Source organism: Nyctibius grandis, chromosome Z (genome assembly GCF_013368605.1).
Source record: "Nyctibius grandis isolate bNycGra1 chromosome Z, bNycGra1.pri, whole genome shotgun sequence".
NCBI classification, from domain to species: domain Eukaryota; kingdom Metazoa; phylum Chordata; class Aves; order Nyctibiiformes; family Nyctibiidae; genus Nyctibius; species Nyctibius grandis.
The window spans coordinates 36,633,077-36,705,165 of NC_090695.1; the positions used below are offsets into that span (position 1 = coordinate 36,633,077).

The following is a 72,089-nucleotide window of genomic DNA, read 5'->3' on the forward strand; positions in this document are numbered from 1 at the left end:
CTTAAAAGGGGCCTATAAAAAAGAAGGGGACAAACTTTTTAACAGGGCCTGCTGCTATAGGACAAGGGCTAATGGTTTTAAACTAAAAGCATGTAGATTTAGACTAGATATAAGGAAGACATTTTTTACACCGAGGGTGGTGAAAGACGGACACAGGTTGCTCAGAGAGGTGGTATATGCCCCACCTCTGGAAATATTCAAGGTCAGGCTGGACGGGGCTCTGAGCAACCTGATGTAGTTGAAGATGTCCCTGCACACTGCAGGTGGGTTGGACTAGATGACCTTTAAAGGTCCCTTCCAACCCAAACTATTCTATGATTCTATGATTATATGAAGCCACAATTCACATGATAACTTGTATGATGCTGTAAATTTGTACTTAGTCACCCACAATGGCATCAAGCTTAATGTTTGGTTGGGACTGATCCAGCAGTTTTCAAAGGAGAACATTTAAATAAATAGGAAGGTATACTTCCTAGGTCCTCAACAGAGCTTCCCATCCTTTGTAGGGGCCTGAGAAACATATATTAATATCTGTGGCAATAAATCTAATGATAATGCATAATCCGATTAACAGTCCAGCTATTCTCTTGTACCTCATAAAAAAAAAGCCAAAAATGCCTTTTTTTTTCTTTTTTTCCCCTGTCCATAGTTTTGGACTTATGACACTGTGGCAAGTTCAAGGCAAGTTCAATAACTAGGTGCTCTTGGCAGCGGTGTTAGGATAATTTATTCCATCATGCAATGCAGCTTCCTGAAATATGTGCCTGTACTATGAATCATACTACATACATAATTTCTAAGACACACAGAGAGAGAGAGAGAGAGAGAGACCAGTATTCTACCAAAAGTTTTAAAACTTGCATAATTCTTGAAAGTGAGTAAAAGCATGAAGATAAATACAAATCATCAGGACAGCAAGTTCAGTCCTGATGTAAACAAATCTAAAGCCACTTTTATTAAGGTAGACTAAAAAGTTTGAAACCAATTTTTGTAAAAGTTTCCATTACAGGAGCTTTAGAAGTCTTCTGTCTTTGTGGAGTGCTTCACAAAATATGTTTTGAAAAATATTAAGCTTTAAAATAAGCGGTGATCATCTGCTCTTTTTGTCACAGAGTGCAGTCCAAGGGTTGATATTTAAGCAGTCATACTGATCTCAATTTATTTCTCCTTTTCAGTTCTGACACTGCCCCACTCCCCATTTTCTATTTGTTTCCAAACTCTTCTGGCTTGAAAAAGGTCTGCAGGACAGCATGCAAATTGCATTGTCATCATCTTGATATACTCTCCTTTATTACTATAAACACCTTTCAGCTTTCCAAAGTTGGCAGTTTTAAAATGTATCAAAATGGAAAAAAGTAAACCAAAACCAAATGAAAAAGTTCTGAGTGGAATTCACTATATTGCATTCAGTGAAAACAAATAACAGGAGATAAAAAGGAAAACCAGAGTCTGAAATATTCAATGTTGCCAAAAAAAAAGGAAAGTTTTTTAAGCAATGTGATTTTTATGTATGTAGGGTTTTTTTAAAAAATAGACAATTTATTTTAGAAAAAAAAAAAGTTTATTTTGATGTATAGTTTATGTTCTGAACATTTCAAGTTGGAGAAAAATAGTAACAGAAAAAAAAGGTAAATCTTGCTTTCAGACCAGGAAGATGAAAGACTTTCGATCTAGTACCAAGGAGATTAAAGACTTCCGATCTAGTATTCTGCGGAACAGTACAAACACATCCACATATGGTCATCTTTCTTGAACCGCCTCACAGCTTCTGTCATGATTTCTTGCTACCTGTAAGGCAATGAAAGCAAAAATGCTTAATTCAGTGTGAAAACATAATGAACTACAGAATATTGCTTAGCATTAATAAACCAGCCTATCCTGGCCAGTAGTTTGTCAATACTAAAGATGCATGACAGCATCACTGAACATGGCAGAACATTTTCCATTATTTCCACTGCTTAGTAAGCAACTACATCCATAGCTCTCACACATCCACAACTCCAGTGTTGAGCTGACAAATATCAGTGAAGATCTCATCTTCATGAGAAACATGCCATTCCCCTCCCTGATCCTTCTGCAGCTTTTGTATATTCCTTTGCTGACCACTGCTCTTCTGTCACATGTTTGTCTGTGTAGGTCATTGATATTGCTTTATTCATGGTAAGGCCTTCAGAGTAAAAGTACAGCAGAACAAGACTCAATCTTTCTCAAACTTACCACCAAAAGTAATTACCCCAGTAAAAGAAGAGCTATCTGTACGGCCAATGTCGTTCTTTCTAGACAGATTATCTTGTTGAATTCTTTGATCAAAAGACAACTTCAAAGAGAAAGAACGTTGTAAGAGACCACAAGTTCAATTCAGCTTCTTCCCAAAGTATTTGGTGCACGTGTACGTTTAAATTAAGTAGCAGATCAATGTGCAGGATCGAAATGTTCCAAGAGGTGGATCCCAAGATTAACTTCTGCAAGCTTGTGGAAATCATGTGTCCTTCTACTGATTTATAGAAATTTATGCTGGATGAATTTCTTATAAGTTCGTTTTTCATCTCATAATGCATCTTAGAATTTCAAGATCAGCAGGAACAAATCATCATTTCCTCAAGATGTGAATGAATAAAGAAAATACAGATGGGCTGAAACACAGTTTGAAAACCAGCTTCATCTAGCAGTCTTTATTCTTTCCCACATCTCTACTTCTTGTTTTCTACACCTTCTTTTACAAATCACTTTACCCACCTGCTCTTCCTCCGTTAATAAGTTGGATGAAATCTACAGTCAAACCTTGGCTTCCACGTTAATCAAACCCTGACCTCGTTGTTCAGGATATGCTCCTGTAAAGTTGGGATTTGTGAACAAATAAAAACAGGTTGGCAAATTCTGTATGTGTGATGTACAAATTCTGTGTATGAAATGGTAAACATCCCAGGGCCTTTTTTCCCCTCTTCTTGTGTCCCTCCATGCTGGCAGGCCAGCCATTCTTTCCTTTCTGGTGCTTCCCTATGGGGTGCAGAGGACAGGCCAGTGTTCCACATTCCAGGTTTGGAATGAGTTTTACCCACAGATGTTAGAACATCTGGATCCTTTGATGGCACTAGAGCCCTGTCAGAGAGCTTCCAGCCCAGGAAATCTCTCCCTTTTCTCTTTTGTATCTAAGTGTATTTGCAAATGCCCTACAGAACGGAAGAAACTGCAGATATTACACTTTTCACTGTAAAAATATAGACTACAAGAGTCAAATTACATGGTGTAATGTAAGTCAGAGGATAGCAGCACTGACTGTGCAGAGATCATCTGGCAAAGTCCTCCCTGCCTCTTATTTCCTGAAATTGTGCCTGAACTGACTGGTGAGCATGGCTGTACCACTTTTACTCTTATATGCTTTCAAACCTCACACAGGGATACATGGATACATGTTTTCCATTCCATGTATCTCTGTGTGAGGTTTGAAAGCTCACCAGTCAGTTCAGGCACAATTTCAGGAAATAAGAGGCAGGGAGGGCTTTGCCAGATGATCTCTCCACAGTCAGTGCTGCTATCCTCCGACTTGGTGCAGAAACAGAGCAGAGAGAGCTGGAAGGAGAGACACGGGTTATCCCAAGGTAAATTAAGGAGTCAATCAAAATCATCTCGATCGCACTCTTGCATCACAATAATACACTTGGATTTCATTCCCATGTTCAACCATCGTGGGCGCTTCCAGCGCCTGCAGCAGATCAAGGCTGTGAGCCCCCCGGCTTCCTCCCACCGACAGCCAGGGAGGACGGCTCTGGTCCCTTCCCCTGTAGCAGGAGGACAGCCAGGGATGGGAGAGTGGCTGGCAAAGACCAGCTGCATGCAGACGGTGCCCACCCTGCTGCTGCCTGACTGTGCATCCCATCCCTTGCCAGGAGAAACAGCTTCCAGCGCAACTGACAGCAAGAATCCCACGAATCCACTGGGAGGAGGCCCAAACAAAAAGCAGATTTCCTGTGCTTAAAACTGCCTCACCAGGAGGTACAGAGGGGTCTGTGGAAATATTTCATAATGGGGGGTATGCTGAAATGAAATCCAAGTGGATTAAGCTACTTCAGGTGGGAGGAGGTGGACATCTATTTTTTTTTTATTTGCTCAGGTAGCTGGTGGCATGCCAAATTCAGGGGAGAATAGAGATCTTTTTTACAGATCATGAGAATTAAAATGATGAGCATTAATGTGGTTATCAGATTTCTCCACTTTTTGCTGGAATTCTGCCTTGTCAAGTTGGGTTTAGATTTTGTGTTTTTTATTTTTTTAGGAGAAAATAACTCAAACCCTTCACTCACTGCCTTGCCATGCATCCCCAAAGATTTTTAATCTATATATAACAATGCTTAAATCACCATGATATTTACAATATATATTAAGTGTTTTACTATTTATTTTAAGACTTTAATTGGCACAGTACAATAACAGCACTATTGTCACAGTGCTGCTTAAGAGTTCCCCAGCATTAAAAATCAAACCCAACTTGAATTACACTAGTACCTTTTCTTACTTTCATTTAGCACAAATGTGCTATACGAAAAATGAATGAATGACTGAATGAATGAACAAATGAATGAATGGATAAATAAGTAAATAAACACAACTCTTTTATTTTGCAAACTACTCATGTATTAGAGTTTATTTGGCTTTACTAAACTCAGACATTATTTCAATCCCGACATTTTCCAATGTATGTTATGTGTTTTTCCTCAAAGACAGTCCTCCCCAAAAGAAAATATCTAACAACCTTCCCCTCTTCCCAAACTTTTTTACTCTTTGAGAGCTTCTTATTGTTCCGCTTTCATTGCTGTTTGGGGTAAAAGCTCATTAAAATATTATGAAGCTCACAGCATAATAATGTGGCAGCTCTTGCCAATGAATAACATCTGCAGCAATGTGTATGTGTATTTATTCTACAGCAAACTTAAAACTGCTCATTTATTTTTTCTGCATTGCCTCTGTTTTAAATTCTTTGTCCCAAGTAAAGCACTAGGCAAATGTATAAACCACACAGGCTACAGTGCAGCCATTGTCATTGACTGCAGTGCCAAATATAATTTCATCATTAGACCAAGGTTCATGCCAGGGTAAACTACTCTGTGTTAGATGTTTGCAAAATGTTATTTTCTCTTTTTATTATATTATTATTTTAAACTCATCTGTGCTGAGATCGGGTTCTTTCTGTGTGTCTGTTTTCAGTGCTTGCTGTCTGTGCATGTTATGTCCTAAGCCAAACTGCACTTGGAAAACCAACAGGGTTTAATCTTACAGTAAAACAGAACTGGAGTCCTCTTATAATGAGAATTTTGTCAGTAACAAGAGACAATGTAGTCCCCAAGTATTTGGGTAAGCACACTGTGTCATTTCTGTTTGACTACTTTTATTTGTGGAATTGGGTTAACTGTAACACGATCACACAAAAAAAAGAAGGAAAGCAAGTTGTTCTTCTATTAAAAAATAAAGAAAAAATCTTGTAACATGAATGAGAGAATTACCACAATGGCAATAGAGCATATAAACTCTTCTGAGCAAAGCACATTGACCTAGCCAGTCTATATAACACCGCATGTGTGCAGTCTCTGAAAATTATGTATTTAAAAAAGGACAGTATAGAGACATAACAAAAATGCTTAGGGAAGTGGGCTGCAATTGGAATATTTGCGGTACTGAGGTCTTTTCAGGACTGTGTTCCTCCCTCCCTCCCTGACACCACACAAGAGCTGCAGCTCCGACTGTTTGCCAAGAATCTGACATACACCTACTCCTCATTTAAAGCTGTCAATCGTTCTCATGCTTATAAAAAAAATGAGTCTCCAAAATAATTTAGATCTTAGAACAACTGATAACAGAGCTTAAAAAGGCTGTGACTGTAGAGTGTGCATTTCATTCTCCCATGTGAATCTTCCTATTGTTGAAAATATTGTCCTTTGGGAATGTTCTTGGAGCCTGCACTGTTCTGTTTTTTCCTCCTTTCTCGGCCAGTTGTTTCTAGATCGAAACCATTTTGCTGGACAACTATAACCATATGCATTTAAAAATATACATTGTCTTGAATTAACTATAAAAGTTATCAGAAATATGGGTAGCCTTTAGGAAGGTTTGTGTGTCCTCATGGAATACAACTCAAAATCTTTATTAAGCAGGGAGAAAAGGCAAGGCAGCAGCAATCCCTCATTATGTATGTTTAGAAACACTGAACCTTGGAGCTCTGACCCGAGCTTTTTGGTATTTTTCAGTAAAGTCCAGATCAGACTGTGCATTTCAGAAGTCTCATCACCCAGATTTCTCAAAAATCATCACTACAGTTCTCTGTTTGAATCTCGTCTGGGCTGTCCCTCACAGTCCCAGGTGACCCTAACTGTTTCCTTCTTTTATTACTAACAAGCCTCTCCTCATACGCACTTAGATTATGATCCTGTTCAGGGTGAAAGAATGAAATTAGGGGGCTCTCTTTTGTTCCAGATGTAGAAGCTTTGCAGGCAAAAGGTAATAAAAAGACATGGAAAATTAATCTCATAGAACTCTGCAGAGAAAGAAAAGCATAACTTGCTATTCGTGGGCCTTTGAGAATAAGCTGATGAAGGCAACAAAATGTAATTCTTTTCCCTGCTGCCCTAATCATCTCCGAGTCTGCCAGGGCATGTGAGCTGAGTTTGGAGCTGCTGAATAGAGTGGGAAAGCTATTTTGTATGTGAAGAGAACTGTCTTACCTTAGCAGTGCTCTTGTTCAGAACCGAAAATGCTAACTCTCCCTCTCTGCTACCACCCGATAGACATACTGTCCTTACAAAACAGGGAAATAAGGAACACAATGTAAACACCAGCAGAAGTATCAGGCTTATTGATGGTACAAAGCAGAATTCACTGTCTTAGGTTGGCTTGGATAATATCCTATATGTTTAATAATAATCTGACAAATTTAGAACTTTTAAAGCCTGACAAAAGAGAGATTAAAAGATTTTGTGATGCTTAAAATAAGAAAGACAAAACTGAATACAACAGAAAACAAAATAAAGATCACTGGCAATTTATGTTGGGGCAATAAAATGTTAATGAAGAGCAAAGTAAGTGAGTCCTCTATTCCTTCCTCCTCCGCTCTTTTAAAATGGCTACAGATAAAAACCGATTTATATTACATAAAATGAACTCTTTCTATCCCTTTTTTTCCCTATTTGTTTTTTTCTTTTTGCATTCGGCACCCTGTACCTTCAAAAAGTACAACATTGCCAGAATCACGTAACTTCTACCTGTGCCAGCTTGGAAGCAAGTCCAGTGGAAAAGCCTGGTTAGGTTCTTCCACACATCTTATTTTCATAACAAGTGAAAAGCCAACAAGCCTCCACAACATTGTCCAGAATTTAAAAAAAGCAGAGATCTACCTCTTATCTGCTAGTCCAGGACAGCAAATGGGAACACTCGCAAATTAAATTTACAACTAGAAAAGGGTAAAAAAAAAAGGGGAGGGAGGATGTTTGATGGTCTGTTTGATTTTCACAGCATCACAGAATGTTAGGGATTGGAAGGGACCTCGAAAGATCATCTAGTCCAATCCCCCTGCCGGAGCAGGATTACCCAGATCATGTCACACAGGAACGCGTCCAGACAGGTTTTGAATGTCTCCAGAGAAGGAAACTCCACAACCTCTCTGGGCAGCCTGTTCCAGTGTTCAGTTACCCTCACGGTAAAGAAGTTTTTCCTCATATTTATGTGGAACCTCCTGTGTTCTAGCTTGCACCCATTGCCTCTTGTCCTGTCAGTGGAAGTCACTGAGAAGAGCCTGGCTCCATCCTCTTGACACTTGCCCTTTACATATTTATAAACGTTAATGAGGTCACCCCTCAGTCTCCTCTTCTCCAAGCTAAAGAGACCCAGCTCCCTCAGCCTCTCCTCATAAGGGAGATGTTCCACCTCTTAATCATCTTTGTGGCTCTGCGCTGGACTCTCTCTAGCAGTTCCCTGTCCTTCTTGAACTGAGGGGCCCAGAACTGGACACAATATTCCAGATGCGGCCTCACCAGGGCAGAGTAGAGGGGGAGGAGAACCTTTCTCGACCTGCTAACCACACCCCTTCTAATACACCCCAGGATGCCATTGGCCTTCTTGGCCACAAGGGCACATTGCTGGCTCATGGTCATCCTCTGTCCACTAGGACCCCCAGGTCCCTTTCCCCTGTGCTGCTCTCCAACAGGTCTGTCCCCAACTTGTACTGGTACATGGGGTTGTTCTTGCCCAGATGCAGGACTCTACACTTGCCCTTGTTATATTTCATTAAATTTCTCCCCGTCCAACTCTCCAGCCTGTCTAGGTCTCTCTGAATGGCAGCACAGCCTTCTGGTGTGTCAGCCACTCCTCCCAGTTTTGTGTCATCAGCAAACTTGCTGACAGTGCACTCTAATCCCTCATCCAACCCATTAATGAATACATTGAATAGTACTGGTCCCAGTACCAACCCTTGAGGAACTCCGCTAGATACAGGCCTCCAACTGGACTCTGTCCCATTGACCACCACTCTCTGGCTTCTTTCCTTCAGCCAGTTCACAATCCACCTCACTACCTGATCATCCAGACCACACTCCCTCAGTTTAGCTGCGAGGATGCTGTGGGAGACTGTGTCAAACGCTTTACTGAAATCAAGATAGACCACATCCACAGCTTTACCATCATCTATCCCCTGGGCTATGTCCTCATAAAAGGCTATCAGGTTGGTTAAGCATGACTTCCCCTTGGTGAAGCCATGGTGACTGCCCCTAATGATCCACTTATCCTTGATGTGCCTAGAGACAGCACCAAGAACAAGTTGTTCCATTATCTTTCCGGGGATGGAGGTGAGGCTGACTGGTCTATGGTTATCCGGGTCCTCCTTCTTGCCCTTTTTGAAGACTGGAGTGACATTCGCTTTCCTCCAGTCCTCAGGCACCTCTCCTGTTCCCCACGACTTAGCAAAGATGATGGAGAGTGGCCTAGCAATGCCTTCCGCCAGCTCCCTCAGCACCCGTGGGTGCATCCCATCAGGGCCCATGGATTTATGGACGTCCAGATTGCTTAATTGGTCCCTGACCCAGCCCTCATCAACCAAGACAGACTCCTCCTCTATCCTGACTTCTTCTGAGGCCTCAGGGGTCCGGGGCTCCTCAGGACAGCCTCCAGCAGTATAGACAGAGGCAAAGAAGGCATTCAGTAACTCCGCCTTCTTTTTATCCTCTGTCTCCAGGGCCCCCACCTCATTCATCAGTGGGCCTACATTGCCTCTAGTGTTGGCTTTACCTGCAATGTATTTGAAGAAGCCCTTTCTGTTGTCCTTGACCTCTCTTGCAAGGTTTAATTCCAAGGAGGCCTTAGCTTTCCTAGTTGCCTCCCTACATCCTCTGACATAAGACTTCTATTCCTCCCAAGTGGCCAGCCCCTCCTTCCATGATCTGTACACTCTCTTCTTCCACTTGAGTTTGCGCAGCAGTTCCCTGTTTAACTATGCAGGTCTCCTGGTACCCTTCCTTGACTTCCTACCTGTTGGGATGCTCTGATCTTGAGCTCAGAAGAAGCAGTCCTTGAATGCTAACCAACTATCTTGTGCCCCCTTACCTTCTAGTACCCTGTCCCATGGGATTTCCCCTAGCAATTGCTTGAAAAGTCCAAAGATGGCCCTACTGAAGTCCAGGGTTGTGATTTTGCTAGATATTCTGTTCCTGCCACATGAGATCTGCTCAGATGTTTCTGCACAGATGTTTCTGCTCAGATATTTCTGCTGGGATGTAAGTCAAGGAATTAAAGAAGGTTACATGCTAAAAATTATTTAAACAGCCTTTCTCAAGATTTTGGTCTTCTGTTGTTGCAAACGGACATTTGCACCAAGAGCGGTAGCAGCTGGATGCCCTTAGAATCTTTATCAAGATACGGACACAAATCTTTGCAGAGTTGGGGATCCATGGACTTGGCTCCAGCAAAAGACATAAGGTGAATAAAGTAAAAGGAAATCAGGAAATGGAGAGGGCAGCTGCCAAATTTACCATGCAGAGTAAAAACTATTTCCCAGCAAACCCTGTGTGACACCACAGCTGTATTACATGTCCATGTATCAAAGCTAGTGATGTCTGCTCTCTTCTTTTATTAACATGTTGTGTTACAGGATGTGAAGAAAAACATAGATTCTGTACTTCAAGACTTATTTCCATGAGCCAAAAGCAAAGAATGAATTTGGATTGTTTATATGCAGGCAGTCATGCCCTGATCATATATCTCCATGCATTTGGGACTTCAGAGTTGTCACCATCAGTCACCAATGTGAGACACTCTTGCCATATGCAGAGAGGAAAGGAGAATATTCCTCCTTTAGCCTAATCAAAAAGATGCGTGGAGAAATTACTTCTATGAGAATCAAAACTGGCCACCAGAATAACGGATGACAAGTATTCCGATTTTATCTAGGATCATGTATTTACGAACAAAATTCATGCATTTATTTTTTCCCTTTCAGTCCCCTTTTTAGATGAACCAATTGGGACAGAGATGACTAGTGCACACTCCAATATCAACTGCAGACAGCAATCCTGGTAATTCAATTGCATATGTCATAAGAACAGTTACTGAAGAGCCCAGAAAATCGCAGCATCCCCTGCCATTAACAGAAAATGACTGGTGAGATTTTATCTTTTCCTAATAAATTTCAGTTAAAGTTTGATTTTAATTATAAAACCCAGGAGAATTAGGTCCATTTCATTCTTGTTTTGCATGTGGTTGAAGCGATCACAATCCAAGTAAGCCTGAACAAAGGACTACACTATAAACACGTGTGCAGCCAGCTCTGGATTATCCACGGTTAGATTATCAGGACTAGACAGTGCCTAGTGCCACAGAGTAATAAGCAGGGTACACTATTCTGGGCTCTGCTCTTCCTGTTACTTCTTACTCAGTCATTGTTCTGGACAGAAATCAGTTTAAAATGTGGTTTGTTTTTTTTTTTGATTAACATTGGTGTACCAAAAATGTATTTGTAGCCTAATTTAAAATCACTCTGTATTATCTATGCTGTTGTTTTCACACTGGCTGTTCCATTTCACCCCCATCCATATTCTCCAGGATGTCTGAGTCAACTACTTCCTTTCCAGTGTTACTTTCATTAGCCTAACTCTGGTTTAAAGTCTGCTAGCAAACTGTTTCAGAAATTGTAAGAATCTCCTTCTCAGTCCTAGTTACTGTCCAGGTTAGTTTTTCTGAAAGCTGACTGGAGTATTCTGCGCTATTTAAAAACAGAGAGGAGGGCTGAATTTGGTCTGTTGCTGGTGTTGGATCACCATGCATTTTTAACCTTATTCTCCTCTGTCTGTCTAAATCAAAGCTAAATCCACTCAGGTCAAAGAAGGTAAAACAATGTAGGCAAGAGAAACAGGACCTCTGTGTATAATTTGTTCCTCTCCCACATCAAAAACATGCTACAGTGAGTCAGTTCCCCATTGTTACAAGAAAATGGTGTGAAAATTAATAATGTTGGTGTGATGCACAGCGCAATCACATCTGCTCAGAAAAACAGAAAAGGGAAAGTGGTAGCCAGCTGCCACAGCCAGATGTTTTCATTCCAAGGGCTGCACATCTGGATCCTGCAGCTGCCAAACTCATAGTGACTGATTGCTTCCAATCCTGGAGTAATCAGAGGTGAAGTAACAGAAGCAGCACCATCCCAGTACAATGAGTGATATGGAAAAGATACAGGTATTACTCTTCACTAAGGAGCTATTGCGTCTGTTTTCTCATTGTTCATGTGAACCTGTTTTCTAACACATGAATGTCTAAACCTCTAGAACAGAGAATGATGAGGAATGTTTTTTCTAAAATAACATACCTGTCATTAGCACAACAACATTATGTATGATGATGCTTTCCAGTTAGGAGGAAATATGAATCCTCATTCTCTGTTTGACTGGCATAACGCCATTGTTAAAGTAGGTCTGAACATGTACCCCCTCTCTTTTCCTCCCCTTCTGCTCATTTTCTTATGCCCTGAAAAACACTAATAAACCCCCACATATTTCCAATTAGAAATAAACATTTTTCAGCAGAGGTAATTGCCTAAAAATCAAGTAAAACTTAAAAATTAGTAGAAAGTGTTGTTTTTTCTCAAAATTTCATTTAATCAAAAGCTAAAGCAAAAGAAACAAATTTTTCTTTCAAAACTATTCAGTCATTAGTGTACTCAAGGTAACTTCTGTTTTCTAGGGTTATGAAATCTGAATCAGACCATCAGAATGATCTTACAGCTATGTCCAGTGTGTGCTCACACTACTATTTCAGAGGTGTTAGAGATATGATACATGAGATTTGTGAGGTTTTCCTTTCTTTTCCAAATCATAACAATTACCTACAAATATACATTCATTACATGTGTTGATTATAAACAGATTTTGATTAAAGAGTATGTGCTTCTGCAAACTAAATATACATTCTCAAATATTCATGTCTTTTTTTCCCAAATGGATAAGAAATAGACAAGTGTTCTCTCAGTGTCACTGGAATACACTCATACCAGTGCATCGCCAGAGTCTGAACGCTATATGCACGTTTTGAAATGAGGGTACAGCTTTCAGTAATATCCTGAATGATCACAAGTCTCATCTAGGAATCAATAGGAAAATACACTACTATTGTGAGGTGGATAAAGGTAATTGCAAATGCTATCTCTGAACATACCTAGTCATTAGTAATTCACAGACTTCGCTGCTTTGATATTTCTCTCAGTGATGTCAGCAACTACAAGATCCTACTCTAAGGATTACCGTTGTTGCATATAGCTGTGTTTGTAGTCTTTGCAATGTTCCTAATTTACACTATTATGTCTACCTTGCCCTTGCATATGCACTGAATAACATGGAGCATTTTTAATATACTTTACAGACTATGTACAGTAGCAAGTGTACAGGAGCAGGTGTGCAAAATGAGAACAGTGACATTAACTAGGAAGAAGTACAAAGTCCTGATCTGACCTAACCAGGGCTTGGTACTGAATCAGTGGCAGAGCTATGAAAATAATACTAGATATAGACACAGAATTAAGGAAATTTAGCAGGTTATGCAAGTAGAAATTTAGAAATATTTACAGGCTGTTTTATGTAGTTGTACAGTTTGCATTTTATCTCACTTCCATTCATTTCATTGGACTGTCTGATTCCCAATATTCAAGAGGGTAGTAATCATTAATCAGTTTTATTCTCACCATGTGCACTTGAGGTAGGGAAGAGTTACGCTAATTTAAAGACAAAGATCTGTAAACTAAGTGACATACTGCAGATTAGCCAGCATCTGTGGCACAAGATGGGGTTTTTATCATGTCTTCAGAGTCTCAGTTCAACAATTTGGCTAGACCAAAGACCACTTTTTAATATTTAAGAAAGTTTTTGCTTGTTTGTTTGTTTGTTTGTTGAAATTTAGCCACATTCAGGTTGTTGATTCATAGCCTTATAATGAATTACTAGAGACCATGAAAACTTCTGGCTTGTCCATGTAAGTGATTTTCTATTATATTCTCATTTAAAATCTCATGTAAAGCTTGGGATGCACAATGCTTATATTTATTCCAGTTTAACTAGAGGAGGACAGGGTAAAAGTAACATGAGGTACTACAGAAAAGTGGATACCGTGTGCTGTTAAATTACTTGAACTTTGGGTTGAGGAGTCTAAAGAAAAGATGGACCTATAGCAGCTGAGGTCAAACAGGAACAAGGTATACAAGCTCCTTTAGGTATAGCTGCTAGGACTGGGATATTTTGTTCCCATCAGTGGAATATACACAAGAGATTACTTTGGCCATGGCAAGGGGGTGATTCTTCTACTGACCACAGAACCTCAAACAAGACTTGACTGTGAAAGGACTGTAAAACCAGTCCTTTCCTGCTGAGAGAGAACCCTCACTTATTTCTAAACCATAAATACTTGTAAAGAGACATCTTCAGTTCCAGGACCAAGTATCCTAAGAGACCAGACCAGCACTGTCCCAGGGATATCACTTTTCAGTTCTCTGTGTTCATACTGTAAGGCATAGCTACTAATCATGCCAAGCCTGTTTGCTTTCTGTGTCTCCTACCATACATTTATTTTTCTTATGTAGAAGATATGACCCTATCAAAAGTTAAAGAACCTGAGGAAGTCAATATTTAGGATCTCCAGCAGTTTTTCCTATTTGGTCCAAAACAATAAAAGACAACTTCTAGGGGACCGGTCACAATATTTTTTTACACTGCTGTAGACCAGGATGAAGGAAGTATCTTTTCTAGAGATAGTTTTTGTCCTGTCTTCACCCACGGGAGTATATGGAGTTGACAGCCAGCCATGATCAAAATTGTGTTAACTGCAGTAGCCTGACACCAAATACTCTCAGCTACCTTACAACACAACATTAAGCAAAATGTAGCTAACTAGCCCCCATAGTTTCCTATCTGCTTCAAAGGCCACCTGCTTGACACCTCTGATCAATAGCACTTCTACCCTGTATTAATATTATGTTCTTTCCTTCTACTTTTTCCTTCTGATACTTGTTAGTGTCGGTGTCCATACTACTGCAGACAAATGAGAAAAACAGGGATTATTTTGAAGAGATGACCATTGAAGAAGAAAGTTATAAACCCACTCAGTCATTTCATCATCACCTGGTTTTGGTTATCATCATCTGTATATGAAGGCCATTTCGTATCTTCACAGACATTGAAGCAGCTCCCATTGTACCTGCACATCAGAGCAGAATTTGGCTTAGTGACTTTAACAAGAAGGTAGTAATCTGTTTTTTTCTGTTTCATTTGTTTCATGGTGGAGTTTACCACTTTGCCGCATAAATTACATCTTAAAACATGTTTATGGTCAGAAGAATGACTGTGAAAAAGGCGCATATGCAACAGAACTGCTTCATGTTTGCACTGAGTTACATATGCTTTGGTTTTTGAACATAAGTAGACTTTTTCCCTCTTTATTTCAGAGAAACTGCTCCAGCGAGGGGACAACAAGCTTGTTTCTTTCATGATTCATGCATTATCAACACAATTGTTAATTAAGTGTTTACAGTTACAGATCTTTATTTAATACAGAAAAAGGAATGACATTAGTCAGCAAAAAAACAGCTTATGCTTCAATTTCTCTTTCATATACAGAGAAGGGTTTTTTTAGTTATGTCTTTTATCATTGGCTACAAATCACATAAACATTAAATTGTAAAATCACAGAATTATTTCTGCTCTTTTATCCTAGTTAATATTTCTCCTAAACCCAAAATCACAGAATCAACCAGGTTGGAAGAGACCTCAGGGATCATCGAATCCAACCATTGCCCTGACACCACCCTGTCAACTAGACCATGGCACTAAGTGTCATGTCCAGTCTTTTCTTAAACACATCCAGAGATGGTGACTCCACCACCTCCCTGGGCAGCCCACTCCAATGTCTAATAACCCTTTCTGAAAATAAATTCTTCCTAATGTCCAACCTGAACCTCCCCTGGCAAAGCTTGAGGCTGTGTCCTCTTGTCCTATCGCTAGTTGCCTGCGAGAAGAGGCCGACTCCCACTTCACTACAACCTCCCTTCAGGTAGTTGTAGACTGCAATAAGGTCACCTCTGAGCCTTCTCTTCTCCAGGCTAAACAACCCCAGCTCCCTCAGCTGTTCCTCGTAGGTCAGACCCTCCAGATCCTTCACCAGCTTGGTCGCCCTCCTCTGGACTCGCTCCAACACCTCAACATCTTGAAGTGCGGGGCCCAGAACTGGACACAGTATTCAAGGTGCGGCCTCACCAGTGCCGAGTACAGAGGGACGATCACTTCCCTAGACCGACTGGCTACACTATTCTTAATAGAGGCCAGGATGCCATTGGCCTTCTTGGCCTTACCTTATGGTCAGCAAGAGAGGTGTGGATGCAGATGATTTCAGACAGAGAATAGATCTAATCTAGAAATGGGAGAGGAATAGTTTTCACCATACTGCTTTTCAGAACAAACTCTGTCTTTAGAAGGATTTGGTGAGGACTGTTTAGGATGTTCTTTTTATCCTTTTAAGGCTCTTGAACTAAGAACTGTGCTCACGGTGAGCAAAGTGGACCTCTGTGTAGTTCAAATACATGTATTAACTTTAATCCAGTTCTAGAGACTCATTTTTTCTTGTTACCCACCAATGCCTTCAGACAGCAGTACTTAAAAACATGGTATGGAAAGTCAATGTCTCTGTAGTAACAATACTGCACAAGATGCTGTGCAAAATTCATATCCTATTTCTTTGACAAGGGAGGGAGTTCAGACTGTCTGGCAAGGACATCTAATCTGAAACAGATTTCCGTGCTGTTCAACACTCATTGTAGAATGAACTCACATGAAAAGTCTAATACTGCTTGATTACTCATTAGTTCCAGCAACCTGCTTTCATATTTATTTCTGTCCGTAGTCGCCTTCCTTTCCATCATGTCCTTACTCCCTATAGCAAGCTTTGCTGCTTGAAACACAGTACAAATTTTAGCAATGCCAGCATGACATACCAGACCAACCAGGACTATAGCTTAAATCTATCATTAATGCTAACTGTAGCAAGTGGCAGTTTTGCTGGTATAAAGCTTGCACAAAGTTCTGAGTATCGATCATATTTTAGACAATCAGTACTCATTACATTGTTTGTCGGTCTGCATTTTCTCAAAGCTCACTTTAAAATTAGGAAAAATGCATTCCTCTTGGATTTGTATTATCCCAGTCCTGCCTCCAAAGGCAGTTTCAGGGTTCAGGAAGGCATTTGCTGTTTGAAGCATGTGCATTAAACCTTATAAACCATTTACAAAAAAAACAAACCAAAACAAATCAAAACTCTGGTAACTTGAGGACTGTGCAAAACAATCCTTCTCATGCAATGCTTCAAGCATTTTTTATTTTAACATTTGTCCAAAAAAGAGCATGAGCTCTTTAATGCTAATTACTAAGTGTCCAGAAAATTTCTTTTTCTCTGTCTAAAGGGAAACTCCTCCAAAATCAGCATTTTTTCTGGACATTTTCTGGGTCTTAAAAGCCGCCTGCATATGGTGCAGGATGGGTGATTTCTGGCTTGATTAGGTAAGGCTTTACCTTTCAGCAAAACTGTTTAGGTGTGTATTACTACATTTACCTCGAGGCATGTAAATATCACACCCAGTTCCTTTGCAACCGGAGCCTTAACTGAAAAAGAAATAAAGCATCCTTCAAGGGGAAAGAGGGCTGGATATTTACCTGAAAGTAGTATCTTCAGGGAACTCTGCTTATAAGTAACGTTCCATTCTTAAGGCAACTACTGTCTCTCTTTGACTACCTGTGGACAAAATCACTCTTGAATCAAAGTAGTCATTAGATTTGGAGCTTTTTCCTCTTAAAGTGATTGCAAATTGAGCATAATGGTAGAAGTGAGCTCCTTAATTGTAACTTTTCTGAAGTACTGGTGAAGTGTTTTGGTCAACCATCTCCCGTGACACATGCTTAAGACCACCACTTCTGCAAGCATTTGGTCTTGAATCCAGAATTTAGTCTGGTCAAATGGTAATGGGTGTAGTTTCTGTTCACCGATTGAGGGGCTTTCATCTTAGAAGCAGAAACTGTAGCAAAAAAAACCCCAGCAACCTCTTGCAAGAGAACTGAGGGGAAAACCCACTTCAGAGAAGAGAGACAAAAACCCACTTTAGAATGAGAATCAATAAAGCAGTCCAGCAAATTTTTGATACCTGAAATATTTTTCCTGCATGTTTTTAAACAGGAAAGAGTTTTATTTTTGCCTATATACAAGAATGCCAGATTGAAAAATACTTGATTTCCTTCCCAAAGAGAGGAAGATATAGCCAGATTTATTAACTGCCAAATAGATTTTATGTTCACTTTTCTTGTCACATTCCAACCAAGTAATTGGGTGTATGAAGATTATATATAACCAGGGACTTCATCAAAACCAACTGAAAATACCTGCATTTGCCTTTTCTTCAAATATTTTCATGAACAGGACTGGTTTAATGAGTAGTAACTAAAAATCTGCTAGGAAGGAGGGTAAAAGTGTCCTCTCTGAACCACAGATTAGGTCTAGCAATCCCATTTACAAATTTGCTCATTCTTCCCTCAGCATTACAGAAAATAACATCTCACTTCTTTCTTTTCTTTTTCTTTTTTTTTTTAATTTGGAGGCTCCTAATTGGCACTAATTTAGTTGTTTGGTCAGTAAAGAAAGAAGCCTGATTTAAGATGCTATAAGCATCTAAAATTTGTGGTGAAATACATGAATTCTCCATGCACTCAGAACAATTCCTAGAGGCTAACTGTAAGCATCTACAATTATAAATGTTGACCCCAGTTTCTATGTGACAGGTTTAAACATATCAGTCTCATGTTCTTAAAATATATACTAATTACTAAATGTCTGTTTAGTAGATACTAAATAAACATCCACTGTATCTATTTAGTAGATTTTTTTAGCAGTCTTAAAACTTCTTTACTTTCACAACATGTGACTATTAGGAAAAAACCCAAACATTATTTAGAAGCCATGAATATGCGTGACTAACGATATAAACATCCAATATTTTCTTGAGAGCTTGAATGTGTGAAAATTAGCAATGTGAAAGAAAATAGCAGGACTGCCAGCTTCAGAACAAATAAGTCAAGCTCCTCTATCACTAAAAATCATGAGAATAGGTTAATTACCTGAAGAACAAATTGCACATTTATGAAGTAGTTTATATTTGTTCAACTAAAATTTTGTACATGTCTGTATTTTTGTTAGTTTATATTAAGGCTTTTATATTTCTTTAAGTCATGCTTTCTCTTTTCATTTAGGAGGTCTGAAAATGAATTTTAGCAAAAGTCAAAATATGGCTGCTCATTTTTCTTCTGGGTTTTAGTACTACATGAAAATCCTCAAATGAAGAAGTCTCTTCCAGTACTATTAATTCTTATGATTTCACTACATTTTTATGGTTTTAAAACCGAAGCTCCTGAAAGCAATTATCTTTAATTTTTACTAATTAATGTTTGTACGATGTATTACAGTGACCTACTATATATATCTACCTCAGAAATTTATTTGTAATAGATGACTCTTTGAGAAAGGAAGGGAGAAGGAAGGTTGGGTTGGGAATTTATTATTTTTATTTTAATGGCAAGGGCTGTTCCTTTTAGGAAGGACAATTGTGGTTTGAAGCCTGGTACTGTATTAACTGTTTTCCCACAGAGATCATTTGAAAGTAATGACTCTTGATCATTTAGGTTGAGCTAGAGTAATTTTAAAATGAATTCTGAGCACTGTTATAGTTCAGGGGTTTGGCACATAAAAACTGGTAGAAGAATACTACTCAGATATTAAGAAGGCCTTTTAAAATTCTTGTGAAATTCCCATCCAGATTTGTCAGACACTGTAGTGCACATTTACACTTTACCAATATTACCTAATATTATTTTTAGTTTTTCTGGTGTATGCTTCCAGACTAATTCATGTGCATCTGAATAACAAAAAAAGAGCTGTAGTGTTGGAATCTGCCTTGGTGCCACTTTCAGAATCACTTCTGTAACACCACCAGCTGATTTTCATTTCTGCTTTGGTTCACAAGAGAAGGGTAAAAAGAACACCAAAGAAGCTGTGAAAGCTGTATTTCCTCTTGTATTTCACAAGTGACACACTGTTCCATGTCAATTGTATCAACATCAACATTGCACCAAATACTTTTGCAGCAATCAGGCTGTTTTTTACCCAGCAATATTTCTGAAAGTCAAGTGTCAGTGTCAGCTAATCCTGGTTATTCTGTAGCACATGTAAAGATTATGCAAATCTGTCAGCTCTATTAATATCTCACCTTTGATTGGTATTCTTCCCTCACTTCTGTTCCAGATGGAGTCTTACTGTCAATACAATCCATGTCGTACAAGTTTTCTCTGGTTGCATTATTGCACACTAGACTACTTATTGTATTAAGGGTTGTTTACCTCTAGGTACTAAATTCTGTTGGCTGTGATAATAAATTTAATATATACACATTTTGAATGTTCTTCTGATGGCAGCTTATTTGCTAATGTGACGTTCAATAAGAAGGGTTATTGGTTTAATATATTGTGGACAAGTATCACACGTAATCATCAGTTTGTTTCAAGTTGACTGTAGACCTGTCTAGTGTGCTCTTACATCAAACAGTTCCCTTTTATTTTGGGCTCCTTTAAGTATTTGAGATCCACTGAACGTGCACCAAATTGCAAAATTTAGTTAGCATGCATGCACAAGTTTCCTTTCTTTTTTTTTTTTTTTTTTTAATTAAGTACTAAAACTTACTTCAAAAGTAGCACAAATATGCAAGTCAACTTCATGATTAATAGCTTCAGACTCAAATGCTTTTATTTTTGGTCTTCATGGAGAATCTACTATTTCCACTGAGATTTTTTCAACAACTTTAGCTGTATTTAAAGTTAATGAGCTTTTTCAATTAAAACTTCAGATATTTAGCCTTTGGACAACATTTAGATGAACCAGGGTGTATCTAATTATGTTGGGTGAATTCTTAAGAGGCTCTGCATATCCTTCATTCATAACAAGCACATTTTATGTTGCAGGCACGTACTGGACTTCATTCTAGACTGAATGCAAAGCACTCTTGTGAAAACAGTATTACCGATCAGTCTGAGAGTTAGAGGAATGACTGCACTAGCAAATGCCCTTGAGAGTATATACAATATCAACCATTCTGAGTGGCAAAAAAAACAGGACTGCCATTAGGGTGAAAACTAAAAAAGGAAAAGAAGGCTGGGTAAAAATATAAGAACATTGTCTAAACTGGGCAAAACATGTTAGAACAGAATATTGAAATCTTGCTGCTCGCTTATAGAAACTAGCAGTAAAATCAACAAAGGGATTAAAATAAAAAACCCACCACTTTAAAGTGAGAAAAAGGGTAGGGGGGGGGGAAAGATTGTGCGGTTTTCAAATTGTGTACTTTGGTCCAGATGCACATGGAGAGGAAACACTGCTTTAGACACTGACTTCCATCAGAGCTGATGTCTTCTGCTTTCCTGTGGGAGTCCTTTGTTTCTAATCATTCTAACAGACTCCTGAGGCACAGAAGTGACCATAAGAGATAGCCTGGCTGCTGAGAAAAACTGGCACATCGGATTAAGCTGTAGACTTGCATTCAGGGGAGACATTTTAATCTGTCATGTGTGTCCTGTACAACCTTGAGAATATCACTTACACCATTGCATTCTTGAGGCATCGCCTGTAAAATGAGGATGGCTTTATGTCCCTATCTAAAACAGAAATTGTGAGGATATTTGCTGGAGCAAAGGGCTGGCCATAAGGAAGGAGTGAGAAAAATACCTTTCTATGTAAATAATAAATAGTATTAAACTACAAAGTTCATCTTCAGACTGGCATTTTAAACATTTTAAAGCTGGGGACCTGCTGAGCACCAGCCCATGTTTTCAGCTCCCTAAATGTACAAAGCAGAAAGGCTTTGGAAGGTAAAATCTGAGTTCAGGTTTCAGTTACTTCCTAATGCAGGGCTGTCCAATTGTGTGGTGTAGAAATGCCTTCAAAGAACATCTTTACAAAAACCCGGCTCACTTCTGTATGTCTGTGTTTTAAATTCACAAATACAAATCTCTCAGTACCCTTAGCTTTTTTTGGTATTCGACATACATGCTTTTCTCAGCTCTGTTCTGTGTCTATGTCCAAGTTGGTTAGCCAGACTTAACACATGCCATAGCAGATTCATGGTAGTCTCTGACTTTACTTGGCCAGTCAAACTTGTTGATGGGGCAGCCTCTCAGTAAAGAAAGGGGACTGAGTTGCAATTGCTTATCCTTCAGATTTAAGATTTTAATTCTGTCTTCCCTGTCCAGTTGCCTGTTTTCAGAAAAGTCATTGAAGACATAATATCCTTGATACTCCTCTTCCTTTCACAATTTTTCTGAAGTTGACCACTGGCTGCAAAACCATCAGAGGTGATGGCACAGAACAGTGCCCACAAGCAGAACAGTATGATTGTGTAGAGATTTTTTTTCAAGCACTCTCGATAAACAGAATTTAAAGGCAGTGAAACAATTTCAAAGGCTATAATTGGAGATCTGACTGAAAGAACTACCAGTAAAGTGCGTGGTCTCATTTCGTTCCTCCACCCCATCCTGCTTCAAGCAAAACACTAACAAGAAAGTGCAAGATAGTACAGTTCTTAAGTCAACACTCATACTGCAGCTTTCTGATGCTATACTGCAGCGAGTGACAAAAAAAGAAATTGCTCTCTTTGTGACTGAAGCCTCAGTCTAAAGCAGAACAGAACAAAGCTGACAGCTGTTTCTTCAAGATTATTTTGAGAATATATCTGATCCAAAAGAAAACGTCACCTTTCTCCCCAGCAAATGTGGCATTAAAGGGGAACAGTGGCAAAATTCCAACAAGAACTTGCCAAAACTGTGAATCTAAAGGTATTTGCCTTAGAAAGAAAAATATCCACCATGTTCTCAGCACTGAAGTATAAAATGGCTGTTTTCCTTCCATCCAAATTTCCTGTGTTTTTTATTAGAAACAGTGTAGCAAAAACCTTACAGAGGCCACAAAAATGCAATTCTATATTATTTTTGTTTTGAGAATTTTCGCTACATAGCATAATCCAAATCCAGCCTCACACTTCGTGAACTCTTCTTGCTTTTTATCTTCAGAATAGCAGAGCCAATGCCATTACAACTGACTTTTCATTTGCCAGGTAACAAAGCCATTTTTCCCTCAGCAGACGTGGCCACCAGAGAGTCGTCTCCAGGAATGGTCTTGATGCATTGGTGACATATGTGTTGTGCAAACCACTGCCCTGGCCAGTTAAGAATCAAGATGCAGCACAGAGTGCGTGCTGGATGCTAGAATGGGCTTAGCTGTCGTGAGGAAATTCCTCGCACATCTACTTTTGAGAAGCCATAGACCTTCATTTCTATCTTTAGTCGTAATCACTGATTTGGCTTTTTGAAATGCTCCGTGTGACTTGATTGCTTTTAGTAGCTACTTGGCTTTGACTGACTGATACATGCACTGGAAACAGAAATACGTTAGAACAGAAAGCACAGTTGGAGCCACAACAAATTGAAAAAGGTTCTTTAAGAACTTACCAAGATACCTTTGTCACTCTTTTTTTGGGCTGCTGTCCCAATGACCTCAGCTTGAAAGCATTAAAATGAGTTCCTTATACATGCTTTGCAGGTGAGGGGTTTTTTTGAGCTTTAATTTGCTGTTTGATTCGCCCCAGGATTTTCAGGTGTTGCATGAGGGAATAAAGAACAGAAAGTACCTCAGTTCTTGGTTGTCAGCCATTGGATGATGGCCACAGCGTTATTAAACCATCCAAGCATGCTGGGTCTCAACCACAAAATTTAATTTTCCCTACTGCAGGGACTAATCAACTACCAGAGGCACTAAGTCCTGAGGAGACTGGTTTTATCTATATTTTTTTTCTTTCAAAGACTGAAGCACAGTTAATTTTACAGTTTTGTCTATCCTCAGGCTTACAAACAATAACAGAAATGCAGCTTGATGAGAAACAGATAAAAAGTGGAATTTATGCTTACACTATGACATAAATTAAAGAAAGATGAAAGGTTTAAATAATTAACAGCACCTCCATAAGTCGGATAGAAATACCCCAGATTCCCTTAAGTGAAGGAACAAAAAAGACTGAAAGGGAAATAAAGCGTGCTGAACGGTATCAGCAGCTACCTCTTGCTTTGTGTAAAACTGAGAAGGAAAGTTGGTTCTTCCTGCAATTGCCTGTTTCCACAAAACCACCTCCACTCGCAAACTAAATTTGCATTTCTGAGTCTTCACAAGACATTTACAGTACACACACATTTGTATATCAAATTTAGTATTCAGAAGAACTATTTATCATGGATTCACTGCATAATAATCCCTTAGCTTCTTAAGCAGTTGTTAGTATACTGATTTTTTCAGGAACTCCATGTGTATGTTCTCCACCCTAGAAATATGACTAGGCAATTGAACCATTTATGTTTCATTTACTGAGAAGTACAGGGCTTGACGCTAAAGAGGGGAAAGCTGGGAGGGGAGTAGAGAGAGCAAGGAAAGGAAAGAAATACTGCAGCTCATCATCACTGCAATGTTCATCTATATTGTTTTTAATCATAGAAACTGTTTCTTGGAGTTCTTCCAGGAAAGACTCGGGGGCGGGGGGGGGAACTCCACAATGAAATAATGATACCTTAAAATGTACCAATACTGTAGATAAAGGCTGTACTATGCACATGTTAAATTTATCAGAAAAAGATGGTTGCAAGAAGCAGTTCACATGACTAAGACAGAATTCTTCCAAAATGACGGCTGTTCAGGCTTTATAGGAAACATTAGCTTAAAAGAAATTTGGAAATAGAAGAAAGTTCCAACAAAAGACAACAATTATAAATATTCTTAATTGCCTGGAAATAATTTGTCGTACAAAATTGGACTGAGATACGTTTATACAAAAGCTTCAGATGCGTTGATGTTGTAATGCCTTTTAGGAGCCCAGCATATTTTTGCACAGAGTGTTCCAATAACACATTGAAGAAAAGGATATGACTTTCACTTTTATCTTCTGACTCCCTTCCTCACTCCATTCTGTCCTCCACTTTTTTCACTTCACTTTTCCTTTTTTTTTTTCTTTTTCTTTCTTTTTGCAGGGCAGGGGGGAGCATAAAATAACTGGAAGACTCAGTAACTGCTACTCAGTCTATTTTATTATTTCAGGAATTCATTCCAAGCTGGGCTGCAATTACATTTAAAACTGGAGAATAATGGGCTATTGACATGTATATGGGTTTAGAAATATAAGGCCTCATTTTCTCAGCTGGAATTTCCCCACAATGTGCATTTGCATTACATTAGAGATGCTCTTTTTAAAAAGAGCATAGCCTGCATTCAGACATTTTGACATTATCTGGGTCAGAGGCAACATTTAAAAGCAATAGCCCTACATCTACTGTGAATCTCTTACAAGCACACACAATGCATTAGTGAAAATGAGGGAAACACTGAGATGTTCTCCATATTAAGCCATAGTTTATGACATACCTGCCTGCACCAGACATTAATCTGCAGGAGATAGATTGTCATGGTCATGGTTCCCTGCTCCACTCCAACTGCATATACATTACCTAAATTGAAATCTGCACTTCTTCACACCCTGTGCAGTTTGATGTGACCAGAAATGGTAGGATGCATAAAATAGCAGTTTTCATGGTGCATATAATCGTCTCCATTTTCCATGTATTTACCTACACATATAGCAGCTGCAAGTTTTTCCTTCTGGCTTAACAATGAGGACATTATTCTCCCTCAGTTTAGCTGAGGTCTAACTAGCTTGTCAGGCTCAAAATTGCATGACACTGGTTAGGTATGAAAGCAACTCAGTACTTTTCTTGTTCCCAGAAGTGCTTAAGACATAATGAAAAAGGAATGCAAAAGTTTTTCACCTGTTATAATTGTTTTATAAAGCCCTGTACAATGAATTCTTTGTCGTCTTCCAAGAATGGGTCATTTGTGAATGGTAATGCTTACACAAGTGTGTTTTATGAATAGAAAGATCTGTGTAATTGGTGTGGTATTGCAAGTGAAACCCCATGGAGGTTTCACAAGATGTATTTAAGTTTTTAATTCACCACTTGCAAGATTTTCAGATATCAGACGTTTAATTTATCCTTCATTGACATACTCTCCTCTAAATGGAAAGGGCTCCAAATTAGTACCATCCCACTGTAATTACTGAGAAATAAAAGCCAGTGGAAAGTATGGGGTTTTCTTCATTCTCCTTTTCATGTCTCATTTCTAACATTTCTCCCCACTCCCACTTCCTACTGCCATCACGAATTTCCTGCTTACAAAGTCCTCTACTTTAATGCTCTTCCTCTCCTTCCTTCTCACAAATCTGACATTACCATTTTGCGCTCTTGGCTCTTGACTGTTTCTTACCCTGGTCAGTCCCTCACAGACAATACATCTCTGCTAGCACTTTTTCTGCTGTCTTCAGTTGTTTCTTTCAAAACCTCTCCTCTCTTCCTATTTTCCTGTTCATTCTGCTCTATCCCCTTCCAAACAGCAGACCACATTTTCCAGTCCTTTTCCCTCTCTCTCTCCCTTTCCTTTTAACTGAACCCTGGCTTTGCTTCGATAAAGCAGCCCTTCTTGATGACCTGTCCCCACCTCTCCTCATCCAGCTGGAAGAAAGATGCTTCTTTTGCATCCCTGTGCTTGAATTTCCAGCTCTGGTTTCTCTAGAGCTGTTGAGCCAATAACTGTCACAGAAGTAGCTGCATAGTAGAACCACAAAGTGCGTCCAATAACAGATGTCTGTCCCTTGGCTCTTGGAAAAAAGAAAACCCTAAAATCAGCAGACTCACAAAGAACCTCTTAAGATCCTATAAGAAGGACATCCCAAAAGACTGAGCCTTGTCATTCTTCCAATTAGGTGAGGAGGGTAGGTAGGACCTGAAGAAAGGAGAATTTGGGATGTCCTTTGCCCTGCCTAAATGCTTGGAAGTCTCATTCTTCTGCCAATCTCTGCACCAAAGTTTCACCACTTCTCCCTGGGGTTTGCATCAATCCTAACGATGTCCTAGCCAAAGGTATGTGCTTTCCCTCTTCTGAGGGAAGGATATGTTGTCTCCCAGTGCAGCAGAGACAGAGGAGTTACTTACATATAGGTTTGGATTCACTGCCCCACCAAAATATGAGAGACTGCATCATAGTTTTTCTCCCCCAAGGCAGAGCAACTCCCAAAGGTGTCTCCCTCCTAAGTGGAGAAGGCATTGAGAAGTGGGAACAGATGGCGTGGTATTATTTTTCCACAGCAAGCAGGCAGCTCCTGTTCTTTTCTTTCTCCAAATACAACCTGGCTGGCTATCAACGAGTCTGCTTGTGAACAAGCATTCTTACCTAACACATTTGCTTCCTGTACTGTGTCCCATCAGACAAGATAAAGCGGTTTCACTTCACTCCACCTTAAAATATCAACACACACGCTGCTAGGTAACCGCAGAAGGGTCAAGCTCCCACTCTTATTTTGATCATCCAGAGGGACCTTGACGGGCTTGAGAGCTGGGCCTGTTCAAGCCACATGAAGTTCAACAAGGCCAAGTGCAAGGTCCTGCATGTGGGTCGGGGCAATCCCAAGCACAAATACAGGCTGGGTGGAAAATGGATTGAGAGCAGCCCTGAGGAGAAGGACTTGGGTGTGATGGTTGACGAGAAGCTCAACATGACCTGGCAATGTGTGCTTGCAGAGCGGAAGGCCAACTGGGCTGCATCAAAAGCAGCATGGCCAGCAGGTCGAGGGAGGTGATTCTGCCCTTTTACTCTGCTCTCATGAGACCCCACCTGGAGTACTGTGTCCAGTTCTGGGGTCCCCAACATAAGAAGGACATGGAGTTGTTGGAGTGAGTCCAGAGGAGGGCCACAAAGACGATCAGAGGGTTGGAGCACCTCTCCTACAAGGACAGGCTGAAACAGTTGGGGCTCTTCAGCCTGGAGAAGAGAAGGCTCCAGGGAGACCTCATAGCAGCCTTCCAGTACCTGAAGGGGCCTACAGGAAAGCTGTAGAGGGGCTTTTTACAAGGGCATGTAGTGACAGGATGAGGGGTAACGGTTTTAAACTGAAAGAGGGTAGATTTAGATTAGATATTAGGAAGAAATTCTTTCCTGTGGGGATGGTAAGACACTGGAACAGGTTGCCCAGAGAAGCTGTGGCTGGCCTCTCCCTGGCAGTGTTTAAGGCCAGATTGGATGGGGCTTTAAGCAACTTGATCTAGTGGAAAGGTGTCCCTGCCTGTGGCAGGGGGGTTGGAACTAGGTGATATTTAAGGTCCCTTCTAACCCAAACCATTCTATGATTCCATGATTCTATGATGCCTTTTTCTCACAAATGAAGTTAATACCTAGCACTCCACCCAGGCCCTGGAAAAAATACAATGCTCATGTGATTCTGTTAGCAATGCTACTCATCCCAGTGCCTTTGTGATGGAAATTAATCCCTTTAAGAAAGTTCTTGACATTTTAAACATGATTTTACAGTTTTAGCACGGGGCAAAGAGTGTTCTAAATAGCAAATCTGATTAAAAACACTAATGTGAGAGACAAAAAGAGGTGAAGATGGAAAAATGCAAGGAAGTGTGTGTTAGTTGCTTAAAGCAGCAAGGAATGAAGCAGGAAGTGACAGAGGGGAATTAAGCAGAGACTGATTTTAGAAATTGCATTGCTTTATCATTTTAGTAAAATTCTTTTTTCAGCTTGAGAAGGAAACAATTTTATTTTATCTTTTTTTTTACTTCTTTCTAAAAGCAAAATGAAGTAGAAAGATCTGCCCATAAAAGTGTATATAACACAATTGGAGGAAAATTCCTCCAAAGCTGTATAATCTATCATGTAAAGAGATATTCTTTGACATTTCTGGGATGAAGAGACATCTCAAACATACAACCAGGTTTTAATTTGCTGATAAGCAGCGATAGCAGATTATTCTGGCAGCTGTATAGCAAGCAAATAAATATTTCAACAGTTTTGTAGAGTAAGCAATTTTGCTTAATCAACCAAAAAGACTATTTTAGAAATGAATATGACCCGACAAAGTAGAACATGAATTCTTTGGCACATGTACTATCTGATGTGGCAGCAAAGAAGTCCTGATCAGGATTAAGTGACATATCACAGAAGGTCTGTGAGGACAAAACAGTGACCATGCTGAGAACCAAGCATGACACTGCTGCATTCCATTGAGGGGGCACGCAAGTCATACAGGCATTAAAAACTGGGATGATGCAGTCTGCTGTCTACTTTCAGCCCGGATCCATGCTCCAGGAACTCTGGGCATCTTTCCTTCATGTTATTTTGCTTCAAAAACAGGCCTTAATCCATTTAGCATACAACCAAATATTCCTTTTTCATTTGATAAAGCATTCCTGATGATCAGCGTTTTTCCAAGTCCCTTCTACCCTAAGATGCTGCAGAAAGTTCACTGGCAATTTGGCTTTCAGGACTTAAGGTGGCTTGGCTTGATTTTCCCTTTTCCCTTGGCCCCTTCATTGCCTTATCTATGCAGTCACTGAGAGGTTTTCTATTGTATCATGTTATTGCTTCTTTTAAAAATAGAAGCTATTTGCTATATGTGGAGATCAAAATTATATTATGACCCTTCCTTGTGCAGGTTTCTAATTTAAAAATCCTAGTAACATGGTTTAGGGCATAGTAAATCAAAACCACAAATGCTACAGTGAGTAGAATTTAGGCCAAGGTATTCTGGCTTTAATTAAGTGCTACTAGCACTAACACTTGAGTCTGGTTATATTAGAATTTGAAAATAGAAATTACCATTTCTCCAAATGCAAATGTTGCTGAGGCAGGAATATTTTTTTTTTACATTTTTGACAAAACCATTTTTTATAGGAAGAGCCAATTCAACAAAACAAAAAGATTTTCCACAAGAATGACCTGTCACAATGAAACTACAAACACAGGTTGGTGTTTGTTCTTCAAATAACAGGGAAGGGTAACTCAAATACACCTAATGAGAAACAGAAGTTGAATGGGCTGGCCATTTACCTGAAAAAAGGAGATGTGGGAGTTCAAATCATGTCCACTTCCTAAAAAGCCCAGCTTCATGCCTGGATCACAAGCAGTGGACAATTTCCAAATCAGTTCTACTGGGATGTGAAGTCTGGAAAATGGTGAGGGAATCAGCAGATAAATTTAGTTCCTGGGAAAGAGGTAAGGAAGTTGGTTTATTCTTCTTTAATGATCTTATTGCAAAGATATTGCTGACTGAGTTACCAAAATCATGTGTCATTTCATAAGTCTAAAGATATACATATATTAACATGGAAAAATTACCAACTACCAACATGCCAATATTTGTTCCCGTTGAAGTAACTGACAGAACTCCAATATGCACAAATTTATTCTAACATTTTGCCAAGTAATTCTTCATCAAAGTGAATGTGAGAAACACATTCTATTGCATTAGTATAAACTGTAACCACAAATTGGAAGTATTGGTACTTTCTTGGTATGTTCTAACAGCTTTATTTAGGTGGCATATTTTATTAAGTGCTATAGACATCACTCCATCTTGTAAGTTCTTAATAACTTTGAAAAACTTTGCAGACAATGGTTTCCGAGCCCTGGCTAAATCACTCTTTACATTACAATAGCCACCACGATACTAGTAAGAGTTTATAGTGGAGTAAAATCTTTGGAGACACTTCAGCTGAGGAGAAAAGCTGATCTTCCGACAAAATGTAATCCTGCAAGTCCTTGGTGTCCAGATGCTGCTCCTTTCTTCCATGGGTTTACCTTCCCCCAGGACTTCATGGTTCCCATCCAAGATAACACATGCAACCTGAAAATCAGTTACCAAGAATCAAGCAAGCTTTTGAGGCTATACATAGAGGTATCTATGTATAGCCTCAAAACATACTTACGTCTCTGTATTTGTATATCTGTATCTACATATCTATATCTATATCCATACACATATATATGTGCATGCACACACAGAATGAGGAATACAGCTTGTACTTTGGAAAATGTCCTATGGCTTCTGGTTTTTGCATATGATTCCACAACAACAGCAGCTCCTGGAATTGCAAGGAGTAACAGGTTACAGTCTAGTGAAGGTAAGAGTCACACTGTTAAGTCATACTTGTAAAACTTCCCATGCAAACAGTTTCTTTTGTTTTCAATCATCTTTAATCACCTTTTCTCTACTTTACAATGGGCTGCAATGAAAAGGTATTTTATACCACATTATTTATATGCTATTTCTCACAGGAAGCTGCAAAAATCCTTGAGCTTTATAAATCTTGACCACATAGAGAGTAGAAAACTTGGGAGCCTACTAAGAGAATAATTAACACTGGTAGCCTTAGTTGCTGAATTCGCCAGTGGTGGCTTGCAAGAGGTAACTGCTAATACTTTAAAAAACAAAACATGAAACTAATTTTATTGATGTGTTTGAATAAGTGTGAAACTCTATGAGTGCAAGAGTTTGTGGCAAATAAGTGTTCAGACAAGTTCACCTAAAATTCCTGTTTCAAGAAATACTGTGCATTACCTTACACCCCTGCTGGTGCAAGGTGATTTGATTTCCACTCATCGGCTCTGACACCAACTTAATCACTGCAACAGCAACAAAAAGGCACAAACAGGAATCCTAAATATCCGTAAGTGCATCTTGATACACTATAAAGAGGTCAGAACTCTTTGGGGAAATTGCAGATTTGGACCTGAACATGAAAGAGAAGACAGCATATCAGCCACACTATTGTGGAGTCAGAAGATGAATCTCTATACTTATGAGTGGTGGGCTGATATATTAAATGAGACCAAACATGAAGCATATGAAGTATTATTTCACAATAAGCATGATGTGTCCTTCATGAACAGTAAAAAAGTTAGTCCAATATAATATTCTGTGTAAGTTCAGTCAGAAACTGGTGGAATACAAAGTAGATATTCCAGTCTGCTCCATATTCCTGAACCAGTTTCCTACAGAGTACTTCCCTTAGCTGAGAACATTTTAAAATTATATCTCCAAGAGAAGACTGTATCTGCCAGACTTTTGTAAGCACCATACACTTTAAATTGTGCTATGAATGAGGGATAGAACCAGATGGGTACATAAGAGCAGGTCTGTAGTTTAAAAAAAAAAAAAATGCCAACAGCTTAGTCTACAGCTCACAGATTAAGGACTAACAGCAGAAGGGGTCTCCAGCCAAAGCTGATGATTTGGACTCAAAGTAATGTTTCAGCTGAGCATAAAGTTTCAGCCAGTGACCTGGAATGAGAGCTGAATCCAGGCTGGAGTACCAAGGTTAGAATAGTCTGATAAGCCACAGCAGGAACTGGATCAGATGGAGAATGTTAGGCTACATTTAACAGAAGGAGGCCAGAAACAGGTGTGATTCAGGTGTGGGTTTGTTAGATATAGCTTCATTATTAAGTTTGAGACCAGATGGACAGATAAGAGGGAATTTTGGATGTGAAGCTAAAAGTCAATACTAGATTTGCCTTATCATGCAGGAGTTAGCATCTGGAGTTCACTTGCTCTGGTAGCACAAGAATTGGAATTGAAACTGCTATGATCCACCTAACTGTTACGTATCTGGCAGGAGTTAGGCTAGAGTTCGTCTGATACCTGGAGGATGTCCCTGGCTGGATTATACAGGCTTCATGAAAAGGGCTATTGCTATACCTTCAGTGTTCATAATGTTTTTGACTGCAGAGTCTGCATGCAGAATATGTGAAACAACTGCAGATCAGTCTCTGTGCATCAAAAGACTCCGCTCACTGATCTTAAACTGATAGGTAGGCCATGCTTACCTTAACACTGAATATTTGTTCCAATTTCTAGCTTATTCTTTTTAAAATAGAAGGAAGTTCACATGAAAAAAATATATATATTAGAATCGCCAGGAAACCAAATAGCCAAAATAGCAAAATTCACAACTACTACTGGTTTTATTATTGTTTTCTTTGTCCTTGTCTCTCTGAGTGAGTTAGCTATCCTACTTGCCTAACAGTACAGTATGTATCCTGGGGAACAGCCATCTAGGTGTTACCTATGAACACTCTGAAAATAGAAAAACCACAGGAGCAGAAGATCCTTTGAGCCTTTTTCCAGGAGTTCCTGGCAGTTCTGTATCTCATCTTTTACCTTCCATGATGTACCCCAGAGGACTGGCCATCTCTGTGTCTCCTGGAGGACACATCTTTGCATATCTTCATTTTTTTTCTCCTCTCCTGCCCTACATTTCATTATTTTTCAACAAAGCAAAATATTTGTGATGTGCCATGAAGCTCTGCTTGCATGCAGTTCCCATTTCCCCAAAGCAGGACTCCATTTTAATAGGTAAATAAACATACCATTTAAATTAAGGCACTATTTTGTTGAGGGCATGGAAAGGAAAGGTGGGTACAGGGGAAAAATTGCCAAAAGCTGTTTTTCAGTGTTGAGCAAACATGTGGGAAAACAGCATTTGCTTCAGGGCAGAATTTTCAAAAGAAGAACATTGTGTTTGTCATCAAAGACTGGGGGATTTGCAACCCTAACAACATCTTCAAAGTCTTATGGAGTCTGACAATAAGAAAAAGAAGTATGGATAGCTGGAGACAGAGAAAGTCCTTACAGACATACAATCAGTAAGTGTGAGTGAAATGCAGGAAACACAAAGCAGGCAAAAAGTGACAGAACAGGTTCCACTGAGGAGTAAACAGTCCTGCTCTCTCTACAGTTTTGCAGCCTCCTGGCATGGAGGGAAGAGGGATAATGTACTAATGATGCTGATCTAGGGTGATGCCAACTCAGCAAGACAGGTGTTTTTATTTTTGAAGTAGTTGCAAGCTACTAGCTTGACTCTTTGGGCAGTAAGAGCTGTGGAGTAACTTCATGAAGGGCACCATAGGCTAGATCAATGCAAAATCTTAAGCCATCCTGAAATTAATTGTTGTTTTCTTTATTCGTTTCCACAAGACCAAATTTTCACTCTGGTGTAATGAAAAAGTCTTCTTCCAGTTTAGCATATATGATTTTTTTCTATTCCAGTTGTGGGTTTGGAACAATTCTTCCTTTGTGTTTTGGCTGGAAATGACTTCTCATTTGCCAGCTGCATTGCAGCTATTGCTACTGTAACTCTATACCTTTGTTTCTACTCTATTGTGGAGACCTTTTTTTTCTGTCAAAGCTTTTCCCTGGACTGTTCTATTGGCTGTCTCTCATCCAGGCATCTAGAACAATGTTTCCCTAGTGGACTGTTTTCTTAATAACTAGGAGCTCCTTGACAAGCACTCTGTGTGCCTATCTTGCCTCTGGGGGGAAGGTGAGTAGAAGGTAAGTCTTCACCCATCCCAGCCCTCTCAGATGGAGCTGGCTTCAGGCTATATAACTTCACTATGTAATGTAGCTTTTAGTAATAATTTCAATTTGGATGAAGTTTGTATTTTTCATTTGTTATTAGCTAACTTCAAAAACAACAGCTTCACAGTCCTATCAAGACATAAGGACTGCTACACAATACAAAAGCTATCACAGAGGAGACAAGGTATTTAACAACTGGCATCTCCTAAGAGGGTTTTTTTTTAACACCATTTTTCTTCAGTGAGGCTAGATCTTGACGCTGAGTGAGTAATTCACAGTCAATATGTCCTTAGGAACACATAGTCCTCCTTTTCTGTAAGTGGGGTAGCCTACAGAAGGGGTTAACAGAACTGTTCCATTAGGGAATGACTGTAAACACTGAGGACTCCTTCCATTTCTTTCCCTCTTGTAGTTACTGTGTTTTTCAAGTGAGTGGTTTGGCAACCCTGAAACTTTAGCCTTTATTTCTAGATATAAATCAGAAAACCGTCCCCTTATGTTGACAGTTGCTGTATAAAATCTGATTCTTTCAAGTTTTTAAGTGGTCCAGTGTATGAAATTTAAGAAGTTGCAGAAGGCATAAATCTAAGGGTTTTATATTCAAGTCAATGACTTGCTTTTAACGTAATGCAGACAGGATACTGAGGTGCCAAGGTTGAGGGTGAAGGTAACAGAGCTATACTAAAAATTATGGCCATTTTTCCCTTCAGCTTCTTCAGCCTGCCTAAGACAGTAATGTAGAGATGTATACATCTAGTATGATATAAGTACCTTTAAAAACCTAATTAAACGATCAGAAATCATTCAGACATAAATGACATTTGTGCATGGATTTGCAAATGGAATATCAGTGATCTGATGCAGTTGTGTTAAAGACACCACAGAATTTGCCTGTTGCAGAGGAGAGAAACTGCTCCGTGTTTGAGGCCTCACAATGGTGCTAACAAAGGATTAGGGGTCAGCATGCGCTTTCAGAAAGTTGTCTCCCCATTGATGCCACTTTCCCAAATGTGAACCCGCTGCACTGAGAGAATGGCCAACTTCCTTTCAGGTAGACTATGTCCCTAAAATGTTAATGTGACTAGAAACATTAAGAGAGCTGCAAGCTAGGATAATTCATCTGTGCAAACAAGAGTTTACTTCCAACAGCAATGGTGGAGTTTGCTGGGGATGTAATTCCTCATAGGCAGCGAGAATTTTATTGCTAATATTCAGTTTTCATTACACCTGAACTTCTGACTATCTATTAAAGGTTGGATATTCATTACGTAAATATGAATGGTGGCTCTGTTCTCTGTACTTCACTTTTTTTCTGTTGACTGAAATCTGGCAACACAGTCTTGAATCAATCTGACAACGCTTCAATGGCTTTTGGGAATTTTGGGTTTTTATCGTAAGAAAGAAGTTATTTCACAACCATTACATATGCTGTAATAATATCCAAACAAATAAAATCCCATCGCCTGAGGACAATGCGCAACCATGGAAACCTTGCTGGCATAACCCATCCGTGCAAATAAACAGTAATATATCTGTGTGTGTCCTTTCGTCAATGTCTGCTCAATGTCATTCAAACAAGTCAATATGAGCACCGCCCTGGGCCCAGAGATGAGGGGTCCAGTCAGGGCCCTCCCCAGCTCCTGCTGATGGTTCTGGTCCAAACCCTGACATGTCCTGAGCTGCAGGTGGGGGACAGGCCCCATGGCTGTATCAAGGGCTACCTCCACAGCCAGGCACCACAGGTCCTGGCCCCACGACCATGTCAGGGGCTGCACCGATAGCTGTGTCCCATGGAACTCGTCTGCATGTCAGGAAGCATCTGCACCAGAACCCTGCCAATCAATGCTATTTGTCATCATCTTCTCAGGGTGGGTACACTGTCCAATGTACGGTGCCCATAGTATTGTGGCCTCTGAGTTTCTCTGGATTGCCCAGATGCCTACTTGTCCCCCAGCCCACTTCAGCCACGTTCATTGCTATGGATGGGAGCTGTGGAGATGTTCACCTTAAGGTAAACCATGGGACCTAGGCAGTCAGAGCTTCCTGTGTACCCCCCTCTGTCCTGTCATCATCAGGCTGTCTTGGCTGAAGAAACACAACACTATCACTGACTGCTGATTGAGATCCTTGTGCTGATGTGTTGTCAGTCTCAGCTCCCAGTTCATCTTCCCTTATGGTGCCACCCCAGTCTTGCTCCTTCCTGACTCAGAAAGGTTTTTTGTCTTCTGAGCATTGGGTTTAAAACTTGCTCAGTGGAAAAAGCAACTGAAATTAGATTATTGTCCCCTCCATATCATTCATTAAATAAGCTAGTAGTTTTTATCCTCTTCCCAAAGGATGACTGTTTTGTCACAAAATCACAACTTCAAATGTCAGTCTTCTTAAGAATCTTCTCATTAAGAAAGAGCTGAAAGATCTTAGAGAGTGAAGAGCCATTTCACTGTAAGTGGTCCATAAAAACTGAGCTCCATAAAAGACATGACAGTGTTCTGGCATTGTAGTACCTCTGCTATACCCAGTCTTTGAATATGTGAGAGACTGATACTCTCAGAGAGCTTCAGCTTCTGACTTCTTCAAAGAAGGAGAGATATTTTTAAACTTGTGGTGGTGTAAACTTGCACCTATTTCTCTCTATCCAGTAGCTTTGTGGGCTGTCATTGAGGTCACAGAGCTTATACACCTTTTCTTCCCCTCCACGCAAAGGTCAATGGGTATTACATGATGACCACAGCACAGCCTAGCCTTTGCCCAGCATGTGTGTACTATCTGAATTTAGCATTTCATTGCCTTGCCACACTACTTCTACAGACAAAACCATAGACAGAGGACATTTACAGAACAGGTCTCTCAGAAGTTCCAAAATTTAAAGGGCCTGTAAAAGGAAGAAACAGAAAATTCCTAGGGTAGTTTGCAAAAGAATGAAAATGCAGAATATTTGAGTTGAGTATTAATATGGACCTATAAGTATTTATAACCTCATAGGAGCATCTCAGCATATTTCAGTGTTTTTTTCATGCAGCATTAATATTCAATCAAATGAGAACTTCATGGTCCTCCTGCCTTAATCTCACCAGTTCAATGGGGTAAGTCTTTAGATGATATGAGAGGGATTTGCTCACCTATTCCCATGAAGTTATATATTTCCTTCAACACATCCTCGGCTTCTTTTATTGATATATCCTCTCTGGAAGTAATTTTCTTTTCTAAATTGCTAGCGCCAATTCTATATGATGCTTCCATAGTGACATGTCCAGAACTGCAAGATGTTTTACTACAATCATCTAGAATGAAACTTGCACATGATATACACATAACTGGCATTGTTTACAGTATAAACACTAGCCTGCAGTTAAAAAGGATGGCCAATGGTCTGTGACAGAGAAAATAAGTAGGAAAATAACAGCACAGATCTTCAAGCTGTCGTGTATGTCTGTGGAAACTCCAGATGAAAATTTGACCCACTTTATATAAATACTGACTACCTAGTTATGTGCAGATGGTTAATATACTATACACATACACACAAATTATTCTATTTTTTTCTGTTATGAAATCTTGGGTGAAAGAGGTTAACAATTAGGCTCTAGTCTCACTGCTATTTAAATTGTGGTCAAATAGAATTTATCTTCAGATACTTGTGTGCTGTTTGGTTTCTGTTGAATAAAATGTGATTGAAATTAATTTTGACCATTTTCTTAGCTACAGAAAAGCCAAAATGATTTTATTCTGGACAGATTTTGAATATGGTACTAGTATTTTTTTCCCTCTGGCTAGTAAAAATCTTCATTAAGATGTGAGAATTGTTACAGGACCTTAGCAAAGAGCACAGTCAATCTCTTTATAGCTGAAGTTAAATGACTGATGTATTTATTATAAAGAATAAATTAATCTAATGACCATGCAAATTAGCTTCTTTTTTTTCATATTTTTATTTTATACTCAGCTAGTGTATCAAGCAGAGCAAGTCCAAATCCTTCAGTTTCTTTGATAATTGCCATTTTCTAGTTGCCTTAATAGTAACAGTTATAAACAGAACACTTCATCTGGAAATATGATTACACTTTATGATAAGTATCAATGCTAAGAATTTCTTCCTTACAAAATCCTACAGTTCATACTCTCATAATAAAGAAATTTATGATACTGTCCTTTTACATTACATTCTGAGAGCCTGATCCAACTCCTGTGTAACCCTGCAAGAATGTCTTCATTGACTGTAATGAAGTACAAAACTACCACAATATTAGATCCAAACACCCCTAAGCTTTGAAAAAGGTTAGAACTTTATCCAAACTTTCGACTCAAATCCATCTGCAGTTAAACTACAAAGTACGGTCTTGGTTTCATCTTAGACTGCAATGTGTATTCTAATTATGCAAAATTTTAGCAAAGAAAATTAGGCTCATAATGACTTATAAGGAGCTGTTATTATGCCAATGAAAATACTGCATTATTTTCATTGGCAACTTATTTTAGAAAGCCTATTGATATGTTTTAACATCAGTGGATGTTTCATTCCAAATTTATTTTATTATTTATGCTATTATTAAAATACATATTGGCCATATTAAGGGGTTGTATTGGAAAAAAAAACCCACCTCAAGGAACTAATTGCAGTGTACTACTACTACTACTACTACAAATAACTATATGAAATCTGTGCTTTTTTCTTCAATAATTCTGTTCCTTTGGTAGATTCAGCTTTGCATTTGTTTACATTAGTGGCAACAAACAATGTTTCCATGGTTTTTGTCTTCCACTGGCCACACAGAATCATGAAACTTAAGAAAAAGAGACTTTGAGCTGGATTCTCTCCTTTCCCATTCTGAAGAGCAGAAAAAGATCTCTCTGGTTTGATTCCTCTGGGTCTCATATCCATGCTCTACACAGAGGCTACCAGCCTGTAGTGCCTGTAGCACTGCAGCCTTCCCTATTGCCTTTCTTCCTACCATACCTCAGAACAGACCATAATATTGTTGTTATTACTATGTTTTTAGATACACAACACTTAGAATCCATCCAAGCAGCACATTCTAAATGTAAAGATCATTAAGTGCAGTACCACACTAAACAAAAATAGTGTAGTTCAGAGACTAAGCAACCACAGGCATCCGTATAGTCACATGATCCTCAAGGAGCATTGAATTTCATTATTTGTATATACAGAATGTCCTGGTTTGTCGAATATGGAAATATACAATAATTTATTTTATATCAGAGAGAGCATTATTTCCTGTAGAATAAAATGGAAAGGAACAATTAGAGACTTGACTTTGCCAAACACTAATCTTCAGCAAAAGGATTAGAAAATTAAAAGGAAAAAAAAAAGTCATTTTCCATAAGCAACATGATACAGTATGTGATATATTTACAGTCGGATGTGAATGTTTGAAGCTATAAGTTTGTAATGGGGAGATAATTTTTCCTTCTCCACTGATACAATATTTCAAACAGTGGATTATGATTTTTGGATAGTGTTCAAAATGTGCAAAATTCAAAGACTGATGACATAAGTTCACTTCATCTATGGTTTCATTTAATAGGCCTTGGCTGTATTTTTTTTCGATATATAACTATAAGCTAGTTCAGTTTATAGAAAATGTACCCCGTTAGCAGTTTTGTGACTTTATAAATGAGCTATTGTGCTTTTGTTAGAGTGCAGGCATGCCTTTCCTTGTGTACCTATCTATCTATACACACAAATATATATATATTTATCCTAGAACACTCGTTGTTTTAGACTTTATTCATGCACAAAAACTGCAAAGTGCTTGGAGTTTCAAATACTTTCCTGAGTGCTGCAGAAATAAAATCAGAGAAGTTATGGCAGTGTTTAGCAGTGATCAAGTGCGTAAAGGTACAGTGTTCCCCTTTGCTCTGTTAATCCTTGAAATATAACTTCTCTTCCAATCAACTCAAATGCTCCTAAAAAAATTTAGGAGGATGTTAGTTCAGGATTGAAATGAAGAGCAGAAAGAGATGACTATGGTTTGATTCCTCTGGGTCTTATATCCATCACCTACACAGAGACTACGAGCCTGTAGCATTTACTTCCCACCGTGCATGAGAACAGACCACGAATGCATATCGTTGCTTTTGGTGCTCCATCCAATTCTCACAGACTCTGGACAACTTCATCCAGGGCATTTCCTGGAAGCTTGCTCAAAGGTTTTCTGCACTTATGTTTCAGCCTGGCCTGTGTTGCACATCATGAAAAGACATGTGACATTCATTGGGAATCAACTTCAGTTTGGTTCCTAATGAGAACGGTTGACCTGTCAAAACTACCCATCTATATCTAAAACAAGGACATAGGGCTTGAGAAAATCCTGTGTGTTAAGAAAGCCTCGATGCTCCAACACATATGGGCACACTCATATGTCATGGTGTCTCTTAGAGAACAGATTTACTTATGTTTCTTCTCCCTTTTTGAAAAGGTCACAGACTTACTTCCATGCTATTCTTATCCAAACTTCTTGGTGCCTTTCTAATAAACTCTAGCTACTGGACTTGTTCTTTTGAGAATCTCAGCTTTCGTCAGAATAAAGACTGTATCTCCACAGGCTGTAAGAGTTGGAGGAAACAGCTTGAAAGCCTAGGGTAGATATTTTAAAAATCCTACAATGTCTACATCAATTTTGTTAATTGAAGGACTGCTCACATTTACTGAGCAATGCTCAGGCTGAGTTCATTGTCGATTTGTAAATTCTCTTTTGCACCATGCTGCGTTCTGTACACTTTTTATGCTGAGGCAGACTGAATGTTTCCTGTTGACTCAGAGGAAGAATATCACTTTAAAGAAGTCCCTTAGCACCTTCCAAACAAGGCACCATTATAAAGAAAAGATGAGTGATGGATGGAAATATAGACACGTCTATATCTCTATGCTTAATTTTCTGGCCATTTTCAAAAAAGGGAGAGTAAAAAGTAGCTGAATATTAAGGAAAAGTTAAAGAGAAGAAAATTCACTGTCAATATAAATGCAAAAGTGGTTTAATATGCAGTATAAACTGAAAATGTGAAATGATTTTCCTTCAGAATAAACAATCTGTATAACTGGAAAAACAAGGCATTGTCAAGAATGTGCTACTGCAAAATGGTTAGACACTGATCAAATTAGTTTCAGCAATCTCTCCTAAGAGATACAAGAGGAGAAACAAAAAAAATACAGTCTACTTTAATGCACAGTTTGTGATTTAATATCATAATATTTAGAACATGGGAAAGGAATGATTTTAAAACATGAGGCATACAGAAGCACTCATATATGTTGATTTATTTTTATTTTACTCTGCCCAGTGAGGCTTTAGCTAGTGCCTTTTCTTTATAGGAAAAGCAAAGCAGAAAGGAAAATCTTTTAACTGAGAATAGGAGGAATTTCTTAAATGGTAGAGAACAATAAGGAAGCCCAAATTCAGGGCTCTGACTAGAAGGTGGCACACCTTTTCTCTAATCTGTGGGAACAGTAACTACTAAATGATTAAAAATCAAAGTTCTTAGCAAAGAATTGAAGAAAAGCTTCCCACCTGCTGCCATGTGCATTTAAAGATTTCATTTTCTTTTTTTTTTTTTTCTTTTGGCCTTGTTTTCCTTACGATTAAGGAATTTATTTCCTCTTTGAGGCATCCCAAAGCTAATCAAGACCTCTCACAAAGTTTCTGGCTAAACTTACCATTTCCCTACAGTCCAGCCCATACCTATCATTCCTTGCTTTTTATAACTGATCTTAAGAAAAGGAACAGAAGCCATTTCACAAAACCATGATTGGCACATTGCATTAGTGTATTAAGAATGTAAATTCTTAGCACCTAATGTTTCCTGCTATGGATCTTATCAGACAGCAGTGTACTAAGGTCCTGAACTGGTGACATGGCAGAGTGAAGACAGAGACTTGAGCTGGGGAAACAGCTCTGTTCCCAGGCACTGGACGGAGGAGGGTGGGAGAGTGTAAAAAGCAGCTTGCTTGAGGGGTAGAACAAGAGGCATAAAGAAGCAGATGCTCTCAATCTTCAAAGGAAAGCTGCTGTACTCAGTATACAGCATTCTCAGACAATCCAAGGCCTTACAGGGGGGAAAAAAAACAGAAACAAAACCAAAAAAAATCTTTTAGCTCAGTGCATAAATGTAAGAGGATTGTCAAACTGGATAGGCAGGAGTCTATCGCACCAAAAATTATTATTCAAGTTTAAAGTAAAGCTTTGTTTAGGTTTTAATGAAAGCAACAGAATTTCAACAACAGAAGTTCTGTTCTTTCTCCTTTTTTCTCCCTTTCCACATTCAGTTCCTTTGCCCCTGCACCTGCTTCCAGTTTTGGCTTCTTGGCAGTGATGCTTAAAGAGACATCAGCTGGCAGTGGCAAACTGTTGAAAGCTCCCCTGCAATGCAGTTTTGCAAATGCCAGCCATTTATTCACTGGTGTGTGCCAGTTTAACACAAGGTTTCTTTCCCCCTCTCTTCTCTGCTCTCAGGTTTCACTTCCAAACAACAGTAAAGAATCTGAGTAATGGCTAGCTCTTTGAGTATCCACTAAATGTGGTCACTACTATTTGTTGTTGTCGTAATATTTTGATCCCAAGGGTGTTGCATAGAATTTAAACTATAGCACTGTTTCTTCTTTGCAGACATAGCTGTTGGACCACAAGTTTTGTTCTGTTTTAATGTTTTGTCCTTTCAAACAGATGGTAGGATAGCTAAGCTGCTGAGATCTTGAAGTTATTTTGTTGCTTTTGTATTTTTCCTCTTCTGTCTTTCCGAGTCCAGAACGGTACCCTGGAAAAAGAGATATAGAAGAAGAAGACAAAGAGAGGGGCAAGCAGCTTAATTATTCAACACAAGTGGGCTATTCCCATGCTGCCTTAGAGATCACAGTTCAGTCTGATCTCCAGTGCCCCAGTGTAAATTTAGAGCTACTAACAACATCAGATTCATTAGACTGACTCCAGAATTCTGTGTGTGGTAGGATAAAAAATTGGCCCCTATAAGACATTTTTCAATTCACTGCATCATTTCAGCAGAGACTGAGAAAGTACCACAGATGTACAAGAATTCCACAGTATATTTTCCTTGGAAATTTCAATCTTATCTTTAATGTGTGTTGTCTGAAGATTCTTTCTAGGCCATCTGGGGAGATGATAAGGAATGTGATTTTCACAGTCTGAACTCCTGAAGCTTTTTCCTGTATTCCAAACTCTTTCTACCGATAGTTCTGGGTGGGAAAGTATTGCCCCAGTTCTCTTAATATGGATAGGTTAAAAAACAAAGTTTTGCTGCAGTATTTTGGCATGGGGCAGGAACCAAAGCATTATGGACCTGTGGACCTCATGTTCTCTTTCAAGAAGTCCTGAGCCTATTCCCATTTCTACTGACTTTCACTAAGGTTGAACCAAGTCCTTCTGCAAAGGAGTTAGCAAGAGCAGTGTACCCTGATTTTTGGAGTAAAGAAAAGGGACGTTGCAGAAGAGTTACAATAAAGCCATGAGGGATAAAAGCTGTGTTCAGGGTGAAGGAATAAACAGCGCAGATAGGTAGAGCCAGTGTGAGAAGTAGCCTGTTCCAAACACTCAGCTGGATTAAAGTTTCTTTACTAAGCTATGAAAAAGCTTAGATGCAATCAGTTCAATGTGGGTGAAGAACAGACACATTATTAGTCAATGGAAGAGTGAAACAACCACATCCTAATACCTACTTATCCACATTTGTATTTGAGCAACTGTGACTCTTAAGACTGATGCCTAGAAACCAGATGTGCTGGCAAAACTTAATATGCATGTCTTTCTATGTTTTAACCCCGGATGCTAAAGTTCATATGCCCACTGCAGCAGTTTACAAGATCTTCTCTCTATTTTATGTAAACCTCAGTCATTCAGCTAGAAGTTAATGACAGGGCTTGGGTTACATTATCAGGCTGAAGGTCCATGAACATAACAGCCAACTTGCAGGCAGAAGAACCATTGAGCTCTGGTAAGTACATTTACAGCTGAAACAAACATGGCCCTTGCATCAATGCAGGCACTCTGCTGCTCAAAGCAATAATACAAAGTGATTTGGTGGGAGTTCATTCTCTGAAAGATCAATTGCCTCAGAGTGAAAGAACAGAGAAAACAGAAAAGCTTGGAAAAGAAGGCGTGCATGAAGCCTGACCCACAGAGAATGGAAAGAAGAACAAGTTTAAACAGCTTTTAGTATGAGGTGGAAAAAGTTTCAAGTTGTGAGTAAACAGCTATCTTCTACTTGATTTCTCCATATTCAGCGAAAAAAATAATTTCTATCTTCTTTGTAAATAGGAAAGATATCTGGCTCCATACTATGGAAAAACCTCCAATAACCTGATTTTTGGCTAAGTGCTTGGGTCACAAGAGGAGAGAGGTAGGATGAAATCATTAAGCACATTTCTGCTTGCAGCTTTGAATTTGAACCGAAATCCACGGTCCATTAGCCCTAAGATTATGAGGTGACTGAGAAAAAAAGAGGTGGAAAATATACCTAACTGCAAATGTTGGCAAACATCATATGAACCTTCAACTAAATGAGAAGGAGCAGAAGTGCTCTAGCACCATCTTCACTTACATGTGCTTCAGAGCTGTAGCTGCCCCAGAAGAGTGCAGTAATAAGTGTGACATATTCTTGGTTTTGGAAAGTTGATTTTGTAAGATAGATGAAGCAGATAATTCTCTTGCTGTCTCTGAAAAGGAGGAATAGATTTCATAACAAAATATGGGCTTAGCTCAAGTTTGGCGTGGTACCAGAAGCGCTTGGTCACATGTTGGGTGTTACATGCAAATAAAGTTTCTCAAAGAATGAAAACCTTTGGAAACTCAGAGGCATCACAGAAATGTTGAAAAATTTACTGATTTTGCTATGAAATGTTACCTTTATCCTAGCTCAAAACATGTTCAAATGTTGAGTGGGAATTACAGGCCTCTGAACCCCTGAGAACAGATGACTGGAAAAGAACTTCTGCAAACCCCTTGTGGAGCACGTTCCCCAAATTCACACTATTTTGATCTCTTCTGTCCATATCCTTAGCAGGGTTTACGCTCCTAACTACTTCTGATCTCACAGTGCAACAATGGCCCATCAGCCCGTAAAGCCTACTGCTAAACTCACACCTATCTGCAGTACCTCTGGTAAGGTTGATAAATCAAGATCTCTAATAACAATTCTAATAACAGTGTAGGACCTGCTTGCAGGCCTAAACTGTTTATGCTGCCATGATAACAGACTACAGCCTCTTCTGTAGAAGAGGCTACACCTCTTCTTTTTTTTTTTTTTAATTAAAAATAAAGAATCATTCATTGAAGTTTGTTCCTCAGGATGCATGTACAATCATATCCAAATCCCAGACTAAAATAGTTATAATATCTGTATGCCTGAAAATATGGTCTTTTCTCTCTAGTGTGTAACCTAGATGCTTCAACTGCAATAAAGCAGAGTACAGCTGAAGGTAAAAACATCTTCATTAGATAGAATACTTAATTTTGTTAATGTCAGTTAACCTTAATGAAACTAAGCAGAATTTTCCTGGTAAAATCCTCTAGACTTGAAAAGTCAAAAAGGAGGAAGCAATCAGTTACGCTTCAGTGCCTATGATAGTCTAAAGAATGAGAAAACTTCAAGAAACACAAACTTATTAATAAATGAGAGAAACCACGCAGGCAGAATCCACATAAAAATGATGTGGCAATGGAATGTTATTATCCATTGTCCTGATTTTGGTCTCATACTGTATGTAGAATTATTTAACAGGAAAAAAAAATCAGACACATTCATACTCATATGCATGTATATGTACAAATGATTGACAAAATTGATACTGTCCCACATGACATCCTTGTCATTGGTGAGGCAGGGACTTGATGGATAGACCACTCGGTGGATAAGGAATTGGCTGGATAGTCTCACTCAAGAGTTGCGGTCAATGGCTTGCTGTCCAAGTGGAGACCAGTGACAAGTGGCGTTCCTCAGGGGTCGATATTGGGACTGATACCAGACAGTTTAGTAAAAGTAGGCCTCAAAGTAGGCCCTAAAAGGCCTACTTTGTGTAACATTTAAACAGGACGAGTTTTTCTTTCAGTGATTTTTACTTTCAGCTAAATAACTGGACTTTCTGAAGCTAACTGAATGTTTGCAGACGGTGTCTGCTTCTAGGACTGATAACATTTAACGTTATAGTCATCACTGACTCTTGCTTGTGCTTATTCTTAGAGGATCCAAGGCCTCTGTTAAATTCCTCACTAATTACAAAGGAGGGCCAAAGATAAACAAGACTGCAGACAACATCTTTGTAGTGTCTTAAATGACTTGATTCACAGCTCTGGCGCCAGGAGAAGAGATAAATCCTGTAAGAGCCAGAACAATATCTTTTCCCTGAAGACACCTGCATGTGTCAAAAGAAACGCATCAACCACACTTGTGCGGAAGCGGGATCATATAGTGGACAGCACAACTATGGGGGATTACGATCACCAGAGACCACCCAAGACCCCTTCCCCAATTTAGTACGCATGTGCAAAGACAGTTACATAATGTATTAGCATATGCATAAGGTTTCTTAGAATAGGCAGGCTTTTCTCAGGAATTGTACTATAATGTATATAATGAGTGTGCTTCTGTCCCTATGTGTGCATGCTAGGAGGAGAGATCCCCCACGCACCCAGCACTGCAATAAAACAATGTCGGCTTTCTAAACTATCATTTGGTTTAGAGAGTTTTCTTGATTACTATTTTCCGGTAACAGGATCAGCGCTGTTTGACACCTTTGTCAGTATCATGGTCAGTGGGATTGAGTGCACCCTCAGCAAGTTTGCTGATGACACGGTCAACACATGGTCGACATGCTGGAGGGAAGGGGTACCATCCAAAGGGACCTTGACAGGCTTGAGAGGTGGGCCCATGCGAACCGCATGAAGTTCAACAAGGCCAAGTGCAAGGTCCTACACCTGGGTCGGGGCAATCCCAAGCACAAACACAGGCTGGGTGGAGAACGGCGTGAGAGCAGGCCTGAGGAGAAGGACTTGGGGGTGATAGTTGATGAGAAGCTCAACATGAGCCAGCAATGGACGCTTGCAGCCCAGAAGGCCAACCATATCCTGGGCTGCATCAAAAGAGGTGTGACCAGCAGGTCGAGGGGGGTGATTCTCCACCTCTACTCTGGTCTTGTGACACCCCACCTGGAGTACTACATCCAGCTCTGGGGCCCCCCCAACATAAGAAGGACATGGGCCTGTTGGAGTGAGTCCAGAGGAGGGTCACGAAGACAATCAGAGGGCTGGAGCACCTCTCCTGTGAAGACAGGCTGAAAGAGTTGGGGTTGTTCAGCCTGGAGAAGAGAAGACTCCAGGGAGACCTTCTAGCATCCTTTCAGTACCTGAATGGGGCCTACAGGAGAGCTGTAGAGGGACTTTTTACAAGGGCATGTAATGATAGGATGAAGAGTAACGGTTTTAAACCGTTAAATCATTTTAACGGTTTTAAACCGTTAAACCCTTTAAAAAGAGGGTAGATTTAGATATTAGATATCAGGAAGAAATTCTTTAATGTGAGCGTGGTGAGACACTGGAACAAGTTGCCCAGAGAAGTTGTGGATGCCCCCTCCCTGGCAGGGGTTAAGGCCAGATTGGATGGGGCTTTGAACAACCTGGTCTAGTGGAAGGTGCCCCTGCCCATGGCAGGGGGGTTGGAACGAGATGATCTTTAAGGTCCCTTCCAACCCAAACCATTCTATGATTCTATGATTCTATGAAAAGTTTTGAAAGACACTTAAAAGTCTTTCCAAAAAACAACCTTATCTCTTTTGTTACGTGGGGTATTACTGCATTTGGTGAGTCAGTTATCCAGGGCTTCCCATTTATTCACTTCAGTTAACAGACAAAAAGTATAAATCAAATTCATTGCCATGGGTTTGAATGCAATGCAAACTTTGGGAGACATGTTGAGTCTTTAATCCTCAAGTGTTATATTTGGCTGAAGAAAAAGACAGACGAGCTTGAGCCAGAGCAGCTTCCAGAGTAACACTGAATTCCCAAAAGGCTTTGGAAGAGAGGGAATCTGTAACAGCAGTTAGCATTACTAGATGATAACACTTTATATCTGAAAGGCAGTGTGCAAGAAGAGTGGTATTTAAAGGAATCGACACATATAGAATTAATCTTAATTTGTCACTGGTTGCTCAAAATCAGGTGCCTTCATGCAGGTAAAAACCAAGAATATTGGGAAGGCACAATGAAGGCTCAAACAATCTCTCAGAAAAGCAGCATGAAGTTAAGAGATTAGTAAAACCTAAAACCAGGTCTGTAACACTATTATATTTTGTAAAATAAAACACTGTTTGGTAAACAAAATTTTCACAAGGAAGGAAAGACTTAACCAAGATAGAATGTTTATCAGGTTTTAGATCCTCAGTGAAGTTACTTAACCCTGAAGAAATAGCTACATTTCAGTAAAAATCAATAGTATCAGGGTTCCTTTCTAATTTCTTGATCAAATTCCAATATAAATAGCAATATTTAGTCTAAAATCCTGTTGCAGTTTGAATCTATATGTTGTATTATTCACTTCTCCCAAAACGGAAGGCAGGCTAACTGGGCGCTGCTGAACAGCTGGCACATTTCAGCCGAGGGGTGGTTACACTTCAGAACTGGTTTAGAAGTGGAACATGATACTTTCTGCAATGTTTATTTTTAAACTAGTGCTTTTAAGAAGGCTTATGAGAATATACAATAGTGAGGATGCCTTTCCAGGGAGTTAGCTGGGTACCTCACATGGGTACTAAAGTGCTCAAATAGTTTGGCAATAAATACGTCACTATTTGCAAAGTCGTTCAGAGCATGTCGATTAATCACATTCCAAATTTGCAAGCAAGAACATGTTGATTTCATTCCAAACACATTCATAGTATTTAATTTGCATATGCATTCAGCCTACATTGATAACTGTCCCACATTTACATATTCCTTCATCTTGAAGAGCTTTGAAGTACTTTACAACTCCAGAAAAAGTCAGTCTGAGGGGAGCCACACAAACAGATCTCTCCTTCTGTGCATGCAGACAAAGAGGGGGAAGGGTGCCAGCCAGCTGTAAAGCGTTGTTTTTCACCTCTCAGACTCAAGAAGTCTGTGCTCTGGATGTGATGGCCATGCGTGGGGAGACAGTAACGAGAAGCCACGTTCCTTTTCTACAGTATCTGCAGGGAATTCACTTCAGTTCAGGCTGCCTGAGGCTCCAGACACAGCCCTGCCCTGATTTTTACTGTATGTCTCTTTTTCTCTCCCACTCAGAGCTACTTTTGCAGTTGTGCTTCCAACTAGAAGAGCAGACTAGAGCAGCAGGTCTCCTTCAAACTGCCACCAGTGTGGCGCAGCACATCCACCAGCTGCACTCCTCTCCTTCCAGAGAGGTGGGGCCACCTAAGCAGAGAACAGGCCATTTCCACCCTCTCATTCTTCTTGGGAATAAACCTAGACATATGAAAAGCAGGGCAAACAGCTTTCAGTATCTCCTTCCTAGATCCCCTGCTCACATACCTCCTCAGGATGGATGTTATTAGTTTTCCAGATCAATGACTGTAACCCTTAAAAAGATATGGAGTCTCTATCTGGCATTTTAAAAGCTTTCAGACTAAACAGCATATAGTAGCATCCTATGGCCTCTGTGAAACCTCACTTCACACATGGCTGGACTCTCAAGGCATTTTCATTCCCTTCGTTTTTTTGTCCTCCAGTAAGTCAACAGAGGCTGTAAAACACTGACATCATACATTTTTGTGCAGTATTTTAAAAGAAAAATCACCTTTTTTACCAGGGTCCAAAGATAATCTTCTTTTAATAGGTGTTTTATGGAGATTTCTGAATTGTTGCATTTCTGTGTCAGGCACAGACCATTCCACATCTTTTTCTTTTAAATTACTTTCAAGCACAGTTGAAAGTTTAGCTCAGTTCAATTATAAACAAACAATCCATCATTTTTTCATGTAACTAAAACAAACTAATGCTCATTGACCAAATGCTCCTTTAAGCAAAATCTCTTTCTCTCTCTGCTAGTGGGTTGTCTTTTATGTGTTTATTCCATGCAGTTAAAAGACACTAATATTTATTCTAAATTCTTCTTCATCTGAGCACTTCAGAGACGTTGAACTCCATAGTGTCTTGTTTGCGGTTGATATTTTCTGATGCAGTACTGTCCACTGAAGGAGAAATGATCTTGCTCTCTTCTAAAAAAGAAAAAAATTTTATTCCTATTTCTGGTTCTGGTTCTGGTTCTGTTTATGGTTTATGGTTTGGGTTTTTTTTTATTTTTTTATATATATACACACAATCATAAACTTACCTATAGGAAAGCTTGACTTGAAAGGTTCACAAGGAGGTAGAAATATAAGCAAAGTCTGATTCTACCACCATTAAAATGGCTTGCCTCAATCGTTACTGACGTGTAGCAGCTAAAATAACATCGAAATGCTGGGCTACAGTGATAAATACAATATTTTGAAAGGAGAGACAACAAAGGTGTTACTGACTAATAACCATGGAATAATTCCACGTAGTTACTCTACCATAATTTTGGAGTGACTCCCTTAACAAGAAAAGAGGTTTACAAAGCATTACATCAGAATGTGGCTTAGAATGTGCTATTTTTAGCTCTTTTGATAAGATCCTAGAAATAATGTCTACTTTGTTTACACCAGAAAATACTTCCAGTGTCTACAGATCTTGGTTGCCCTTTCCTTTCTTTTATCTGATTGATGGGTATCACCTCAGAAAGCCCTGACATCTTTCAGTTCGTGTTCCGAGCACTGGCTGGATCATGCTACAGAGTTCTGCATGCTCAGGAGACCCACCAGCTATAGATAGTCCCAATCTCCCCTCAGCAAGGGGAGCGCCACTGTTATCTGAGTGCTTTGCTTGGGGCAGATTTGGCAGGGCAATGTGGGTCTCAGAAACCTATATATGGGGGAAGTAAGCATGGTAGACACAAGCCAGCACATAGGAAGGGAGATGGACAATTCTTCCAAGAATTCCTCTTTATTTGCCTTGCTTTGATACCTCGATTTAATTTCTTTCCTTCATTACAGATAATCACAGTTTGCGTATTGGTTTGTCTCTTGCATACACTCCTTACAGGTGAAGTTTTAGTTCTAGAAGGAGGGGAGTAAAACACTTGACTTTATTCCCTGAATGCATAAAGCCTGGTCAGAAATCCACCGACACACGCAGAAAGACTCCCACTGTCTTCAGCCAGCTCTGGACGGGCCTAGTCTGCTCTTTTAAACAGTCAGTTCACATTTGCCATCATGCCTAAGATCATATACTTACTCCCTCATCACTTTGTTTGGATTGTCTGTGTAGAACAGAGTTCAGCATGGGATATCACTTCAACAGAGCACAACAGAGGACAAAAAAAATGCAGCCATCCACTAGTAAAAACATGTCCCTGTGAGAGGCCCCCCAGGTCTGTCTAGGTTTCCGACTGAAGAAGTGAGGCATTGCACACTGACGTTAGCTGGAACAGAGCATATGCAATCTCTTTTAAACTTGTTCTTCCAAAGATGTTACTAACATGAACTCTAAGCTCAGAATCTGAAGAAACTGATGAGCAACAGGCTATATTTTACATTTATGGTAGCTTTAAATTATCCACAAATTGCTTTGTCTATAAACACGGTCACAGACACAGTAATGCAGTATTATCCTGAAGGAAAGATAGACTCAGTCTTAAAATAAAACAAAGTCAAGGAAAGGGAAATCTAATATATGGGACCTGAACAAGCCATTACCTTCCGTAAATGCATATAACCTTCCATCAAAATTGCTGATACCTAAACAGGAGAAACTTGGCTTTTTTAGCCTCATCTCACAAACAGACTGTGCAACTCTCTATAAAGATGAAACAGGTCATGAGAACAACTGAACTTCATTATATTTGTGTCATCTGAACTCCAATTGTAAGCTCATTATCACTGTTACCTGCAGAAAACTCTGTTTTGCACAATTCTCCTGTTACAGGAAACTCTGTGCATGGTAAAAACAACTGGATAAGGGCGCAGTGATGAGAACAGCAAAGTGCTCTTTTGCCTGGCAGGCTGGGAAATACTCCTGACACCTGCTGCATCCAAGAACCAGCGTGATTAAAATCTCTTCCCCCTTCACATCTCCACTTCTCCCTCCTCTCTTACTGTTTATAGTGCAGGTTCTGAGTGCTTGTAACATTATCAGTTTGAAACTTTAAATTTATGTTTTTCTATTATCAAATGCCCTGGTTGGTAGGAGCCTCCTCCTTCCAGTGAAAAAAGACACAGGCAGAGCAGAAAAGTAAGTCTCTAAACAGCCGCACTTCGGCATATTCAGAAACAAGGAGTCATCCATGCATTCACTACCTGTTCCTATAAACATATTTTTATTTATTTAACGTGTTGTTTGTATGCAGATTGGATAGTACTGCAGGCATGCAAACAATCATTTTAGATGTTGGGAAAAGATGATGCGAAAAATTACTGAGAGGGATTGTAAAGGGGTAAGTGGGAGAAAGGACAAAGGGAAGAGAAGAGAGACAGTCTTGAAGGAGACAGGGGGGATGTCCAGGAGAGGTGATGCAAGGATGGTAAGTCTGCATGAAGCTTACTGCTTCATTGGGAGAAGCTGGAGAAATGCCATGGCATCCCAGAGCAACATGTTTGTCTTAAGGACCTCTTGGTTATAAAAGTTTTCTTTTCTTTTTTCTTTACTCCCCCCTCCCACGTCTATATCCTTCTGGATACTTTCTTTTAGCAGGCATATAATGTCAATTTTCACACCACTCTACAGCTCTTTTTCTAAAGGCAGGGTTCCTCTCAGAAATGAAATCTTATGTCTGTATGTGCATGCACAAACACAAACACATCTTCCCAAGCCAGACACAAAGGAGTAACTTCAGTTTCCAGCTTTACACACCCCATCCACATCTCTGTGTCCTGTGCCTGATTTCTGCCATTTCCATAGTTACTTTATTTTGGTTTCCCCCAAAGACACCATGAAATGCAGGACACACGGTAGGTAAAACCAAAATATCGCTGCTTCTTTTCTCCTCCGAAGGGCAGCTTGCTCAGGGTGTTCCTACGGACAGCCTGTGCGTCTTGTTTATGCACATCCCGTTTTGCAACAAGCAAGCACTGCTGCTCAGCTAAGCTGATTGAATATTGATTGGCTTTTGTCTTCACCTCTCCCTCCTCTCTCTTTTGCCATCTCCTCCTCTTTTCCCCCCCTTTTCCCTCCTCTTGTGCACTCACCATAGGGAAAAAAAAAAAGATGTCTTTGGGATTCCTTAAGTCTGTTGGCAGGACTACTTGCTTGTGGTGCAGGTGTGCAGGAGACCTCCTCCGTGTCGTCGCCACAGCAACCTGCCTGTCTAATCTGCTGAATATAAAAAAAGAAACAGACAGAGAAAAGCCATCCACCCCCTTCTGCTCCATCCATGAGCCCAAAAGAAGGATACCGTTTCCCAGCATTCCTCATAATTCCCCAGCCATTGCCCAGGCAACAGCCATAAGGAGCTGGCGGGCCCTGTGGAGGAAAAGCGGTCCCTGTCTGGAGTTCACTGCACCACCAGCACGAAACACCTCCCTTCCCCACCTCATGATTCTCCATTCTCCTTCTTTCCCCTACTCAAATGTTTCATGCACGTGCACGCACACACACATTTGCACACGCAGAGCTTAGACCCGTGCATGTCGCTCACGCCTTCCCCCCATGCAGTAGGTCAGACCATGAGCACATGCATTTCATCACCCTTGACTTTGCGTGACCTCCTGTTCCCAGAATACACACCAGGAGAGGCCAACAGAACATTTCAAAACTGTCATCACCCGAATATTTATTCTAAAATGACCCCATGTCCCTTCTATTGTGTCTCTTTTAGTGTTTCACTGTTGCCAATAACAGGGTAAATGTTAGATCTAACTTTGTAAAATTCAGCCTCCCATAGGAAAAATCTAAGAAGTTTTACATTACGCGGTAATTGTTGAGCTCATAGGGCTCAGCAGCCAGATACTCTAGTGACAGATACTTCAGAAATTCCAGCCAGGGACTCAGCATAAGCATTTGGGGAGGTTATAAAAAGAGGGGTTTGGAAACCTTTGAAGATATTTAAATCTTCAGTCACCTTTCAGATGAGCTGTGTTGCTAGAACTGTGTTTATTAGCTAGCGAAAGGACTGGTGAGAGAATTCTCCTTATCAAAGTTCATGGTTTAAAAAGCAGTCCCTTGCAGTTTTAGTTATGACAGCTGTTTCTGGGATATGAAGAGGTTTTTCAGAGCTGTGGGCTCTCTATTGCCTGTATCCAGCAGTGAAAGCTCTCATTTGTCTTCCCACCATCATGTTGGTGCAGCTGGGTTTGACACTGCTTACCTCAGCACTTTTTTTTTTGTTAAAAGACAGAAGGCTTACTTGTGATCCCAGCCTTTTCCTATCAAATGACACTCAGCTAGTGGCTTTGGTAACTTATTTACTGGCACTAACCCAGTGATAACAAAAATGAACGTTCACAACTAATAAATCCTTGAGCCCAGATAGCTTCAGCTACATTGGTAGGATTACATCAAACTGTCCAGACTGATACCAGCACTCCCTGGGAACGCAAATCCTAGCAAGTACAGGCAGGATGCCCGTCGCATCCTCTGTGCATTCACATGGGCTGTGCTTTGATCATGTAGCGTACAGGACAGTTATGTGCACATTGCTAGAAAAGGAGTGTGCATTAAAAAAGAAGTTAGCTTCTTCCCTCTTGCTTGGTGGATTTATTTGGACACTTTTAATATAAACTAAATAGCATAAGAGTATAAAGAGCGTACATAGCATAACAGCACAAACTCTACCAGAGAGACTAGGTGGATAGGAAGAGAATTCCCATCTTTCTCAGCTGCAGTGAAGGACACCATTTTACTGCAGATAAAAGGTCAAAAAATTTTAGCTAATGCAACTCTGTGCTGCGCACTGCTGCATGCAGGCTGAGGCCACCCCCCTCTGTAACATTATAGGAAGTGAAAGCATTCCTTCAGTGCACAGATGATAACATTGTTTAGCATTGCATTCCTCTTTGTGGCCACTGTAACTTCCTTATGGAGCTAAAGTATAATATTTCCATCGGTGACATCTTTTCACATTGCAGCTCAAGAGGAATAGTGTTGAGTAATAGTGCCTACAACAAAGACTATTTCTATTAACTTGCAGGCATGATTCATTTGACAATGCATTGAACAGCCCAGAGTTTGGTAGACTAGGATGTAGGACTCCGTCAGGCATGCCCTGTTTTAAGACAGGGAGCTTATTGCATTTCTTTAGAAAGTAACTCCCTGGAACACATCAAACACAGCCTAGCTTTTCTGCTCTCCAGCAGGATTTACCACTTCCTTATGCTTCTTGTCAAAAAACAAACAAACAAACAAACAAAAAACCCAAGATTACTCTGTGTACTAATTAAGTACTGGTGTGGAGGTGACCTGTTCTCCATGCTTTATAAAGACAAACCAAAAAACCCACTGTTGTGCAGAGGAACCCTTCCTTACAGTCCTAACATCTGCCTAGCAATGGACAAAGTCTGAATGTTAGTGCTGCTACCAGAGAAAGGAAAACATATGTGTGCAGCAAAATGGTGGGGAGAAGAAATGAGGGGGTCATTGGGTGCTAAACTGAGTCTTCTAGAGCAGCTCTGTGGGAGGTATGTAGATGAGGTTTCATTGAAGGGGAAAGTACAGGAAGTACTCTATAGCTCTGACATGTGTTCTTAATGAAAAGTGCTTGCTAAAGCAGGCATTCTGCCACCCTGTGACACCCACTTACCAGACTAAAACATGAAAGTCAGGAAGGGAGAAGGTATCATGGAGAGAAAGATGGTTCTGCTGTTAAGCTTGGCAATCAGGAGACAGCAATTCAATGCCAATAGCTGCCACAGGTTGCCTGCATGACCCTGATCACATCAAATCACTTAATCATGCATTGACTCCATTTCCCATCTGCAACGTAGAAACAGTTCTTTGTCAGACGTTATTTATTTTCTCTTTAATTTAGACTGTAAATTTAGCCTTTTCCTTATTTAAACTTCAGGACAATGATTCATGCTTAAGTGTCTGCATAGTACATTACATATTGGAATTCTAATTTCCTATGGGATATTTACATAAGACAGATATTTCAAAATTTAAAAGTAGGAAATCTGTTATTAGTGCAGCAGAAAATAGATACTGTCCTGTAATAAAAAATACAGTAAGTTGTGGAAGACACTTTTCTTCCATATGGTACAGCTAAAATACTAACAAGTTGTGTGATTTCCAGAAATTTGGAAAATTGAAGTGAAGGTGTGAATTAAGCTGCTGCAAAAGCAGAACTCCAACAACTTAAACCAAATCCATAGTAAATGATTTAGAATTATTTCTTCAGTAAGCTCTTTTTCTTAAACTTCTTAAACTTTCTCTCTTCCGCCTGCTCTATTTTCATCCAACATTTCAGCTGTCTTTGGGAATCACCTTCCTGTAGGTAAAGAGAGGTTTGTTTTCTTTTAAGCAAAGGAAAAGTACTGATGTTTTAATAATCAAAAGAATAGAAAGACGTGTTCATCTCTGGAGATGAGCTGTATACAGGATGTTACCAATGTGCCACTACACTCCTCAGCTGCTCAAAACTCCATGCTCTTCAAAGGAGAGGTGTTTGGGGAGCACAGCCACTTAATATTTCTGCAGACGAGACATACGTATTTCTAATGCTAGAGATTCAGTCCTGCTAAAAGAATTGGTGAAAAAAGTAATCCTAAGTTTTCTTTAACATGTATGGTATTGTGGAAATGTCAGCATGTTTGCTGACCACTGCAGATGCCTATCTGAAAAAAAGGGGTCTCATACTTTCTGCGTCTGTCTCTATTGTGCAAATATCAATTTATATCTTTATTTTACTGGGTATAGCAGGCTTATACAGCTGTAATGAAGAAGAGACCTGGTTCTACCTTTCTACTTTATTATTCATGGCATGGAAGAGCACGGATTCAAATCCTTCTTGCTTGTTATGAGATAAAGGAAACAATGATTTCTATTACACTGACAGCACTCCATCCAGAAAAACAGAAAAGGTCATATTTTTCTTTCATCCAGCATTCACTTGTTTTCAGTTACATTCAATTAGACTTCTGTATAGATTAATGTAGAACCAGGGAATAAACCTGTTTAACAGCCACATCCTTATTCAGCAATGAGTCCATAGGCTGTAAGGTCAGAAGGGATCATTGTGTTCATCCAGGCTGACCTCCAGCCCAATGCACACCATTAGACTTCCCTAGAAGCCCTTGATATTGCAACAGGTTATGTGCTTGGGCTGAGGCTAGATGATTGTGCAGAACATTAACTTCCGCCTAGAAGACACATCTTCACAATCTTCATTTAACTGGAAAACTAGCTCTAACCAGTGCATCAAACAGATAAATTTATTCAGCCAAGGGAAGGACAGAAGCTTACAGTGCACTGGCATTAAATACAACTGTAATAACTCTCATAGAGCACATCTGCCTTTTGAAATTTCCTCAGAAGTGGAATGTCAGGTTTACGAATGTTTCGTTCCCATGCTTATTGCTCTCCCCTGGTGAGTGATAGTCCCCTTCACTCTTTTTCTCTCCTCAAGCTTTTAACTGTAGATTTAGCTGAGAACCTAGACGTAACATTTCCTAACTAATATGTGATTTAATCAAGAGAGGGTTCACTCAAGGACAAGTTCAGTCATACATCAGAGTTCCAACTGGACCCTCTAAATACTCTTCTGAGCAAGCTGCTCCAGACTCCCATCAGCCTATCTGATCTTCTCTGGGCTGAATTAGACCAGAAGGAAACTGATCTACAGTGAACTTCGGAGGTAATTCCCTGGACTTGAAGAAATATTTGCAATATCCCAGGTCAGCAGTAAGAGAATTTAAGCGACATATATAGTAGTAGATTAAACTTTTCTGCTCCTTCTCTTTGTACATTATGGTTGGAAGAAATATGATTTAGATCTAGATGTACTAAAAACACCAGTCATTGAATCTCTGCACCTAAGTAAGCCACTGCACCCAAATAAACATTGACAATGTACTCAAATGAGAACTATAATTCTGCACCTGCAGTCATTGGAGGTCAATTAAATGTCTGCATTGCCTGGAAGCTTTGTTTTCTATCTATCACAGGCAGACAGTGCTGCATTTTTGTCTTTAAGTGCTTATTCAGCAAAACCACAGCAACAAACATCAAGAGAAGCATTTAGAGAGATTGGCAAAATGAAAAAAAATATGCAGAATTTAACAAGAAAATACAACACTGTTTATATATACAAATTCCCAAGCAAATTCTTCAGAAAAAAATTATATACATAAGGGGGAAAGTCAGGATATTAAATATGTATTAATGCATGGTCAGTAACTATAAATGCACAATTACTGACATAGGTAGTTCCCCAAAAGCAAAATCCTTCTCCAGTATGCAAAGTACAAATAGTGTTTATTCAATTTGCTAAGGAAAAAGTAGAAAGTTCTTTCTCATGTCAACTAAATAGAATAAATCAAGAAGAACTCAGTGCTTAAGTTTTCTTTTTTCTTTTATTTTGTACTTTTAAGTGTACAAACATGGGTTGTCCCAATTATAGAGAAAAAACTCTCTAGCTAATATCTAAGAGATACAGAAATGTTCCTTACCATCTGCCCCATAACAATCCTCTGCTAAGACGTACCTGCATTACATTTCTCAGTTACTTTTTCCGGTGGGATACAGAGCATACTTGTAGTTAAGGAATGATTTGGACTTAAGAAAGCTCAAATGAAGTTCTCGGTCCAATGCCACAGAACTCCTGTGTGGTCTTGGATGCTTTTCTTAATCTCTTTGCATCCCAGTTGTCCATTTGTACCAGGGGGATAACAGACTTAGTCTCCCACCCTGACTCTGTCTTTCCTAGTTAGACTATAAAGTCATTAGGAAAAACATTTCACTGTTTGTTTGGGTGACTAATAAAATAGGATCTTGATCTTAGTCAGGGCTGCCAGATAATATAGCAGTTCATGTTATTGTTACTATTATTATTATCATCAACATTGCTATTACTGGTATGACTACCTGGATCTTCAGCTGGACACCACCAAGTCGTCGTTTTGCTGGTAGAGACAAGTGCTTCTTCTCCCCACAACAAACCCTCTGACTTTACTAGAACAGATGTTAAGCTCACTCGACCCTGTCCATACCATTGAGATAACAAAGATCAACATGAGTTAAAGGCTGGGAAATCTGTGACCTGTGAGGCTTGTTTGATGTTTGCCAAGAAAGACAGTAAAAAGTATTGTAGGCAATCCCTAAAATGCTTCCCAAGTCTTTTAACAGACAACACCAATAGATATGAGATACACTTCCTCTTGAAAGCTGCATTAAATATGTTACCCCACATTTTAGCATTTCTTTTGCCTGCCAGTCTCACCAATGTAGAGGAAATGGACTGCAGATCTTGGAAGTTCTGCTTTTGAACCTGATCCATGAAAGTCAGTGTGGATTTTCCACAGGAGCACAGCAAAAGTAGTAAAAGAAAATGATAGATGGCAAGGTGGTGCAAAGCTAGCAATCCATTCAACCTCCAGACTGAAAACAGCTGTAGAGGAAACCTCTGTATGGGTAATAGACAACATAACATATAGCATGATGTGTATCTCTATGAAATCAACAGAAAGGTTAGATTTTGGACCTGCCTCTCAAAGGTCTCAAAAACTAGAGACCATAGAGTAACTTATTTTTAGTCTGAAAAATCATTTTCCATCTGAGGACACAGCAGAGAAGATAAGTCAGGAGTATGAGCTTTTCACAAAAAAATTTACCCTTTTTCATGAAATATAAAGACATTATTGCTCTCTGTTGTTCATCCTGTTACCAAAAACACTTGCTAAGGTATACCAAATCTGTCATTTTCAAAGTGACAAAAGAAGTCATAAAAAGACACTGTGAAGCCATTTTCTTCAGGGTCAGAATACAAATACTAAATGTTGACATGTATCTCTAAAGTATTAGGTCAAGGTACGTACCTGAAGACTTTAACCTTTAGTGAGTTTTGACCACCATCCCATTCAGCAATGCTCTCTTGGTTTTCAGTACATCTAACCATGACAAGTTAATGGCACAGGTGCTAGCCTAGCATTCCATGTCATCTGTTATTCCAGATATCCTACAACAGACTAGTCTGCCAAAAAAAGATCGGTCTTTGAGTCTAGTTCCTGTTGTAGTTGAACAGCAGCAACGAGTAGTCTGCTTTTTCAGTAACTTGAAGCATGGTAAGAAACATGAGGGCGTTACTATATTTACATCTCTGGTCAGAGCTCCTTTGCGATGTAAATGTCACTCCAAAATACCAGCAGAATTTAGGCAGCATAGCATACCTTGCTTCCAACAGCTGTAACCTGGAATCCTTGTATCATCTTGTCCGCTAATAGAAGACAAGAAAAGCCCTTTATTTCAACTCACGCACTGTCTCCTTCACTCCAGCAAAATGTCTTTTGATTAAACAAAACATGCTAAGACATGAAATATGCCACTTGACTCAAATTCCCCAAGTGCAAGTTCAACTAGTCTTCGTTAAAAATGAAAAGGGATACACACACACATAAGCCTTCATTTAGCTAACAATTGCAATCATTTCAGCACAAGAACATAAGTTCCATTTGATTCTGCATTCATAGGAGTTTCCTTAGGCACTGTGGAATGGAGAATAGTTCCCTCTACTGTGAACTGAATATCTGTTTCAAGCACGGGTTCTGAGAAGGAAAGTGTTCACATCTTGACCAGGGAAACCAGATTTGCAGTATTCACCAGAAGCAGGAGGTGAAAACATTTCTCAGTTGTATTGACCAGAGGATCAGACCGAAGAAGGGAGGCTAAGTGAGTACTTGAGTTCAGGCTGATACATAAGAGCTCTAAAGTTCCCCAGTTTTTCAAATATATGAGCCACATCCATAACAGAATCTTCAAAACATAATCAGGAGTTGACCAAAGCCCAAAGCTGATGCAACTTTTGAACGCAGGTATCAAATCTAACCTCCTCTCTCGCCCAGGCTTGGCATGTAACATTTAATTTGAAAAGATTTTGCATGAATTTGTTACAAGCATGATTTTTTATTGTTGTGCAGATTAAGTTTTTGTTCATATTCAAGAAGAAATCTTGTGCTAAGGTTTCTGACTTCACTGCTACTTTTGCCCCTGGGTCTCTTTGCTTTCTTTGTGCTGAGATATGTTTCTCCACAGCCACCAGAAGCATAGCTAAAATAATAAATCTTTAAAAATAAATCAGATAAAATAACAAAATGTGCTCTGTTAAAATAGCCCACACCAGCAGCAGTGTTCATTAATTAGATACAAACAGGGACACTAAAAAATCACAGAAGAGAAAGACAGGGAGAGAAAAATTGAATAATCTCACCTGCACTTTGTAATATTATACGCTATTAAAATGGAAGGTGATGTTCCACAGACAAGTTTATACATTTCTGATTTGATTGAAATACTTCCTTGAATTATTACTGTGCTATATATCTGTTCCTCTCATGTGTGGGTAAGAACTGGAAGACGGGAAAAAAATAAAAGACTGCAATGACCTTACTTTTTTTTTAAAACACGTTACAAGTGAAATGGGAACATGTTTTCTTCCCAAAGGTTAGTGACATAATACTCCCATTTCATCATACATTCCTTCGAATCGTTCTTCTTCTGAAAAACTGTAGTAGCAGATTGCTAACGTCTCCCATGCAGGACAATTCACACAGCCCATGCTCCCCTCTGAGAGTATGACAACATTTGGAAAGCGGCTCAGCTTACTAAATTTAAAGTTAACATTTGGCATGTTCTGCGGGACTCAAGTTTGGCAAGCAGAGTATAATAAACAAAGTGGCATTATTTTTCATCATCTTTAAAAATGTAATTCCCTGAAGATTAAAGGGTGCTGTGAGGAAAGAGGCCCTGCATTAGTTCTTCTCTTTTTGCCATAGGAGACCTAGTTTATACAAATGAATTCTGTTTTAATTTGTGTGGCAGTGGCCTCTGTTTTGACTCTATTTTTCAGTTGTTTAAAACTCCCTTTGCTAAAACTGTCCCTAAAAAGAAAATTCCAAATGAACTCAAAAAAAACCTCGAACCAGTCAGTTACTTTGCTTTGAATATGAGCTTTTCCAGACAGACTCTGAAGAGCTGTCCACAGGGGAGCAAGTTGTGAAGCTATTATTACTTGAATGGTTTTCAGCTCCCCTGATATCCCCCAAGGTTAACAAGACAGTACAGTTAAAAATAACCTTAAATACAAAGGGTGGGGAATCCAATATTTAAAAAAAATATGTGTCAAGAACTGTCTTGCACTGGGAAAGTCTAGGACATCCAAAGTTAAGGCTAGAACTCCATCTCTCAAATAGAACTGTTATGAAGGACAAATAAAAGTACCGTAGGAGAAGTTAAGGACAAAGTAACAAGCTTAGCTTTGATTTTCTGGCTTCAGCCAGCCTACGTGATACCCTTAATGCTCATAAACAGAGGAACTATTAATGTCATTGAATAGAAAGGAACGGATATATTATTTATGTACAAAGATTTCACTTTATAGTAAACAACTCCAAAAACACATGCAAGTTAAAAAAAAATGCTTTAGTGTCCATTATTCTGCAAATCTGGATACAGAGGCATAAATGGGACAGATGAGCCTTTTACAGCCCACATAATTGCTGCCTTAAGTCAATGGTACATTGCACCAGGCTCCAGTTTGAACAGACACCTACAGGTACATCTACACATACTAAGAGTGAAAGTGCTCAGTGAGTCCCTACTCTGTATTTCACACACAGTAAGTACACTCTCAGCATAGATGTGCACCAGATCAAACTCTTCAGGCATAGTTCAGATGTACTCACTTCTGCTAGGATATGGTCCTTCATAAATCTTACATCCTCACTAGTGGTATACTATCCTCACCTACAAAACTTAAGATATCTTAGCCCCAGGGAAAGTTAAAAATAGTTCTCCTGCACACATGTATTTTCTGTGGTTTCTGTTATTATTTGTTAAATATGCTCTCATTAAGGTTTTGGCAAAATTCCCTTAACAGAAAAAAAAAAGAAAAAAAAAGGCAAGAAGTAACTTTCAATAAACTTCTTAATCACAGATCCACCAAAGCTGACATTCAATAAATATGAATACTGGTTTTGCAAATGGCAGCATATGACCTTGAACAAATCTTTTGCAACATGGCTCAGACAAGGATGAAGAGCAACAGCCTGAGCACAAATGCAGCTCCTTAGCTCATGGTGAGAGTCCTCAAATGGTGCTTCTTATGGTATAGACGCAAACTCTTTGACAAAAGCTGGTTCATTTCAGTGGTTTGCTTTGCAGCACATGATGAAATTACTTTGCAACACACTCCTATAAAACCAGTAGGTATATCCTTCCCCATGGAGTCTGAATTTATAAACTTTATACTATCTGTTCACTGCAGGGGGTAGCCACTTCCATTTAGTAAGCCTGTGGAAGGTTCGAGAAGTGGTGTCTGTGTTGACTAATAACAACACTATCCTATTTCAAGTGCCACAAATAAGCAGCACTATTATTTTTGGTAGGCAAAAACATGAATTCATCAGCCTCCAGTTTTCTGGGTATGCCAGGTGCATCAGTTCAAAGGAGGAAGCCTGGTTTCAGCAGCTATAGTGTTAGGCATAACCATGCCACATTACACCTTCCTCTGCGGCAATTGCTTATCAGGTTGAAGATTGTTGTACCCCAGTCATTTTCTCTGCTTTGTTTAAACACATTACAAAGCTTCTTGTTCAAGGGCCACTCAGTCTTGTACTCCATTGTTAGCTCCTGTACACTGCCCCACACCTTGGATCCAAGCCCTTCTTTCAGCCGTGCAGATGCTTCTTTGCCCTCTCCACAGCCAACTCTCAGTACGCTACCTCAGTCCTGCTGCTGGGATTCTTAGAGAGGGCTTCCTTCCAGCGTCGTGGCTTCTGCTCTCCTCTACCAGTACCTCTCCTTTTACTGTCCTAGAGGGATTTCAAAACCCTCTACCAGCTGAGACTTGCACAAGCAGTTATCACAGAATCCAGGATGGGGCCCACAAGCTTACTGGAGCTGTGTACACGCAGGGAAAAATGAGCAAGAAAGGCAATAAGCCATGGGACTGGTTCTTCTTTGATTTTACTCCACTATGGATCAAGAGTTTTTCCACTAAAATCACTCCAATTATTAAGTAAATCATACTTAACTCATACCATACTGAGTTTTGGGAGAGGTCAGTCTCTTGTTTCCACACTCCTGTTTAGTGTGCATGACACAATGTTCTTGCAGGCTGCATCAGACATTGTTGAATCCATAGCTTTCTTTGCCTGAAAGCTTTCTGTTATTACTATTATCAATGTCCTTTCTGCTGTTGATCATATGACAAAAAGTTGGCACTATCCTAGATTAAAAGTATATTAATTTCCCAATGGATAATAAGAAAAAGGCAGTTAAGGGATAATTTATCACAGCAGATTAAGGCATAAGTATCAACTGGCAATTTCTTTAGGCAGCACTTAGTCTTTTGCTTCTTCCTTTTTCTAGATTTCATCAAGTAAGTTCTCAGCTAAGTGCCTTCCAGACATTTCTTCAGGATTCCAGCACATAAAATAAATGTACATAACATGAAAAACAGTGCTAAACATACTGCATGATTTAATTTGTTCCAGCAAACTACTCATTTTGTCCTCTATAGTCTCATTGAAAAAATCCATTTCTTCTACCTTATGAATCCATTCATCCTCACAATTCATGTTCTCCCTGACTCCAACAATGATATTTCTGCTTTAAATTACTAAGTACAGTCAAAATGCAAAGCATAGCTTGCTTGACCCACCAGCTGTTTGAGAAACTTTATGGGATCTCTTCAAATAGAAGCACTTTACAAAGACATTAATGTTTCAAGGATGAGCACCAGGATACAACAAAACTTTGTCTCTAGAATAACTGCTACATTGATTGTAGAGCATAAAATATGCACTATTTGGGGATTTTTTTTGCTAGGGTATGACACTAAGTGGGCCACATGCCCTGAATGGCCTTTATTATCAAAAAGTGTGCAGTGCTTTCTTTGTGAATTTGCTTCACATGCACAAAGCACAATTTTTGCTGGGTCATAATTCATTCAAATCAAACACTTTTTTTCCAGCAGAACACTCAGAAGATACTAATCTATTAAAACAATTCCCATTCTAAATTTTCTCCTTTTTTTTAATTACACATGGGTACTAGACCTCTTGAAAAAGAACACTGCAAAACTTGGTGTATAAACAAAAAAAATGGGTTCTGTTTCTTTTCTACTCTGTTCTACCTAGGTGAAATTAATTTGATTGAACTCAAGCATTCATTAAAAAAATTCTCCTTCAAGCAGAGAAATGGCAAGGAAAAATTCAGCTACTGTCTCAATGTAAATTAAGAGTACATCAAGGTAAACTTTGTAGTGATACTTTCATAGACAGTTTTCTTGCCTTCATCCAGAGAAATTGGTTTTTTTTTTCACAAGATGCTCATACCTATCATTACAGTCTACTCATTCTTAACCTTTTTTATACCCCCCAATCCTAAAAATCCTGGTGTATTTAAAACATAAAGTAAAAAGAATTTGAGCTTTCTAAGCTACCTGAGTGGACTCTAACCAGATTGGAAATCAATGTGGTCCTCACTACCACAGATCTGAACATCTTTCAGTCTAATATACCTCACAGTCTAGTACACGTTAATGATTTGCCAAAGTATGCCATGACTGATTTATAAATGGGGATATTATACCTGTACAGACTAAGCTACCTGTCCAAGCTCACAAAGGATGTTTGCAGTAGCAAAAGGAATTGAACCCAGATCTTGCAAACTGCAGAACAATGTCTTAACTGACAGGACCATCGTTACCCATGCTCCAATTAAAGTCAAAGGATCTATATACAAACAAGCTTGTTCTGCTCTTACACACCACAAAATGCCTTCAGTAGCCTTTCCTCCTCATAAAAACATCTATACATCTTTTAAATGTTGACTAACACTCAAGATTTGTCATTCTACATAGGGTTGGATGGTCATGTAAACTAGCAGGGATGCAAGACCAGAGCAAGAGCGCCTTTCAATACTGCTTTGTCCATGTGGAAGCCGTCTGCTACAAGCAGTAATTTCAAGTACATGCATATGGGACTCATAGCTGCCACTCCTGCCCCAGCATCAGCGTAAGCAGTGGATTTGGTCAAGTGTCTAAACCAGGCACATCAAATTAATTCATGGTTATTTTTAAGCAGCTGAATTCCCAGGCCTTTGTGCTCAAGTTTAAAAGTTAAAGTGAGACATCAACTCTGACACACACACTTCAATATCTAAAACACAGTGTCTTTGAGAAATGGATTACTTACATGTGCAGGTTTTTCACAGCACAGGAGGTGAAAAACAAGGTAGGAATTGTAGAATGGTTTACTGTCCATGACAAAACCACAAGAACAAAATTACAGGAGAGGCAGTATGGCTTGATGTGTCTCAGTGCGTACACCATCTGTGTCCCTCAGAAGAAATAAGTTTGTTTACCAGCACACTAAAGAACATCTTTCTTCTGTTTTGGGTAACCATCTCAGCCACTGACATACATTTCCAAGGAAAAGGTTGCACCCATTTTTTTAGACATCTCACTTCTGAAATATTTTGGGTAATTATGCATAGAAATAGAATTAGCATTTCAAGCACATTGCTTCTGGAAATCATCTTGCTGAAAACTGACCTTGGTGTCATTTATTCTTGATAGTTTAATTTAGTCAGCTGCACAGGATTTGTAAGGTTCACTAAAGAGAAATAAAAGGATAGAGGAATTTTAAGTCAAAAGCCCAGATTCTGCTCCTCTTTGACATGATGGATATCACTTTTCTCCCCAAGCAGCTCCACTAATATTGAAAGTTTAAAACTGTTCAAGGCTAATACAGTGAACAGAAAGTTGGTTTACTACTTAACAAAAAGAGGCATGGCAAACATATGGGACAAGCGAAAGGCAGAACCTAGTCTGCAGCAATAAAATTGGAATTTTCCTTGAATTACAAGCAGTACTCTCTTAAGGTGTCATTTATTCAAAGTACAGTGCCAGTTAGAATAAGCATCAGTAAATTGGTGAGGGAAGGCAATCCAAAGGAGTTCAGGACAGGGCATTTGCTTAACATGGTAAGCACAGAGTTTTAAAAATAGTTTAGCAGTCTCAGTGATACGCCAGAAAGGACAGCCAAATAGGCATCTTTATCCCCAAACTTGCCCATCTAATTTAGAGAGCACTACACCTGGACTCTGTCCTGAAGTGAAGGGAATGCATGCTGAAACCATAAAGCTAGAGTGCATCCTGGAAACAAGCTATGAGTACAGGCATATAAGCACAGGGCAGTGGTGATGGTAGTTTCCAGATGGATCTGCACGTGTCCTCCAAGACTTTCAGTGATGACCCATTCAGACTGGTAAAGTGTGTTGATGGAGCATCACTTACATTGACACAAGCTGCAAGTGGCATGCTTTTTCAAATGTAATGACAGCAAGCACTGTTCAAAGAGCTTCTTTTACTTTTCTGTGTCCACAGCCATTACAGGAGAGCATCAGCTATAGTGTGGGTACAATTGTTCTTGTGTGCACAGCAGTATTATTCAAATCAACAAAGAAATGGGAACTCACATCTTGCCTGGAAACCAAAATCACAGCGGGTTTCCCAGGCTTCTGTGTCATCTTCCTGGTCAATACTGCTATCCAAAAATGCTCTTACTGGTACGAGCATGTGCACTTTGGTTTCTTTCATTAAGTTGATTCAAAGAAGCTTTGGCTTTAGATGGAGATTTTCTGCTTTAGAGTTAAATCAAGAGGCTATTAGAAAACTGTTTATCAGGAAGACTGATATGTCCTTAGCTCCATAACAGCCTCACCTATCACAACAAATAGTAAATAAGATCGTAGACATGTTAAAATACGCTAGGAAAATATGTGTTAGGAAGAGTTCAATTATCAGGCACAGGATATGCATAAACACAGCCATCTCATCCACAGTGGAGCCTGGATAGGATCATGCCTAGATGTTAATGCAATCAGGATTGACCATAAGCTGATATAAATTTGCAGAGCACCAGCAGCAGTTTAGCACCTCACCCATATCTTGCTTTGCATTGCCTTGCCTTGTGCTGTGTCCTTTGCAACTTTTCAATTGTGTGATTTCTAAAAAAATGTTAGACTGAACTTCAGACAGGGCAGGAGGCTTATTGCCTTTTTTTTTAATTCTCATTTCAAGCTTTTTGCATTAACTGTGAGAAGAAACTATTCTTTTAACAGATAAAAGTGAAAACTAAGATTTTTACGTCATTATAGCTCAAGCTTGAAGAAAATAGTGAATATCACAGTTCTTTTTTTAAATATCAGATGAAATTACCACATTAGAATTGATATCACAATTCTTATTCTAAATATCAGATGAAATGACCACATTATAATTGAACCTACAAGAGATATTAACAGTACTAAATCATCACACAGTGCAGTGTCAGTAAAAACCCTGGAACTTTTCCAAATTTTATATAAATGTCTGTGATGACTTCAGAGGTCTATAAAAAACAAACAGATTTCTTTTATGTTTCATATATTTAATGTAGAGAAAAGATGTGGATTGCACTCTGCTGTAGGGAAAATTCAGAATTCAAAGGTAAATCTTTTTTTCTTTTCTTTTTCTTTCCATTTCCTAAATTCTGTTGCCTCAGAAATGCTTCCAGCTCTCTGTCAGTCCTACTTCTGAATTATGCTATGTGCAAGAAACATGGTGAAACTTGTGTGGTTAATTAATAGAGAAAAACCTCTTCTGATGACAGTTCTAAAATGATACCCAGCTATATTTCTCAGCAAAATCATATCTACGATATTCAACTCATCCCAAAAGAAGCTGAAGTCAGTACTTTGTCCAAGTTCTAAAATAATTATATTCAGGATGCCCTTGCTCTGTCATATCAACACTGTCATACCTGTGGAGGATCACTGATCCATATAGGCAGCACTCACCAAAAAATAGTTTCAAATGAAGGAAATGAAAGGCGTAGTCCCAAATCCGGAGCCCGCACCACTTCTGTTGTGGCAGCCAGCTGTAATACCACCTCCCATCAAAGCTTCTGTCTATTCACTATTACAGGAAAGGAAGAGCAGCTAAGTCAGGCTGTGGACTCCTTTGGAGGCATTAGCAGCTAATAGTGCTTAGGGTGGCCTTGAGGTTGTCTAAACCCAGCCAAGCTGATAAGGCATTAGCTGTGGTTTTGGGGAATCATAGCAAGCTTGACAGTTTCCTTATTCCCATTCCTTATGTCCATTCATGGTCAATGGAGACTGACTACAGCAGACTAGCTGGCTCACATTATGTAAACTGTAAAGTTAAGGATGTTAGAAATCCCAGAGGATTTGTGCAGGGTGGAGGAAGAGGAGGGTTAAAAAAAGAGTACTTTCAATCTTTTATTTTTTCTTTTTCAGAAAAAGACTCTTGCACCTTTGCTGAGAAGTAAGAGGGTTTTTGTTTGAAGAAAAATCACAGAATCACAGAATCACAGAATGTTAGGGATTGGAAGGGACCTCAAAAGATCATCTAGTCCAATCCCCCTGCCGGGGCAGGATTGCCTAGACCATATCACACAGGAACACGTCCAGGCGGGTTTTGAATGTCTCCAGAGGAGGAGACTCCACAACCTCTCTGGGCAGCCTGTTCCAGTGTTCGGTCACCCTCACCGTAAAGAAGTTTTTCCTCATATTTAAGTGGAACCTCCTGTGTTCCAGCTTGCACCCATTGCCCCTAGTCCTGTCAAGGGATGTCACTGAGAAGAGCCTGGCTCCATCCTCTTGACACTTGCCCTTTACATATTTATAAACATTAATGAGGTCATCCCTCAGTCTCCTCTTCTCTAAGCTAAAGAGACCCAGCTCCCTCAGCCTCTCCTCATAAAGGAGATGTTCCACTCCCTTAATCATCTTTGTGGCTCTGCGCTGGACTCTCTCTAGCAGTTCCCTGTCCTTCTTGAACTGAGGGGCCCAGAACTGGACACAATATTCCAGATGCAGCCTTACCAGGGCAGAGTAGAGGGGGAGGAGAACCTCTCTCGACCTGCTAACCACACCCCTTCTAATACACCCCAGGATGCCATTGGCCTTCTTGGCCACAAGGGCACACTGCTGGCTCATGGTCATCCTGTTGTCCACTAGGACCCCCAGGTCCCTTTCCCCTGTGCTGCTCTCCAACAGCTCTGCCCCCAACTTGTACTGGTACATAGGGTTGTTCTTGCCCAGATGCAGGACTCTACACTTGCCCTTGTTATATTTCATTAAATTTCTCCCCGCCCAACTCTCCAGCCTGTCCAGGTCCCTCTGAATGGCTGCGCAGCCTTCCGGCGCGTCAGCCACTCCTCCCAGTTTTGTGTCATCAGCGAACTTGCTGACAGCGCACTCTAATCCCTCATCCAAGTCATTAATGAATATATTGAATAGAACTGGTCCCAGTACCAACCCTTGCGGGACTCCGCTAGACACAGGCCTCCAACTGGACTCTGTCCCATTGACCACCACTCTCTGGCTTCTTTCCTTCAGCCAGTTCACAATCCACCTCACTACCCGATCATCCAGACCGCACTTCCCCAGTTTAACTGCGAGGATACTGTGGGAGACCGTGTCAAACGCTTTACTGAAATCGAGATAGACCACATCCACAGCTTTACTATCATCTATCCACCAGGTAACATCCTCATAAAAGGCTATCAAGTTGGTTGAGCATGACTTCCTGTTGGTGAAGCCATGGTGACTGCCCCTAATGATCCCCCTATCCTTGATGTGCCTAGAGACAGCACCAAGAACAAGTTGTTCCATCACCTTTCCGGGGATGGAGGTGAGGCTGACTGGTCTATAGTTACCCGGGTCCTCCTTCTTGCCCTTTTTGAAGACTGGAGTGACATTCGCTTTCCTCCAGTCCTCAGGCACCTCTCCCGTTGCCCACGACTTAGCAAAGATGATGGAGAGTGGCCTAGCAATGACTTCCGCCAGCTCCCTCAGCACCCACGAGTGCATCCCATCAGGGCCCATGGATTTATGGACGTCCAGGTTGCTTAATTGGTCCCTGACCCAGCCCTCATCAACCAAGACAGATTCCTCCTCTATCCTGACTTCTTCTGAGGCCTCAGGGGTCTGGGGCTCCTCAGGACAGCCTCCAACAGTATAGACAGAGGCAAAGAAGGCATTCAGTAACTCTGCCTTCTTTTTATCCTCTGTCTCCAGGACCCCCACCTCATTCATCAGTGGGCCTACATTGCCTCTAGTGTTAAAATGAGTCAGCTCCATCTGACCTGACACAGCCTGCACATGTGAGTCTATTGTATTGCGTTCTGCTGACAAAGGATTTAATAGATGTTGAGATGAATGTAACATCCACTGCCCTACAGTTCAGTAGGAACTACGAAAAGAAGGTATAAAAATAAGCTGTTGCCCACCATTTTGCTATCTTGCTCTAATTATTTACTGTATACTTTTTCTTCCTCAAGGTGTGAAACATAATTCCATATACAGAAAATATTCATCATGGCTACGTGGGACCAGCTGCCTGGACCCAGCGGCCTGGGTTTGTAGCATCTCACCATGTTTAATAACATCTCAGAGCAGTGTCTTCCTTAGAGGAATACGGTACGGGGGAGAAGAAAAAGGTGAAGAAGCAGCTCTAATAGTCATCAAACTAACTCAAATCCAGTAGTTTTTTACCTTACTGTATTGCATCTAGCTGCAAAACACCAGAGGATGAAGGCATAGCCAGAATGTTACGGAGGGAAGGGAAGAGAGGTTAGGAAAAACATTTGGGTGGAAAAATATTGAGAACCCAACTTTCACAATTCTGGTAAGCTTTCTCAGCTGCCTTTTTTTCTTCTCTAGAATCATAAGCAGACGTGAAAAAATACTGTGTAAAAGACTGAACTTTAAGTAGAAGAAATAATGCCAAAAAAGCTAGCAAGCAGCACCTGGGATAGCAATACTGTGAGAACAATTTTGAGGAATTGAAAGGTTTGGATAAATTTCAGGAGAACTTCTAAAATTTCAAGTGCTTGTCTGAACAAAATCTGTTCTCCAGAACTTGAGGTACACACGTCTCAACCTTAATTTCTGTGCTAAAAGTCATTGTATCGTTAAGA

General features: G+C 39.7%; 2 long non-coding RNA genes across 4 annotated transcripts; both read right to left on the minus strand.

The window, feature by feature from the left end:
• Positions 1-1,526: 1,526 nt before the first annotated feature.
• LOC137676520 (uncharacterized) lies at positions 1,527-17,287 on the minus strand. Its single transcript, XR_011050097.1, has 3 exons — positions 17,217-17,287; positions 14,637-14,712; positions 1,527-1,791 (listed from the first exon to the last, which is right to left on the minus strand). It is a non-coding gene; the product is annotated as an uncharacterized lncRNA (long non-coding RNA).
• A 12,447-nt stretch (positions 17,288-29,734) lies between these two features.
• LOC137676518 (uncharacterized) lies at positions 29,735-60,148 on the minus strand. 3 transcript variants are annotated; one of them, XR_011050096.1, is made up of 5 exons: positions 59,919-60,148; positions 55,688-55,860; positions 53,139-53,265; positions 49,670-50,090; positions 29,735-30,367 (listed from the first exon to the last, which is right to left on the minus strand). It is a non-coding gene; the product is annotated as an uncharacterized lncRNA (long non-coding RNA). The 3 variants fall into 3 exon arrangements; XR_011050095.1 differs by lacking the exon at positions 29,735-30,367 and having other exon boundaries at positions 48,244-50,090; positions 53,139-53,262; XR_011050094.1 differs by lacking the exon at positions 29,735-30,367 and having other exon boundaries at positions 48,244-50,090.
• Positions 60,149-72,089: the final 11,941 nt, after the last annotated feature.